General features: G+C 43.1%; 1 protein-coding gene across 4 annotated transcripts; it reads left to right on the top strand.

Annotated features, from left to right (window-relative positions):
* The first annotated feature begins 28,968 nt into the window (after positions 1-28,968).
* Positions 28,969-61,588, top strand: LOC115129739 (zinc finger protein Helios-like). 4 transcript variants are annotated; one of them, XM_029660412.2, is made up of 9 exons: positions 28,969-29,152; positions 30,302-30,360; positions 34,447-34,493; positions 42,442-42,549; positions 46,011-46,199; positions 47,792-47,959; positions 54,075-54,212; positions 54,606-54,737; positions 55,981-61,588. In XM_029660412.2, the coding sequence occupies exons 3-9, from the start codon at positions 34,460-34,462 to the stop codon at positions 56,841-56,843; spliced, it is 1,632 nt and encodes a 543-aa protein (XP_029516272.1). In that variant the 5' UTR covers positions 28,969-29,152; positions 30,302-30,360; positions 34,447-34,459; the 3' UTR covers positions 56,844-61,588. The 4 variants fall into 4 exon arrangements, with proteins under 4 accessions (XP_029516272.1, XP_029516281.1, XP_064874552.1 ...); XM_029660421.2 differs by lacking the exon at positions 30,302-30,360; XM_065018480.1 differs by lacking the exon at positions 28,969-29,152 and having other exon boundaries at positions 29,159-30,360.
* Positions 61,589-72,089: the final 10,501 nt, after the last annotated feature.

The raw sequence follows: 72,089 nt of genomic DNA, 5'->3' as shown, positions 1-72,089 counted from the left end.
ACACTGAGTGAAGGAATTAGAATATTCACATGCACGGCATAATTCTACAATAAGGCTAAATGTTTCCAATGTATTTCTCAGTTAATAACTAATCACTGATGTGATCTAATGTAAGCTTCACTGGGGTCGGAAACAGGATATATAGGCCTGTGTTTAAACCAAACAATAGATACACAAATTCTGTGAAAATAGGGTCTTCAGACAGTAAACGCCCCCATGTGCTAACATTCACTAAATGCTATCTGTGGTTATCACATTGACAAGTGACTGTGGTTGGTGTTGAATTACTATGACGGTTTATCATGCTTTTTACACGATTTTGCATCAGGCAAGTGTGAGAAGTGCATTGATGACTCAAAGCAAGAAGATGATAGGTGTACACTGTACCTGGAAACCTCAAATAATACTTTCCATAAAACATTTTTTTTACAACTGGTTTAAAAAATATTCCATTTAACTCCCTCTCAGACAATCATGACACTTTGAATTGTTATATCTACCACAAATACATTGTGATTCTTAATGAACCCACTCAATCACACATTACTGTCTCTATTTGACAGATTATTGGTTATATACAGTTTCATTTGAATGCAATCCATGTTTCTGTCAGTCCCAGCCATGTGCCGCTGTATGGATTGCAGGGAATGAAATTGAGCCAAACTCACTCAGAGATCATGTAGGAGGCAGATGACTCAATCCCAAACCACCAAGCAGTCTAAACCAAGCCCACAGCAGCCCTGTAGTCTACACGCTACTGCCGGTTTAGACCACTGGAGAGATGTTGTGGCTCACCCTTTAACAACCAAAGGTACCATCATTCTACTGGCTTCTCTGAAAATACTCTCATTCATTGACCTTTGTCTGTCTTGGTTTGAGCGTTTCCAGTAAGTTGGCTACAAACTGTCCCTTCATATCCACCTCAACTTCACCCAGAGCTCAGTAAGGAAATAGTAAGTACAACACATTTTGTCATTGTGTTTATTTATTTATTTTTATTTCACCTTTATTTAACCAGGTAAGCCAGTTGAGAACAACTTCTCATTTACAACTGCGACCTGGCCAAGATAAAGCAAAGCAGTGTGACAGAAACAACAACACAGGGTTACACATGGAATAAACAAACATACAGTCAATAACACAATAGCAAAAAAGTATATATACAGTGTTTGCAAATGGCGTGAGGAGGTAAGGCAATAAATAGGCCATAGTATCGAAGTAATTACAATTTAGCAAATTAACACCGGAGTGATGGATGTGCAGATGATATGCAAGTAGAAATACTGGTGTGCAAAAGAGCAAAAAGTAAATAAGAACAATATTGGGATGAGGTAGGTAGATTGGGTGGGCTATTTACAGATGGGCTGTGTATAGCTGCAGCGATTGGTTAGCTGCTCAGATAGCTGATGTTAAAAGTTGGCGAGGGAGATATACTGTAAGTCTCCAACTTCAGCAATTTTTGCAATTCGTTCCAGTCATTGACAGCAGAGAACTGGAAGGAAAGGCGGCCAAATGAGATGTTGGCTTTGGGGATGACCAGTGAGATATACCTGCTGGAGCATGTGCAATGGGTGGGTGTTGTTATCGTGACCAGTGAGCTGAGATAAGGCCAGAGCTTTACCTAGCAAAGACTTATAGATGACCTGGAGCCAGTGGGTCTGGCGATGAATATGTAGCGAGGGCCAGCCGACGAGAGCATACAGGTAGCAGTGGTGGAATCTACAAAAGTGCAAGTTTCACCATTGCACGTACATCGGCGAAACTTTGGCACATGAGAACTATTAGAATATGGCAAATGTTAGTCAATTATTAGTCAATTATTGCATTCTAACCCTGCTGGCTTTCGTGGGCTACCTGAGACATGAAACAGATCGGTGGGAGGGTATACAGGCTGTCGGCAATTTATTAATGCATTATTTGCCAAAATGGGTAATGGAAACAATTCAACTACTTATTTTTTTAAAGTATAACGTCAAGTCCAACTGTTTTGATCGACACAAGATAGTTCAATGGAAACTCACCCTAGCAGGAAATTGTCACATTTTCTATGCAAACTTTCATATCAAATCAAATTTTATTTGTCACATACACATGGTTAGCAGATGTTAATGCAAGTGTAGCGAAATGCTTGTACTTCTAGTTCCGACAATGCAGTGATAACCAACAAGTAATCTAACTAACAATTCCAAAACTACTGTCTTATACACAGTGTAAGGGGATAAAGAATATGTACATAAGGATATATGAATGAGTGATGGTACAGAGCAGCATACAGTAGATGGTATCGAGTACAGTATATACATATGAGATGAGTATGTAGACAAAGTAAACAAAGTGGCATAGTTAAAGTGGCTAGTGATACATGTATTACATAAGGATGCAGTCGATGATGTAGAGTACAGTATATACGTATGCATATGAGATGAATAATGTAGGGTAAGTAACATTATATAAGGTAGCATTGTTTAAAGTGGCTAGTGATATATTTACATCATTTCCCATCAATTCCCATTATTAAAGTGGCTGGAGTTGGGTCAGTGTCAATGACAATGTGTTGGCAGCAGCCACTCAATGTTAGTGGTGGCTGTTTAACAGTCTGATGGCCTTGAGATAGAAGCTGTTTTTCAGTCTCTCGGTCCCAGCTTTGATGCACCTGTACTGACCTCGCCTTCTGGATGATAGCGGGGTGAACAGGCAGTGGTTCGGGTGGTTGATGTCCTTGATGATCTTTATGGCCTTCCTGTAACATCGGGTGGTGTAGGTGTCCTGGAGGGCAGGTAGTTTGCCCCCGGTGATGCGTTGTGCAGACCTCACTACCCTCTGGAGAGCCTTACGGTTGAGGGTGGAGCAGTTGCCGTACCAGGCGGTGATACAGCCCGCCAGGATGCTCTCGATTGTGCATCTGTAGAAGCTTGTGAGTGCTTTTGGTGACAAGCCGAATTTCTTCAGCCTCCTGAGGTTGAAGAGGCGCTGCTGTGCCTTCTTCACGACGCTGTCAGTGTGAGTGGACCAATTCAGTTTGTCTGTGATGTGTATGCCGAGGAACTTAAAACTTGCTACCCTCTCCACTACTGTTCCATCAATGTGGATAGGGGGGTGTTCCCTCTGCTGTTTCCTGAAGTCCACAATCATCTCCTTAGTTTTGTTGACGTTGAGTGTGAGGTTATTTTCCTGACACCACACTCCGAGGGCCCTCACCTCCTCCCTGTAGGCCGTCTCGTCGTTGTTGGTAATCAAGCCTACCACTGTTGTGTCGTCCATAAACTTGATGATTGAGTTGGAGGCGTGCGTGGCCACGCAGTCGTGGGTGAACAGGGAGTACAGGAGAGGGCTCAGAACGCACCCTTGTGGGGCCCCGTGTTGAGGATCAGCGGGGAGGAGATGTTGTTGCCTACCCTCACCACCTGGGGGCGGCCCGTCAGGAAGTCCAGTACCCAGTTGCACAGGGCGGGGTCGAGACCCAGGGTCTCGAGCTTGATGACGAGCTTGGAGGGTACTATGGTGTTGAATGCCGAGCTGTAGTCGATGAACAGCATTCTCACATAGGTATTCCTCTTGTCCAGGTGGGTTAGGGCAGTGTGCAGTGTGGTTGAGATTGCATCGTCTGTGGACCTATTTGGGCGGTAAGCAAATTGGAGTGGGTCTAGGGTGTCAGGTAGGGTGGAGGTGATATGGTCCTTGACTAGTCTCTCAAAGCACTTCATGATGACGGAAGTGAGTGCTACGGGCGGTAGTCGTTTAGCTCAGTTACCTTAGCTTTCTTGGGAACAGGAACAATGGTGGCCCTCTTGAAGCATGTGGGAACAGCAGACTGGTATAGGGATTGATTGAATATGTCCGTAAACACACCGGCCAGCTGGTCTGCGCATGCTCTGAGGGCGCGGCTGGGGATGCCGTCTGGGCCTGCAGCCTTGCGAGGGTTAACACGTTTAAATGTCTTACTCACCTCGGCTGCAGTGAAGGAGAGACCGCATGTTTTCGTTGCAGGCCGTGTCAGTGGCACTGTATTGTCCTCAAAGCGGGCAAAAAAGTGATTTAGTCTGCCTGGGAGCAAGACATCCTGGTCCGTGACTGGGCTGGGTTTCTTCTTGTAGTCCGTGATTGACTGTAGACCCTGCCACATGCCTCTTGTGTCTGAGCCGTTGAATTGAGATTCTACTTTGTCTCTGTACTGACACTTAGCTTGTTTAATAGCCTTGCGGAGGGAATAGCTGCACTGTTTGTATTCGGTCATGTTGCCAGACACCAGACATATGGACTCTGTATTATGACTTGAAACACTTGAAAGTCGGATCAACATGAAAATCAGAATATGTAACAACTAGAAAGGTTGAGATCATGCAGCAAAATCCAAAAATGTGCCATTCATTGTCATGATAGCATAATACCCCTTTGATAAAAACCTTCCTAGCATGTCCAAGAGAGTGTTGCCAGCTAGTCTCTCTAAGGCCATAGAGGAGAATGGGATTGATTTCATAGTACCAGTAGAATCATGTAGAGAATGTTGAGGTTGCTTGGCAACACACAACCTGTGACCAATTTGGTTTGCCATTTTCTTACCTTTATTTAACTAGGCAAGTCAGTTAAGAACACATTTTTATTTTCAGTGGCAGCCTACTTGTAAAGCACCCCAGGACAAACCCTCCCCTGGACGACACTGGGCCAATTGTGCACCGCCCTATAGGACTCCTGATCACAGCTGGTTGTGATACTACCTGGGATCAAACCCGGGCCTGTAGTGACACCTCAAGCACTGCGATGCAGTGCCTTAGACCGCGATGCAGTGCCTTAGACCGCGATGCAGTGCCTTAAGACCGCGATGCAGTGCCTTAGACCGCTGCGCCACTCGGGAGGCTTGTTGTTATTGTCAGCTTGGTGTGGTGAATGGGATTTAATTCAAAACTCAGGAAGTGCAGTTTAGCTTTGTATTAACCTAAATTTGATAATAGGCCAACATTGTAAAAGCAGAACTAAATCAAGATATGCTATCAGTAGCTATGTTTCCATTAACTTGTACCGTGATTTTTTTTCGACATTTAGCTTGCTTAGAAAATGCGACAATTTCCTGCTAGGGTGTTTCCATTTGACTATCTTGTGTCGATCAAAACAGTTGGACTTAATGACATACTTTTTTTTAAAGTAGTTGAAGTGTTTCCATTACCCATTTTGACAAATAATCCATTAATAAATTGCCGACAGCCTGTATACCCTCCCACCGAGCTGTTTTATGTCTCAGGAAGAATGCAATAATTGACTAACATTTGACTAACATTTGACATATTCTAATAGATCTCATGTGCCAAAGTTTCGCCAATGAACGTAGATCTGAAATAATTGGTTGGTGAAACCAGCCAACCAGAAAAGCAAGGTGGAGCAATTCAGGCATTCTTCAAAGTCAGGAAAATACTTGTCCAGCAAATATATGTTTTGTTCTATGTTTGGAGCAGTAAGCATTTAGAGTTGAAATCCCATGCCACTTCCATTACACATTACACAAAAATGGTATATTTGTGCCTACCATCAGTCAGAATGTTGTACCAGTTTAAGTAGTTTTAGTGTTGAACAATGTTGAAACCATCTTTTGACTCTATCAGTTCTGCAAAGATCTTGTGATACGCAAGAGCTGCACTGTGAAGAGGTCAATGTGCATTCTCCAGTAGCTTAATGATTAATTTTCAATAACTTACTGTCAACTAGCTACTGTACAGAGTGGGTTATTGTAACATTCACAGGACCTTACTGTAGCTAAATATATCACACTGACAGACATGATGATCTGGTAAGGAATTGTTTTTAACAGTGACATATAGGCCAGATATACAGTGTGAGTCAAAAGTTTGGACACACCTACACATTCAAGGGTTTTTCTTTATTTGTACTACTTTTTATGTTGTAAAATAATAGCAAAAACATCAACACTATGAAATAACACATATGGAATCAGGAAGTAACCAAAAAAGTGTTAAACCAATTAAAATATATTTTATATTTGAGATTCTTCAAAGTAGCCACCCTTGATGAGAGCTTTGCAGAGTCCTGTCCTTATCTCAACCAGCTTCACTTGGAATGTTTTTCCAACAGTCTTGAAGGAGTTCCTACATATGTTGAGCACATGCTGCTTTTCCTTAACTCTGTGGTTCAACTCATCCCAAACCATCTCAATTGGGTTGAGGTTGGGTGATTGTGGAGGCCATGTCATCTGATGCAGCACTCCATCCCTCTCAGTCAAATAGCCCTTACACAGGCTGGAGTTGTGTTGGGTCATTGTCCTGTTGAAAAACAAATGATAGTCCCACTAAGTTCAAAACCAGATAGGATGGCATATTGCTGCAGAATGCTGTGTTATCCATGCTGGTTAAGTGTGCCTTGAATTCCAAATAAATCACAGACAGTGTCACCAGCAAAGCACCCCCACACCATCACACCTCCTCCTCCATGCTTCATAGTGGGTACCACACATGCCGATATCATCCGTTTACCTACTCTGCGACTCACAAAGACATGGCGGTTGGAACCAAAAATCTCAAATTTGGAGTCATCAGACCAAAGGACAGATTTCCACTGGTCTAATGTCCATTTCTCGTGTTTCTTGGCCCAAGCAAGTCTCTTCTTCTTATTGGTGTCCTTTAGTAGTGGTTTCTTTGTAGCAATTCGACCATGAAGACCTGAATCATTCAGTCTCCTCTAAACAGTTGATGTTGAGATTTGTCTGTTACTTGAACTCTCTGAGGCCTTTATTTGGGCTGCAATCTGAGGTGCAGTTAATGCTAATGAACTTATCCTCCGCAGCAGAGGTAACTCTGGGTCTTCGTTTTCTGTGGCGGTCCTCATGCCAGTATCTTCATAGAGATTGATGGATTTTGCGACTACACTTGAAGAAACTTTCAAAGTTCTTGACATTTTCTGGATTTACTGACCCTCATGTCTTAAAGTAATGATGTTCGGTCATTTCTCTTTGCTTATTTGAGCTGTTCTTGCCATAATATGGTATTTTACCAAATAGGGCTATCTTCTGTTTTCCCCCCCTACCTTATCACAAAACAACTGATTGGCTAACATGTTATCACATTAACTTCACATTAAACCACGTGATTACATGAGGTTATATAAGATCACGTGACACAAGTTTAATTGTCACATGCGCCGAATACAACAGGGGGGGGGTAGCCAGTCTGCAAGTAGCCATTTGATTAGCTGTTCAGGACTCTTATGGCTTAGGGCAGAAGCAAGACTTGGTGCTCCGGTACCGCTTGCCATGTGGTAGCAGAGAGAACAGTCTATGATTAGGCTGGCTGGAGTCTTTGACAATTTTTAGGGCCTTCCTCTGACACCGCCTGGTATAGAGGTCCTGGTTGGCAGGAAGCTTGGCCCCGGTGATGTACTGGGCCCTACGCACTACCCTCTGTAGTGCCTTGTGGTCGAAGGCCGAGCAGTTGCTATACCAGGCAGTGATGCAACCCGTCTGGATGCTCTCGATGGTGCAGCGGTAGAACCTTTTGAGGATCTGAGGACCCATCCCAAGTCTTTTCAGTCTTCTGAGAGGGAATAGGTTTAGTCATGTACACTTCCAGACTGTCTTGTGCTTGAACCATGTTAGTTTGTTGGTCATGTGGACGCCAAGGAACTTGAAGCTCTCAACCTGCTCTACTACAGCCCCGTCGATGAGAATGGGGGCATGCTCGGTCCTCCTTCTCCTGTAGTCTACAATCATCTCCTTTGTCTTGATCAAATTGAGAGAAAGGTTGTTATCCTTGCACCACACAGTTAGGTCTCTGACCTCCTCCCTACATGCTGTCTCATCGTTGTCGGTGATCAGGCCTACCACTGTTGTGTCATCGGCAAACTTAATGATGGTGTTGGAGTCGTGCCTGGCCGTGCAGTCATTAGTGAACAGGGAATACAGGAGTGGTCTGAGCACACACCCCTGAAGGGTCTGAGCGCGCACCCCTGAGGGGCCCCCATGTTGAGGATCAGCATGTCAGATGTGTTACTATCTACCCTTACCACCTGACTTCCTGATGGCCCGTCAGGAAGTCAAGGATCCAGTTGCAGAGGGAGGTATTTAGTCTCAGGTCCAAAGCTGAGCTTTGGTGTTGAACACTGAGCTGTAGTCAATGAATAGCATTCTCACATAGGTGTTCCTTTTGTCCAGGTGGGAAAGGGCAATGTGCAGTGCAATAGAGATTACATTGTTTGTGGATCTGATGGTGTGGTATGCAAATTGGTATGCGTCTAGGGTTTCTGGGATAATGGTGTTGATGTGAGCCATGACCAGTCTTTCAAAGCATTTCATGGCTACAGACATGAGTGCTACGGGTTAGTCATTTAGGCAGGTTTCTGTAGTGTTCTTGGGCACATGGACTATGTTGGTCTGCTTGAAACATGTTGGTATTACAGACTCAGACAGGGAGTGTTTGAAAATGTCAGTGAAGACACTTGCCAGTTGGTCAGCACATGCTCAGAGTAAACATCCTGGTAATCCATCTGGCCCAGCTTCCTTGTGAATATTGACCTGTTTAAAGGTCTGAGTAACATCTGCTGTGGAGAGTTTGATCACACAGTTGTTCAGAACAGCTGATGCTCTCATGCATGTTTCAGTGTTACTTACCTCGAAGCGAGCATAGATGTAATTCAGCTCATCTGGTAGGCTTGTGTCACTGGGCATTTCTCGGCTGTGCTTCCCGTTGTAGTCTGTAATAGTTTGCCAGCCCTGCTACATCCGACGAGCGTCGGAGCCGGTGTAGAATGATTCGATCTTAGTCCTGTATTGATACTTTGAATGTTTGATTCGTCGGAGGGCATAGCGGGATTTCTTATAAGCTTCCGGGTTAGTGTCCTGCTCCTTGAAAGCGGAAGCTCTACCCTTTAGCTCAGTGCGAATGTTGCCTGTAATCCATGGCTTCTGGTTTTGGTATGTATGTACAGTAACTGTGTGTACGACATCCTTGATGCACTTACTGATAAAGCCAGTGACTGATGTGTTGTACTTCTCAATGCCTTCGGAAGAATCCCAGAGCATATTCCAGTCTGTGCTAGCAAAACAGTCCTGTAGATTAGCATCTGCTTTCATTTCTGATAGAAATTACGCTAAACTGATTTAAGTTTCCCTGCATTAAAGTCCCCGGCCACTAGGAGTGCTGCCTCTGGATGAGCATTTTCCTGTTTGCTTATGGCGGAATACAGCTCATTGAGTGCGGTTTTAGTTCCAGCTTTGGTCTGTGGTGGTATTTAGACGAAAAATACAGATTAAAACGCTCTATGTAGATAGTGTGGTCTACAGCTTATCATGAGCTACTCTACCTCAGGTGAGAGAAAACCCTGAGACTTCCTTAGATATCGTGCACCAGCTATTTTTTACAAATATGCATAGGCCCCCTCCTGTGTTTTACCAGAGGCTATTGTTCTGTCCTGCCAATAACCCACCAGCTGTATGTTTTTAATGTCGTCGTACAGTCACAACTCGGTGAAACATAAGATATTACATTTTTTATGTCCGTTGGTCGGATATATTGTACGTGCTTTCAGATCGTCCCATTTATTTTCCAGCGATTGAATGTTAGCTAGCAGAATGGAAGGTAAGAGCAGATTAGACACTCGTCGCCTGTGCTTGTGAAAGCTATTCAGGGGGCTGAATCTTGAATCAACTTGAGGCTGCAGCTGGGGCAGGCAAGATTAGGAGATCCCAATTCTGCCCACTAAAGAAGGACTGTAAAACAAATACTATGTGCTGCACATGTGAGAAATACATCTGCAAAGTCAATGCACACACACTTGCATACTGTCCTACATGTGCTAATTAGGGTTGATTGATTTATGTTCTTCATGTTTTTGCTTTGTAAATATTATCTTATTCTTATTTATTGTTGTTGTTTATACCCCTTGTGGGTGGGGGAATTGGTTAAGAAAATGGGAGAAGAATAGTATTCTGTAGTTGAATTCGTCATTGTACAGTATATAAGAATATATCACTGTTGCCTAAAAAATAAAAACTGTTATTGTTTCCCTTCAATAAAATGGATTCAAAAAGACTTTCTGCATATTTCTGCTCATTTCTTAGGCTATACAAGTGCTATCTCTTGCTTAAAAAAAATCATGTTTACACCTATGCAGTACCTTTAGCAATACTAATAATTAACCTCTACTTTAGTAAATTTAAAAAATACTCTAAATTGGGAGATGGGAAGCTCCTTTCGATTAATATTATTATATTCCTCTTTAAAAATAAAAAATTATGACATGACAATGAGACGTGACTGTATCTAGCGTGACTGTATCTAGCGTGACTGTATCTAGCGTGACTGTATCTAGCGTGACTGTATCTAGGGGGGTTGTTATTTAGCTGACCCTGCAAGCTAGCTAAATTGAATTTTCTTGCTCGCAATTGCTGTAAAGTCACAGAAATTATTTGAAAAAACAAGGTAGCTTTGTAATCTAACTCAACACTTAACTACTACAAATGAATATAAATTACAATAAATTAATTATTAACTTACTCATTTTTTGCTATCCAATGGCACCACAAGTGGACATGTGATTTCGGAACTCATCACATGTTCTCTTACTGCATTACAGAAACGCTGCTAACCAAACTTAGTGCAGGGCATGCACACTGAATTTACAGGGCAACTACACCCAAAACTGAAAGTTTTGTAGATTTTCCCCAGAACTCAAAAGTCATCCGCTGATGTGGGTTAATTAAGCATTGTTGCGTACATAGAAAATCCAATTTCTTCTATTAAAAAAGTGAGAAAAAATTGTGGGAAAAGCAGAGACGTTTTTGGGAAATCCAAAACCTGGAAAAACAAATACAATTTAGCAGACAATTTTACCCAAAGTACAGTCATGCGTGCATACATTTCTATGTATACTGTAGACGGTCCCACTAATCGAACCCACTACCCTGGTGTTTGCAATGCTCTTCTATGACAAGGTTATAAACGCTTTGTGAAGCCTCAATTGAATATGATTTATAAAGCCTTTATTAAGTGTTGCTTGTGGAACCATTAATAACGCACAGGTTTATGTCATGTTTGACATAGTGGGTTACGTCACATTCGACATTGGTGGTTTTGGCACACAGTTATGCCAAATTTATGAATCCTTTAGTGTCACGCGCACACACACACACACACACACACACACACACACACACACACACACACACACGCGATAGGGAGGTTGTTGTTAGGAAGAGACACAGACGTTTGCTCTGTGTGGGTAGAGAGATGTAAATCTGATTGTTTTTAATGTCTTTATTTTCTCATGTTGTGGTTCCGCAATTTCACGGCCCAGTGTCTTCAAGCATACTGAGAATCAATTTTTAAAATCTATTGGTCTCTCTTTGTCGACATTTATAACTTAGAAAATATCTTGATTTCAATTATAAATCAACCAAATGTTACCAACTTCTTGGTTTCCCCAAATCCCGGTTGGAGGACTTCCGGAATCAGCAGAGAATAAGCAGGATTTCTGGACAACCAGGCAATTTATTGAAAGTTCCTGTAATTTTGCAACCCTTTTGGGGATGAAGCCATGGTGTGTTACTACCCTGTTGGACTTTCAATTGACATCTTGTTTCATCTCGTTTCTCAGAAAACAAATCGATAAGAGACCCAGTCAGGCTTTCAGCGCCATACTGTGATCCTCTGTGGCTCCAAAATGTGTCTTCGAAAGGCCCGAGTAGATCAGCGTTGGTATCAGAGTATCTCTGTGTCTGTGTGTATTGGGATTCAGGAAAATTGGACAACTCAGTCAGCCAAGCCATAAATAGACACTTAAAAGATAGATAAAGCCCACACATGCTCAATGGGGCAGGCCTATTAACGCATGTAACTGAGTTTAGTGGCGGTCAGTGACATTTAAGATGAGGGAGGACATTATTTATTTATTTTTTCATTTCTTACAAGCATTATTTCTATTAGAGCATATTGGATGACTGTCATTCATATTTCATTCACCTCAATGTAACATTGATTGGTGTAGGCTACTACATGATACTCAAATTTTCCTACAACCTAGCCTATGAATTTAAGTTTACAACATAGGTGCACAGGTCGAGAGAACATTTTGAGTAGTCAAGGTGATAGTCAGTAACACTTGCACACTCTTGCCTGCATCTGGCTGATCTAGGGTGTAATCATTAGCCAAAAGTTGCAAGCGATAGTTTCAATTGGACAAATGCAGGTATGTTTATCCCTGTTTCATTCCATTTGATTCCTTTTAAGATTTTTTTTTCAACAGAATGGGCGGAATGAATACACCGCTGATCACACACAAACACAGTTCACTTTCATAGCAGCCACATACAAACAGCATGATAATTTTGCTAGTTGTAAAATTACTTCTCGCATCTACACACTCTCCTCCTCTCACCTTTCCCCTTCGCTTGTGGACTTCAGTGCACAACACACCACTGTCTGTGACCAGGTGAAAGAACCTTCATATCATAACCGCTAACCTCTACACACATGCTACATTGTTTTCCCCATATTAGCTAATGTCATAGATAGTCAACATATCTAATAAAATGAAGAGTTCCAGTATTGGATAGCCATAGCCGCTGAGCTAACATAGCATCCCTCTCTGTTTGAGCGGGGTGTTTGAGTAGGCTAAACTAGCTACAATACCTGCATTCGCTAGCTAAGTGAAAGTGAAAAATAATACAACTAAATATAGCACTCTCTATCTTTCTCTTGCTTCTCTTAAATTTTAAAGAAATTAGCTTGTTCAAAACTGTTAAACTATTGTCTTTCTCTCTCTTTGAGTCTACTCACCATATGAGTAGTTATGCACTGCAGTGCTAGCTAGCTGTAGCTTATGGTTTCAGTACTAAATTAATTATCTGATCCTTTGATTGGGTGGACAAAATGTCAGTTCATGCTGCCAAAGTTCTGATAGGTTGGAGGACGTCCTCTGAAAGTTGTCATAATTACTGTGCAAGTCTATGGAAGGGTGTGAGAACCATGATCATCCTAGATTTGTAATAAAGTCAATGTACCCAGGGAAGGACAGAAATTAGCTATCCTCCGGCTACACGATGGTGACACCCTACAGAGTGCTGTTGAGGCTACAGTACAAAACAGTGTGTTTAAATGAATTATTTGGTGACGTGATTATATTTAGAATAGCTTTATCCAAAAAGGATACCTTTTTCAATGTTTCACTATTTACATTTTTATGAAATTCACTGAGAAGGATGGTCCTCTTCTGAAGAGCCTCCACTGGTGAGTTTGACGTGTCATCATGTCCATCTTATAAATAGCTAAGTGGATCAAGGAAGTGTTTCTGTGACACTTCAGAGATTACATTGTTTGGAATGCTGTAAAGTATAACCATTGTCAAAGCTGGTGCTGGTCACAATCTCTTCCTTTTCCTTTATTAGGCGTACAGTATGTGTGTTTTCCAGAAAGGTTCAGCACTATCTTCTGCCTAGACAGTTGGGTACAAAACTGTTTTGGGGAGTAGTGAAATACATAGTAATTGCTGGTAATTGAGCTAATTTGAAATCTAGGTAGTGTTTGTAGTAGGCTAAATTACATTTTCAGTAGGCTAAATGACATATTCTGTTAACATATGAGCCCAAAATGATCTGTTCTTGAAATTTGTAGTCTATGACATTTCAGATTGACATATGATTTTTTTAACGAAATAGGTTGGATGTAGTGAACTACCTTTTAGTTAAGCTACACTAAATCTACTCCATAGTTTACTTAACTTCTTCCAGTCTGGAGTAATGGGTAGCTTGGTAAACTGTATCATACGTTTATATGGACTGTTGAGAGACTTGTGTTTTGATCTGAGATGTAAGCTGCAGAATATGTGTCAGGACGACTCAAATGATACGAGAGAACAACTACAGTTTTTAAAAAAAATGAATTTGCAGCCAGCTTTCAAAGCATGTCACAATGATGGTTCAGACAACACGGCAAGACACGTTACATTTGACAATCTCATGTTAGGTCTATGGCATGCTGCTGCTCAACCTCGAATGCATTCTGGGTGTGAAATACAATGCAATCCCCTCCGCTGTCTGTGTGAGATATGCAGCCGCAGCGCCAAGACTTAAAACCGGGCCTGCTCCTGTAACTCTGACATCCTCTGTCTCTCTCTCTCTCTCCATGTTTGTGTGTCATCCCCTCTCTGTGTCTCTCTTTCTCCATGTGTGTCTGTATCTCCCTGTCTGTGTGTGTCTCCCTCTCTGTGTGTGTATGTCTCTCGCTCTCTCTCGCGCTCTCTCTCTCTGTGTCACTCTCTGTATGTGTGTGTGTGTTTCTCTCTCTGTGTGTTTGTCTTATGCATGAAGAGACATTCTGTCCAACCTCAGTGGAGATGATGACATTTAGTCATTGGCACCTTTTTTCATAGTGCACTATATAGGGAATATGATACTATTTGGGACAGACACTATATCTACAGATCTGTCAGAAAGTTTGTAATTGTTGGCACTGAGAGAAAATATTAATTTCATTAATGTATGGGTGTTATGGTTATTTTTCATGGCATCATACAATAACTGTTCCTTTTGACATACAAACTGTGATGAACTGTGGTATACAGTAGATCACTGGCAAAAAGGGTTAATAAATATACTTCCTTTCTTCACCTTGGATGTTCCAGACATTTCTTCATGAAATGGTTACAAGATGTGTAATCACCACATTGTGTGCCACTGGATATTGCCAACTAATCCAATGACAATATTGTGTTACATTAATCAACAACATGATCGAACAGATGTGGTCCCCCAGTACACAGTAACTGTTTTAAACAGTGTGTGAAAGCATTGAGGTAAATTGCTAATTGTAACGTCCGGGGTGTAGTGGGTGAGAAGTCAGGAGCAGGAAGCAGAGAGTTCAGGGTAGTGCTAATACCTTTTAATGCACAACAACGGTGAACATACGCCAACCCCACGAAACACGGGGCGCCCACCAAAACAAATGCCCCAAACACGGGGAACTTAAACAATCCCGCACAACCAGCAGGCGGGCCTGTACTATTTTCTATATAGAATATTAGTGAAGATCTCAAAACTATTAAATAACACATATGGAATCAAGTAGTAACCAAAAAAATTATTAAACAAATCAAAATATATTTCAGATTCATCAAAGTAGCCACCCATTTACTTTTTATTAATTTATATTATTTAACTATGCAAGTCAGTTAACTTTGAAATAAATTTGATTTGATTTAACTCGTGGAACTCCCTCTCCCGGATCCGGGAGAACTGTCATCAACTGACAGTAATTAGCATTACATTTAAGTCATTTAGCAGACGCTCTTATCCAGAGCGACTTACAAATTGGTGCGTTCACCTTATGACATCCAGTGGAACAGCCACTCAACAATAGTGCATCTAAATCTTTTAAGGGGGGTGAGAAGGATTACTTTATCCTATCCTAGGTATTCCTTAAAGAGGTGGGGTTTCAGGTGTCTCCGGAAGGTGGTGATTGACTCCGCTGTCCTGGCGTCGTGAGGGAGTTTGTTCCACCATTGGGGGGCCAGAGCAGCGAACAGTTTTGACTGGGCTGAGCGGGAACTGTACTTCCTCAGTGGTAGGGAGGCGAGCAGGCCAGAGGTGGATGAACGCAGTGCCCTTGTTTGGGTGTAGGGCCTGATCAGAGCCTGGAGGTACTGAGGTGCCGTTCCCCTCACAGCTCCGTAGGCAAGCACCATGGTCTTGTAGCGGATGCGAGCTTCAACTGGAATCCAGTGGAGGGAGCGGAGGAGCGGGGTGACGTGAGAGAACTTGGGAAGGTTAAACACCAGACGGGCTGCGGCGTTCTGGATGAGTTGTAGGGGTTTAATGGCACAGGCAGGAGCCCAGCCAACAGCGAGTTGCAGTAATCCAGACGGGAGATGACAAGTGCCTGGATTAGGACCTGCGCCGCTTCCTGTGTGAGGCAGGGTCGTACTCTGCGGATGTTGTAGAGCATGAACCTACAGGAACGGGCCACCGCCTTGATGTTAGTTGAGAACGACAGGGTGTTGTCCAGGATCACGCCAAGGTTCTTAGCGCTCTGGGAGGAGGACACAATGGAGTTGTCAACCGTGATGGCGAGATCATGGAACGGGCAGTCCTTCCCGGGAGGAAGAGCAGCTCCGTCTTGCCGAGGTTCAGCTTGAGGTGGTGATCCGTCATCCACACTGATATGTCTGCCAGACATGCAGAGATGCGATTCGCCACCTGGTCATCAGAAGGGGGAAAGGAGAAGATTAATTGTGTGTCGTCTGCATAGCAATGATAGGAGAGACCATGTGAGGTTATGACAGAGCCAAGTGACTTGGTGTATAGCGAGAATATGAGAGGGCCTAGAACAGAGCCCTGGGGGACGCCAGTGGTGAGAGCGCGTGGTGAGGAGACAGATTCTCGCCACGCCACCTGGTAGGAGCGACCTGTCAGGTAGGACGCAATCCAAGCGTGGGCCGCGCCGGAGATGCCCAACTCGGAGAGGGTGGAGAGGAGGATCTGATGGTTCACAGTATCGAAGGCAGCCGATAGGTCTAGAAGGATGAGAGCAGAGGAGAGAGAGTTAGCTTTAGCAGTGCGGAGCGCCTCCGTGGTACAGAGAAGAGCAGTCTCGGTTGAATGACTAGTCTTGAAACCTGACTGATTTGGATCAAGAAGGTCATTCTGAGAGAGATAGCGGGAGAGCTGGCCAAGGACGGCACGTTCAAGAGTTTTGGAGAGAAAAGAAAGAAGGGATACTGGTCTGTAGTTGTTGACATCGGAGGGATCGAGTGTAGGTTTTTTCAGAAGGGGTGCAACTCTCGCTCTCTTGAAGACGGAAGGGATGTAGCCAGCGGTCAGGGATGAGTTGATGAGCGAGGTGAGGTAAGGGAGAAGGTTTCCGGAAATGGTCTGGAGAAGAGAGGAGGGGATAGGGTCAAGCGGGCAGGTTGTTGGGCGGCCGGCCGTCACAAGACGCGAGATTTCATCTGGAGAGAGAGGGGAGAAAGAGGTCAGAGCACAGGGTAGGGCAGTGTGAGCAGAACCAGTGGTGTCGTTTGACTTAGCAAACGAGGATCGGATGTCGTCGACCTTCTTTTCAAAATGGTTGACGAAGTCATCTGCAGAGAGGGAGGAGGGGGGGGGGAGGAGGATTCAGGAGGGAGGAGAAGGTGGCAAAGAGCTTCCTAGGGTTAGAGGCAGATGCTTGGAATTTAGAGTGGTAGAAAGTGGCTTTAGCAGCAGAGACAGAAGAGGAAAATGTAGAGAGGAGGGAGTGAAAGGATGCCAGGTCCGCAGGGAGGCGAGTTTTCCTCCATTTCCAGTCGGCTGCCTGGAGCCCTGTTCTGTGAGCTCGCAATGAGTCGTCGAGCCACGGAGCGGGAGGGGAGGACCGAGCCGGCCTGGAGGATAGGGGACATAAAGAGTCAAAGGATGCAGAAAGGGAGGAGAGGAGGGTTGAGGAGGCAGAATCAGGAGATAGGTTGGAGAAGGTTTGAGCAGAGGGAAGAGATGATAGGATGGAAGAGGAGAGAGTAGCGGGGGAGAGAGAGCGAAGGTTGGGACGGCGCGATACCATCCGAGTAGGGGCAGTGTGGGAAGTGTTGGATGAGAGCGAGAGGGAAAAGGATACAAGGTAGTGGTCGGAGACTTGGAGGGGAGTTGCAATGAGGTTAGTGGAAGAACAGCATCTAGTAAAGATGAGGTCGAGCGTATTGCCTGCCTTGTGAGTAGGGGGGAGGGTGAGAGGGTGAGGTCAAAAGAGGAGAGGAGTGGAAAGAAGGAGGCAGAGAGGAATGAGTCAAAGGTAGACGTGGGGAGGTTAAAGTCGCCCAGAACTGTGAGAGGTGAGCCGTCCTCAGGAAAGGAGCTTATCAAGGCTTCAAGCTCATTGATGAACTCTCCGAGGGAACCTGGAAGGCGATAAATGATAAGGATGTTAAGCTTGAAAGGGCTGGTAACTGTGACAGCATGGAATTCAAAGGAGGCGATAGACAGATGGGTAAGGGGAGAAAGAGAGACCGACCACTTGGGAGAGATGAGGATCCCGGTGCCACCACCCCGCTGACCAGAAGCTCTCGGGGTGTGCGAGAACACGTGGGCGGACGAAGAGAGAGCAGTAGGAGTAGCAGTGTTATCTGTGGTGATCCATGTTTCCGTCAGTGCCAAGAAGTCGAGGGACTGGAGGGAGGCATAGGCTGAGATGAACTCTGCCTTGTTGGCCGCAGATCGGCAGTTCCAGAGGCTACCGGAGACCTGGAACTCCACGTGGGTCGTGTGCGCTGGGACCACCAGATTAGGGTGGCCGCGGCCACGCGGTGTGGAGCGTTTGTATGGTCTGTGCAGAGAGGAGAGAACAGGGATAGACAGACACATAGTTGACAGGCTACAGAAGAGGCTACGCTAATGCAAAGGAGATTGGAATGACAAGTGGACTACACGTCTCGAATGTTCAGAAAGTTAAGCTTACGTAGCAAGAATCTTATTGACTAAAATGATTAAAATGATACAGTACTGCTGAAGTAGGCTAGCTGGCAGTGGCTGCGTTGTTGACTTTGTAGGCTAGCTGACAGTGGCTGCGTTGTTGACACTACACTAATCAAGTCGTTCCGTTGAGTGTGATAGTTTCTACAGTGCTGCTATTCGGGGGCTAGCTGGCTAGCTAGCAGTGTTGATTACGTTACGTTGCGTTAAAAGAACGACAATAGCTGGCTAGCTAACCTAGAAAATCGCTCTAGGCTACACAATTATCTTTGATACAAAGATTATGTAGCTAGCTATGTAGCTAGCTACGATCAAACAAATCAAACCGTTGTACTGTAATGAAATGAAATGAAAATATGATACTACCTGTGGAGCGAAGCGGAATGCGACCGGGTTGTTGAGTGAGGAAGTTCTATTCGGTGGACGTTGGCTAGCTGTTGGCTAGCTAGCAGTGTCTCCTACGTTAAGGACGACAAATAGCTGGCTAGCTAACCTCGGTAAATTAAGATAATCACTCTAAGACTACACACTCTAAACTACACAATTATCTTGGATACGAAGACAGCAAAGACAACTATGTAGCTAGCTAACACTACACTAATCAAGTCGTTCAGTTGAGTGTAATAGTTTTTACAGTGCTGCTATTCGGTAGACGGTGGACGTTAGCTAGCTGGCTAGCTGCTGGGCAGATAGCAGTGTAGACTACGTTAGGACGACGAAATACGATAATTACGCAATTATCTTTGATACAAAGACGGCTATGTAGCTAGCTAAGAAGAAATTGCTAAGATTAGACAAATCAAACCGTTGTGCTATAGTGAAATGTAATGAAATGTATACTACCTGCGGACCGAAGTGCGAATGCGACCGCTTGCTCCAACCCGGACAAACGCAACGGACAAAATATATTACTAGAAAATATTCATATTCATGAAATCACAAGTGAAATATATTGAAACACAGCTTAGCCTTTTGTTAATCACCCTGTCATCTCAGATTTTGAAATAATTTTTTACAGCCAAAGCAAGACAAGCATTTGTGTAAGTTTATCGATAGCCTAGCATAGCATTATGCCTAAGTAGCATCAGGCAACCTGGTCACGAAAATCAGAAAAGCAATCAAATTAAATTGTTAACCTTTGATGAGATTCGGATGTTTTCACTCACGAGACTCCCAGTTAGATAGCAAATGTTCCTTTTTTCCAAAAATATTATTTTTGTAGCCGAAATAACTCGTTAGTTATTCATGTTTGGCTGAGAATTCAGAAAGAAATTGCGGTCACGACAACGCCGAAAATTATTCCAAATTAGCTCCATAATATCAACAGAAACATGGCAAACGTTGTTTATAATCAGTCCTCAAGGTGATTTTCAAATATCTATTCGATAATATATCAACCGGGACAGCTGTATTTTCAGTAAGACCGGGAGGAAAAATAGCTACCTCTGTCTATTACGCAATAATTACTCTGAGAGCCCTTAGCCGGACACTTACGCAATGTAGTCGTTTACGGTCATTCTTCAACATAAAGGCATGAAACTACGTCAAAATGCTGTAGACACCTTGAGGAATACGTAGAAAAAGGAATCTGGTTGATAGCCCATTCACTGCTCAATAGGGACGCATCGGAACGCAGAGCTTTCAAAACATGAGTCACTTCCTGATTGGATTTTTCTCAGGCTTTCGCCTGCAATATCAGTTCTGTTATACTCACAGACAATATTTTTACAGTTTTGGAAACTTTAGAGTGTTTTCTATCCTAAGCTGTCAATTATATGCATATTCTAGCATCTTGTCCTGAAAAAATAGCCCGTTTACTTTGGGAATGTTATTAATCCAAAAATGAAAATAGTGCCCCCTAGTTTCAAGAGGTTTTAAGAACAAACTATTTTTTACAACTACGGCCTACCAAAGAATAGTGGATTAACTGCCTTGTTCGGTTCAGGGATTTGAACCAGCAACCTTTTGGTTACTGGCCCACCGCTCTAACCACTAGGCTACCAGCCTTGACAGCTTTGAAGACTCTTGGCATTCTCTCAACCAGCTTCATGAGGTAGTCACCTGGAATGATTTTCCAACAGTCTTGAAGGGTGATTGTGGAGGCCAGGTCATCTGATGCAGCACTCCATCACTCTCCTTCTTGGTCACATAGCCCTTATACAGCCTGGAGGTGTGTTTAGGGTCAGTGTCCTTTGAAAAAAAAAATGATAGTCCCACTAAGTGCAAACTAGATGGGTTGGTGTATCGCTGCAGAATAGTGTTCTAGCCATGCTGGTTACGTATGCCTTCCCACACCTCCTCCTCCATGCTTCACCGTGGGAACCACAAATGCGGATATAATACTTTAACCTACTCTCACAAAGACAGGGTGGTTGGAAAGAAAGGACAGATTTCCACCAGTCCATTGCTCGTGTTTCTTGGCCCAAGCAAGTCTCTTCTTTTTTGTGTCTTTTAGTAGTGGTTTCCATGCCGCAGTTCAGCCATGAAGGCCTGATTCACACAGTCACCTCTAACCAGTTGATGTTGACATTACTTGAACTCTTTGAAGCACTTATTTCTGCTGCAATCTGAGGCTGGTAACTCTAATGAACTGTAGCACTTGATGGTTTTTGCAACTGCACTTGAAAAACGTTCAAAGTTCTTGAAATGTTCCGCATTGACTGACCTTCATATCTTGAAGTATTTATGGACTGTCATTTCTCTTTGCTTATTTGAGCTCTTTTACCAAATCTTCTGTATACCACCCTTACCTTGTCACAACGCAACTGATTGGCTCAAACACATTATGAAGTGTCACGTAGAGTAGGCCAGAAGGCTATACTGGAAAACCTGACCTCTATCAAAATAAAAAGATGGCGAAGCCGCAAAAGTTATACTGCGCAAGGGTGTTTATTTACAAAGTGATTCCTGAACAAAAACAACAGTACTGCCATCAAACATATACCTTATGGGCCAGCTAAAAACAATGCTATCCCATCCACAGCTCAATCCAAAATGCCTCTCCATGATCTGAAAGAGAGGCTCCTTTTGTAGGGCTAGCCCCTCCCCTCAGAACAATTAACACTAATTAATTAAGCAATTACCTAGTCAAACCTATATTTTCCATTTAACTAAACATATTAAAGTATATACATTGCAACATGTTTATGAAACAACATCACAACATAATATTTACAAAATTACATCAAAACTGACGGTGTCTTTCAATATGCCCATTTACATGAATGAACCATTCGGGACAGGCACTACAAATTCAGCCCAATTCCCTTAGCTCGGGTCCTTATCCAGCATACCCGGAAGCTACAGAGATAGAGAGAGAGGAACAGAATAAACAAACAACACGCTCATCCACAACATAGATAAGATTAATAAATATTGCTTATATTAAATATGAACACTGACAAGTGTGAAATGTATGTACTAAGACAGAGGAGTTAACTTGTGTGTCGACCCACATTGTTACCTTAGCTGATATGGGAGCAGGGAAGAGTGATGAATGTGTGCGTGCGTTAAAGAACCAAATGCTGCCCGCGGCCAGTGACGGACTTCTAGGTCACAAAGGAAAGAAATTCCACAAATTAACTTTTAATAAGGCACATATATATATACAGTTGAAGTCGGAAGTTTACATGCACTTCGGTTTGAATAGTTAAAACTTGTTTTTCAAACACACATTTCTTGTTAACAAACTGTAGTTTTGGCAAGTTGGTTAGGACATCTACTTTGTGCATGACACAAGTCATTTTCCAACAATTGTTTACAGACAGATTATTTGACTTATCATTCACTGTATCACAATTCCAGTTGGTCAGAAGTTAACATACACTAAATTCACTGTGCATTTAACCAGCTTGAAAAATTCCAGAAAATTTGGTCATGGCTTTAGAAGCTTTTGATAGGATAATTTACATCATTTGAGTCAATTGGAAGTGTACCTCTGGATGTATTTCAAGGTCGACCTTCAAACTCAGTGTCTCTTTGCTTGACATCATGGGAAAATCAAAAGAAATCAGCCAAAAAATTGTAGACCTCCACAAGTCTGGTTCATCCGTGGGAGCAAATTCCAAACGCCTGAAGGTACCACGTTCATCTGTACAAACAATAGTATGCAAGTATGAACACCATGGGACCACGCAGCCGTCATACCCCTCAGGAAGGAGACGCGTTCTGTCTCCTAGAGATTAACATACTTTGGTCTGAAAAGTGCAAATCAATCCCAGAACAACAGCAAAGGACCTTGTGAAGATGCTGGAGGAAACAGGTACAAAAGTATCTATATCCACAGTAAAACGAGTCCTATATCGACATAACCTGAAAGGCCGCTCAGCAAGGAAGAAGCCACTACTCCAAAACCGTCATAAAAGCGCCAGACTACGGTTTGCAACTGCACATGGGGACAAAGATCGTACTTTTGGGGAACTGTGCTCTGGTCTGAACTGTGTGGCCATAATGACCATCGTTATGTTTGGAGGGTGGTAGCATCATTTTGTGGGGGTGCTTTGCTGCAGGAGGGACTGGGGCACTTGACAAAATAGATGGCATCATGAGGCGGGGAAATTATTTACATTTACATTTAAGTCATTTAGCAGACGCTCTTATCCAGAGCGACTTACAAATTGGTGCGTTCACCTTAAGACATCCAGTGGAACAGCCACTTTACAATAGTGCATCTAAATCTTTTAAGGGGGGAGGGGGTGAGAAGGATTACTTTATCCTATCCTAGGTATTCCTGAAAGAGGTGGGGTTTCAGGTGTCTCCGGAAGGTGGTGATTGACTCCGCTGTCCTGGCGTCGTGAGGGAGTTTGTTCCACCATTGGGGGCCAGAGCAGCGAACAGTTTTGACTGGGCTGCGCGGGAACTGTACTTCCTCAGTGGTAGGGAGGCGAGCAGGCCAGAGGTGGATGAACGCAGTGCCCTTGTTTGGGTGTAGGGCCTGATCAGAGCCTGGAGGTACTGAGGTGCCGTTCCCCTCACAGCTCCGTAGGCAAGCACCATGGTCTTGTAGCGGATGCGAGCTTCAACTGGAAGCCAGTGGAGAGAGCGGAGGAGCGGGGTGACGTGAGAGAACTTGGGAAGGTTGAACACCAGACGGGCTGCGGCGTTCTGGATGAGTTGTATTATGTTGTAAATTATGTGGATATATTGAAATCAGTCAGGCAATTTAAGCTTGGTCGCAAATGGGTCTTCCAAATGGACAATGACCCCAAGCATACTTCCAAAGTTGTGGCAAAATGTTTTAAGGACAACAAAGTCAAGGTATTGGAGTGGCCATCACAAAGCCCTGACCTCAAACTTATAGAAAATGTGTGGGCAGAACTGATAAACCGTGTTAGAGCAAGGAGGCCTAAGAACTTGACTCAGTTACACCAGCTCTGTCAGGTGGAACGGGCCAAAATTCACCCAACTTATTGTGGGAAGCTTGTGGAAGGCTACCCGAAACGTTTGACCCAAGTTAAACAATTTAAAGGCAATGCTACCAAATACAAATTGAGTGTATGTAAACTTCTGACCCACTGGGAATGTGATGAAAGATATAAAAGCTGAAAAAAATCCTTCTCTCTACTATTATTCTGACATTTCACATTCTTAAAATAAGTGGTTATGCTAACTGACCCAAGACAATGAATTTTTACTAGTATTAAAAGTCAGGAATTGTGAAAAACTGTGTTTAAATGTATTTGGCTAAGGTGTATTGACGTCAACTGTACAGTGCTTTCAGAAAGTATTCAGACCAATTGAAATGTTCCACATTTTGTTACATTACAGCCTATTCTAAAAATTATTAAATAAAATAAAAATCCTCATCAATCTACATACAATACCCTATACGTTTAGCTAAAAATGTAAATAAAGACTGAAATACCTTATTTACATAAATATTCAGACCCTAGAGCTCAGGTGGATCATATTTCTATTGATCATCCTTGAGGTGTTTCTTCAACTTTATTGGAGTCCACCTGTGGTAAATTCAATTGACTGGACATGATTTGGAAAAGCACACACCTATCTTTATAAGGTTCCACAGTTGACATTGCATGTCAGAGAAAAAAAACAAGCCATGAGGTCGAAGGAATTATTTGTAGAGCTCCAAGACAGAGTTGTGTTGAGGCACAGATCTGGGGAAGAGTACCCAAAACGTTCTGCAGCATTGAAGGTCCCAAAGAACACAGTGGCCTTCATCATTCTTAAATTAAAGAAGTTTGGAACCACCAAGACTCTTCCTAGAGCTGGCCGACCTGCCAAACTGAGCAATCGGGGGAGAAGGGCCTTGGTCAGGGAGGCGACCAAAAACCTGGTGGTCACTCTAACAGAACTCTAGAGTTCCTCTGTGGAGGAAAACCTTCCAGAAGAACAACCATCTCTCCGACACTCCACCAATCACGCCTTTATGGTACAGTGGCCAGACAGAAGCCACTCCTTAGTAAAAGGCACATGACAGCACGCTTGGCGTTTGCCAAAAGGCACCTAAAGACTCTCAGACAATGAGAAACAAGATTCTTTGGTCTGATGAAACCAAGATTGAGCTCTTTGGCCTGAATGCCAAGCGTCACATCTGCAGGAAACCTGGCACCATCCCTACGTTGAAGCATGGTGGTGGCAGCATCATGCTGTGGGGGTGTTTTTCAGTTGCAGGGACTGGAGGCTAGTCTGTCATAACCTCACATGGTCTCTCCTATCATTGCTATGCAGACGACACACAATTAATCTTCTCCTTTCCCCCTTCTGATGACCAGGTGGCGAATCGCATCTCTGCATGTCTGGCAGACATATCAGTGTGGATGACGGATCACCACCTCAAGCTGAACCTCGGCAAGACGGAGCTGCTCTTCCTCCCGGGGAAGGACTGCCCGTTCCATGATCTCGCCATCACGGTTGACAACTCCATTGTGTCCTCCTCCCAGAGCGCTAAGAACCTTGGCGTGATCCTGGACAACACCCTGTCGTTCTCAACTAACATCAAGGCGGTGGCCCGTTCCTGTAGGTTCATGCTCTACAACATCCGCAGAGTACGACCCTGCCTCACACAGGAAGCGGCGCAGGTCCTAATCCAGGCACTTGTCATCTCCCGTCTGGATTACTGCAACTCGCTGTTGGCTGGGCTCCCTGCCTGTGCCATTAAACCCCTACAACTCATCCAGAACGCCGCAGCCCGTCTGGTGTTCAACCTTCCCAAGTTCTCTCACGTCACCCCGCTCCTCCGCTCTCTCCACTGGCTTCCAGTTGAAGCTCGCATCCGCTACAAGACCATGGTGCTTGCCTACGGAGCTGTGAGGGGAACGGCACCTCAGTACCTCCAGGCTCTGATCAGGCCCTACACCCAAACAAGGGCACTGCGTTCATCCACCTCTGGCCTGCTCGCCTCCCTACCACTGAGGAAGTACAGTTCCCGCGCAGCCCAGTCAAAACTGTTCGCTGCTCTGGCCCCCAATGGTGGAACAAACTCCCTCACGACGCCAGGACAGCGGAGTCAATCACCACCTTCCGGAGACACCTGAAACCCCACCTCTTTCAGGAATACCTAGGATAGGATAAAGTAATCCTTCTCACCCCCTTAAAATATTTAGATGCACTATTGTAAAGTGGCTGTTCCACTGGATGTCTTAAGGTGAACGCACCAATTTGTAAGTCGCTCTGGATAAGAGCGTCTGCTAAATGACTTAAATGTAATGTAAATGTAGTCAGGATCGAGGCAAAGATAAATGGAGCAAAGTACAGAGAGATCCTTGATGAAAACCTGCTCCAGGGTACTCAGGACCTCAGACTGGGTCAAAGGTTCACCTTCCAACAGGACAATGACCCTAAGCACACAGCTAAGACAACACAGGAGTGGCTGAGGGAAAAGTCTCTGAATGTCCTTGAGTGGCGTAGCCAGAGCCCGGACTTGAACCCGATCGAACATCTCTGGAGAGACCTGAAAATAATCAAATACAATTTAATTTGATTTGATTTTAAAATAGCTGTGCAGCAATGCTCCTCATCCAACCTGACAGTGCTTGAGAAGATCTGCAGAGAAGAATGGGAGGAACTCCCCAAATACAGGTGTGCCAAGCTTGTAGCGTCATACCCAAGAAGACTCGAGGCTGTTATTGCTCCAGGAAGGTACTGACTAAAAGGTCTGAATACTTATGTAAAATGTATTTATTTATGTTTTATAAATTAGCAAACATTTCTAAAAAACGTTTTGTTCTTTGTCATAATGGGTTATTATGTGTAGATTGATGAGGGGGGAAAAACGATGTAATTAATTTTAGAATAAAGCTGTAACGTAACAAAATGTGGAAAAAAGTAAGGGCTCTGAATACTTTCCGAAGGACCTGTATAACTACAGTAGCTAACTGTACATCTCCAGCAGTTTGATACGTTGTGAGTATACGCCCACTGAAAAAAATCTATTGTGGCTATATTGTGTATACCGGCGTATAGCCCCCACTACACCACTGTGCACAAGTAATTTCACATCTTTGCTTTCCTTCTATCCCCTACAGAATATCAAGCCACAACATCATCAGTGACCTTAACGTAGGTGTGAAGAAGCACTCACTTAAACCTGAGGTCATGCATTCTCTCTTTTCTCTCTTCTGAAAGAGTCCATCTGAGGTTAATGATAACCGTTTGTGTGGCAAAATAATTTAGCTTGATGGTGTGGGAAAAAGTGAAAAAATTAGTTGGAGACTAGATGCTGAATACTAGGAAGAGAGATGGCCTTGTGGTTTGGAGCTGTTTGTCTAATGAGTGGTTTTGTGATACAATTCTCCATGTTTTAATTTTTACATGGTTTTCAGGGACAGTAGTTCCTATATATCAGAGATAATCCTAGTGTCTTTAAACTTTTACTGTGAGTGAAGTTATCTTCTCCCAGACTATTTTGAGCGAGAGAGTGAGAGATTGTGAGAGAGTATGAGAGAGAGAGAGAGAGAGAGAGAGAGAGAGAGATGAGGGTGGTTTGGGGGCTTGTAACGGTTTCCCCTCCACTTCAAACAGCACCATGAACAGCGGAAACTTCCCCTACACTAACATCACTCTCAGGGTGGGTGTCTACTGACTGTCAGACTCCTTCAAATCAAAATCCAGGAACTACTGTGAAAAATAAATGCGGAGGTTAACACTTTCCAGCAGGGCAAATGTTATCTTGCAGCAAAAAAAAGAAAATCAACCAAAAAAAGTGTGAAATCTTCAATTTTGGAATCATAGGCTCCTCTCATCTGAATATTTTTTTGTTCTAATTCTATATATTACATTTTATATATGTTTCTGACAGTTTAATATCCTACGTTCCTACTAAACATTTCTGAAATAATAATCCAAAACATATTTTAATTCATACAAATGTTCAGGACAAAATCAATATATCACACTGCATTACAAATGATATATGCACATACGATTCAATCATGTTAGGTATTATATTAATCCATATAGTTAATAAACATTGAGAAACATGTATAAGTATTTATAATGGCTTAAATATGTATATTTATTAGGGGATTCATTATGCTAATTTCTTCATATCAAAAGTTCTGTTAAATGAAATGTTGAAAATATATTTTACTGGGTTACGTATATATTTGCTGTGACAAAAGTGTGTCGTTATGGCTAAAGGTACTTCACATGACCCTATTTTCATTACCAGTAAGTAAGGTGTCATATCACATCTGGAGTCTTTTTGGTCATCAAATCTAAAGAGTGAAACATCTAACCACTTATTGGAAGTGACTAAGATGACCTAAAGTTTTCATCTGTGACACAAGAACAACACAAAACATGAAAACATATTTTGAATGTCACATCTCTCTCACGCTTCTTTTTTAGTTTCTTTTCATTCTGATTGTACAGCAGCTTTTAGAGCGTTGACAACCGTACCTCTTGAATACTGTGCTGTACTTCAGGAGATCATTTCAGACAAGTCTGGTCTTTGCCACAGGAGGGAGCAGAGGAGGAGAATAATGAATCTACAGTACAATGCAGAGCTTCTTGCTTATACCACTTCTGACAAGAAATTATTAGAATAGATAACCAATAAGATATATAATGCATTTGTGTATGTTTCCATGTTTTTAATGAATTAGAACTCTTAGGCAATGGCCTAAATGCAGGGAAATGTGGCATCAAAAATATGTGCTAACAATTGGACTCCCATAATAATAATTATTAGTAGTATTAATAGTAATAGTAATATGTTTATAATATGTGTTCATGTATGTATCTTTTATATTTTTATTCATAATTAATTGTCCATTGCTTAGTAATACAATCCGTATTTTTATGAGTGCTGTATCAACCGTAGCCTAATTAATAAGCACTATTAGCTTTATTATTACTATGATCCTTTTATCATTTATTTATTATCATCCTAATTAGTCATATTCAATCATTGTTTTCACCATTTACTCAAAATAAAAATGCCTTATGTGTTAAATACAAAAGCAACAGGCTGTGAAGTACTGTAATCGATTGCCGAGCAGCTACAGCACAGACAGCCAGAGAGAGAGAGAGATCCGTTTATCTGTGTTAGACCAGGTTCCCAGAACAGACACTCTGCGGCTCGTCTGCTCTGCTTTCGAAAATGGAGGAAGTATCGGGGGATTAACTGTTGTTGCCTGCGGAACTTCTGTATTACATTACATTGTATTCCAAGCAAGACATTCCAATGGGTGAACATGTGTAGTTCTTACCTCACAGCATAGGTGATGGGATTATTTAATCTCCTGCGATTATAAGGTAACGAAATAAAGAAAATAGATAGCGATGATTATATATTTATTTAGCCTACAAAGATGACAGTTTGTCTGCTATGATGATGATCTAAAATATGTCCGTGGATAAACGCTCAACATCCGACCATTGATCCAGATTCCAGACAATGCAGATCGTGCTGCAATCTACACAGACACGGAATTCAGCGAGACAGGAGCATTTCACTAATAAACACCAGACGGCTCTGGACTGCACAATGATCGGATACCTGTTGATGCAGCAGCGGGGGCTTCTGCAAGGTCTTTCTATGACATGATTCGAAATCCTTTGAACCCAAATTGCAGTGTCAAGGGAGTTAATCTCGTATTTTATTCAATTGGGCTATAGAGACAGAATGGGCACAATAGTTGAGGAGACGTTCTCTCTGTTGAAATATCTTTCTACCTGCACCTGCATGTGAATGACAGGTTACTACGAGACAGCATGGACTATCAGCCTGTCATATCTCTCTTGGACTGCCCACTGACACACTCACTCTTAGACCTCATCCAATACATTTTGAATAACGATGCTTATCCGATTCCTTAGAATCCCTCGGCCAAAAATAGGCTGCTCCCTACTCCTCTTATTTGGCTAATTCCATAGGAACCGGTGGATCCAGTTATATTCTACGCTTTCTTTCTTTCTTTCTATCTTTCTTTCTTTCTTTCTTTCTTTCTTTCTTTCTTTCTTTCTTTCTTTGTTCCTTTGTTTCTTTCATTTAGTCTAAAAGCAAGTTATATCTTCCCCGACCTGCTTTAATAAATACAAAATCCAGTAATACACAGTCTATAACTGTTGAAGTGCCCATATTTTGGCTAATCAAGGTGTACTTCATAGAATATTATAGGATACATACTGTACATAAAGGGAAGGTGCGTGCGGGCTGAGGTGAAAAAGTTGACGGGCTAGTTCAGCACAGAGGAAGTAACTACCAAATCTACTTATTGAGGAGTGTGCTGCCATGTTCCTAAACTTTATTCAGTTTGTATGCAGGACAGGACCGTGGTATATTCAACTGAAGTTTTTATTTTAGGTGTCATACTTTTTAAAAAGAGGAGAGTAGACCCTACATTATTAATTGTCTATCAAATACATATTAGACAACTGTGGGGGTTTTAATTTGTATTTTAGAACGAGGTGCGACTTCCACTGACGAAGATCACTGACTTGCACAGGGGAGACACTGAAAGGTAATATTCAGTTGAACATTTTGTCAATTTATCAAGTCTGGTTATCAGAACCATACAAATTATTATGCATTTAAAATGATTAGGCTACCATTCCTACACGAATACTTTGCGTACTAACTTTGTAACACATTTATAATAACTTAACAGCATTGTTTTTACTTAGTCGCAACAGATGAACTTTTAACTTCAAAGGTCCTCATTCTGCTTACTCTTTCTGAGCGATTGATCGATAAATTGACAGGGCTACCCATTCGATTGCTCAAATCATACCATAACATGTGGCGGCTGATTCTGTCAACATATGGCTTGATTTCGATCGTGTAATTAAAATAATCAACCCATATGTTGTTTTAAAATAAATGGAGATCTTGGGCTGTCAGATTAGCCAACACACGTGCCATGACTGAGCGTCTAGGGACAGGTGTCCACAGCGGAGCCGCGGATTGTTGGTGCAAATTCTTAAGGGCTTTCCGTTTATTGCTGACGGAAGCACTTATAATCTCAATTGTCAAAAGTATAAAATAAAATATATTGACTGAATGCAATAACTTGTATACTTAGGCTGCTAAGCGCTCTAATGTTTAGAGTATTAACAACTATTTAGTATTTATTTATTTGAATAGCCTAGTCAACCACATATGACTTTTAATTCAGCATATAGTTTTTACAATTTTTCCATAGAACATACTCTTAAAAAACAGACATATTATCTCTCCTTGTCTTAGGTAAAACAAATATTTGCATTGTAATTGGTTTCCCAATTATTGAAGTGTTAATTATGAAGGAACATGTAGCCAAAGTGCATGCCATTTTTTATTGACTTGTTGTAAATATGTCTTGTGTGATTATTATTGTATGTAGAGAAAAGTGGCCATCATACACAAGACATTTGCCAAAATGTTGACATCTGTATGCTCGTTCACAGTAGAACATGTTTTGCTTGGTCTGTCCTCAAGATTGGGCCTTAATGCGGTTTTATTTTTACACCTGAAATATGACTTTATTGTCCTCTTGTGAGTCATATAGTGCCCTACAAAGTATTCATACCCCTTGACTTATTCAGCATTTTGTTGTGTTACAGCCATAATTCAAAATGGATTATCTAGACTCTTTTGTTTTCACCCATCTACAAACAATACACAATAACAATCTGAAAACATGTTTTTAGACATTTTTGCACATTTATTGAAAATTAAATACAAAAATATTTAATTTAAATAACTATTCACATCCCTCAGTCAATACATGTTAGAATCACCTTTGGAAGCGATTACAGCTGTGAGTATTTCAGGGTAAGTCTCTAAGAGCTTTGCATACCTGGATTGTACAGTATTTGCTCATTCCTAGAAATCCATTTTCATGTATTGCCATACATTTTCAATCAGATTTAACTCAAAACTAGCTAGGCCACTCAGAAACATTCAACATTTTCTTGGTAAGCAACGCCAGTGTATATTTGGCCTTGTGTCTTAGGTTATTGTCCTGCTGAAAGGTGAATTTGTCTTCCAGTGTCTATTGGAAAGCCGACAGAAACAGGTTTTCCTCTAGGATTGGCTGTGCTTAGCTCTATTCCGGTTATTTTTTAACCACCCCAAAACAACTCCCTATAACATGATATAGCCACCACCATGCTTGAAAATATGAAGAGTGGTAATCAGTGATGTGTTGAGTTGGATTTGACCCAAACATAAGACTTTGTATTCAGGACATGAAGTTAATCTTTTTGCAACATTTTTTTTATCCAGTTTAACTTTCGTGCCTTATTGAAAATATGTTTTGGAATATTTTTCATCCTGTACAGGCTTCCTTCTTTTCACTCTGTCATTTAGGTTAGTATTATGGAGTAACTACAATGTTGTTGATCCATCCTCAGTTTTCTTCTATCACAGCCATTAAACTTTGTAACCGTTTTAAAGTCACCATTGGCCTCATTGTGAAATCCCTGAGCAGTTTCCATCCTCTCTGGCAACTGAGTTCGGAAAGACGCCAGTATCTTTGTAGTGACTGGGTCTATTGATACACCATCCAAAGTGGAATTAATAACTTCACCATGCTCAAAGGGATATTCAATGTCTGCTTTTTATGTCCTTCTTCGCAAGGCATTGAAAACCTCCTGGTTTTTGTGGTTGAATCTGTGTTTGAAATTCACTGCTCGACTGAGGGACCTTACAGATAATTGTATGTGTTAGATGATGTAGTCATTAAAAAAGTATGTTAAGCACTATTATTGCTCACAGAGTGAGTCCATGCAACTTATTATGTGACTTGTTAAGCACAGTTTTACTCCTGAACTTATTTAAGATTGCCATCACAGTTGGATTGAATACATATTGACTCAAGACATTTCAGCTTTTAATTTTTCATACATTTGTAAAAATGTCGAAGAACATTATTTTACTTTCAAATATGGGGTATTGTATGTAGGCCACTGACAAAAATTTTGAATTAAATACATTTTAACTTCAGGCTGTAACACAACAAAATGTCGGAAAAGTCAAGGGGTGTGAATACTTTCTTAAGGTACAACTCTTATTTAATCTCAGGTGACCTGACCATACATAACAAAAACATCTAGGAAAGCAGAGAGAGTAAACCTGGAACTGATAGGTTTATTACCCTGACTGTCCAATTTAGCAGTGACATTTGACTGCAGAAAAGGACATATTCAGTATTTCAGAAGTTCAGGATAATTACAAACACACACACACACACACACACACACACATACACACACACGCGCGCGCGCACACACACAATGAACATACACTTACACTTACAAAACATTAGGAATACCTTCCTAATAATGAATTGCACCCTATTTTGCCCTTAGAACAGTCTCAATTCATCGGGTCTACAAGGTGACGAAAGCGTTCCACAGGGATGCTGGCCCATGTTGACTCCAATGCTTCCCACAGTTGTGTCAAGTTGGCTGGACATCCTTTCGGTGGTGGACCATTCTTGATACACACGGAAACTGTTGAGTGTGAAAAAACCAGCAGCGTTGCAGTTCTTGACACACTCAAACTGGTGCAACTGGCACCTACAACCATACCCCGTTCAAAGGCACTTACATATTTTGTCTTTCACCCCCTGAATGGCAAACATACACAATCCAAGTCTCAATTGTATCAAGGCTTAAAAATCCCTCCCTTTCATCTACACTGATTGCAATGGATTTAACAAGTGACATCAATAAAGGATCATAGCTTTCACCTGGATTCACCTGGTCAGTCTATGTCATGGAAACAGCAGGTGTTCCTAATGTTTTGTACACTGAGTGTACTTATCTTGTGTATTAAACATCAATAGTATACAATCTCACCTGAACCTCCGACAGATAATACATGTATACAAGATGTCACCCTGATCGCAGACATGAAATTGGCCAGTGGTGGTATGCACCGTATTACTATTCTCCCAGACATATTTCATTTGAGTTTAAGGCCTTTTGTTCAGAGGGTCTGAAACTTCTAGAACTGGGAACATTTGTCTTCTGACTTTATGTACATTTTATAACCCATAATATAGTTTTAGCTTGATATATTTGTTACTTCTCTAATCGCGCAACTTTCTATGAACCACTGTATTCTATTCAGAGGCTAAAACTTTACAATCCACCAGCACTTCAGCAGCATTTTGGGAAGTTGAACCATAGAGTTTTATGTTGCAGGGATGCTAGATTAAAGTATTTCGGAACCTCAAAAGCCAAAACTAAAACATGTGCATCTTTGTCTTCATATCGAACTCTGTATCATGTTTGTACATTCTCAAATGTTATCAGTAATACATTTGATTGATTTATTTTCACTCAACTTTCATTGTAATATATTTGTTAAATATTAATCATGCCTGTCAAAATCAATGTATCCTCGAATTCGGCATTTCTAAATATTTATAATCATTCATAATGGCTCATTCATTAAATCTATTACAAACTGTTACCTAAAGTAATGTACAAATAAATGACTCCAACCAAACAGTATCCACTGTTTTATTCCATGAGGATTTAGAAGAGGTTAGAAGGAGAGTAAGCACTGTGGTACAGCTGGAGTGCTCTAACTTACTGTTTCTTTTTCATACCTACAGCTCTCCCCCAGCTATGGAAACAGAGGCAACTGATGTATACTCTGCAAGTAGGTCAACTCTTCAATCACACTCTAACCAAAATAATATTGATATATAACTCTTAAAAGTTTTTAAAAGGTTTGTGACATCGTGTTTTAAGTTGTGGATGCTGGATTTGTCTCTTATTCACCATTTTATGTATTTTTTTTTGTGTGTTGTTTTATCAAATCAAATCAAATTAAATCACATGTATTTATATAGCCCTTCGTACATCAGCTGATATCTCAAAGTGCTGTACAGAAACCCAGCCTAAAACCCCAAACAGCAAGCAATGCAGGTGTAAAAGCACGGTGGCTAGGAAAAACTCCCTAGAAAGGCCAAAACCTAGGAAGAAACAAAGAGAGGAACCAGGCTATGTGGGGTGGCCAGTCCTCTTCTGGCTGTGCCGGGGAGAGATTATAACAGAACATGGCCAAGATGTTCAAATGTTCATAAATGACCAGCATGGTCGAATAATAATAAGGCAAAACAGTTGAAACTGGAGCAGCAGCACAGTCAGGTGGAAGTTGAAACTGGAGCAGCAGCACAGTCAGGTGGACTGGGGACAGCAAGGAGTCATCATGTCAGGTAGTCCTGGGGCACGGTCCTAGGGCTCAGGTCCTCCGAGAGAGAGAAAGAAAGAGAGAATTAGAGAGAGCATATGTGGGGTGGCCAGTCCTCTTCTGGCTGTGCCGGGTGGAGATTATAACAGAACGTGGCCAAGATGTTCAAATGTTCATAAATGACCAGCATGGCCGAATAATAGTAAGGCAGAACAGTTGAAACTGGAGCAGCAGCATGGCCAGGTGGACTGGGGACAGCAAGGAGTCATCATGTCAGGTAGTCCTGGGACATGGTCCTTGGGCCCAGGCCAGTTGAAACTGGAGCAGCAGCATGGCCAGGTGGACTGGGGACAGCAAGGAGTCATCATGTCAGGTAGTCCTGGGGCATGGTCCTAGGGCTCAGGTCCTCCGAGAGAGAGAAGGAGAGAATTAGAGAACGCACACTTAGATTCACACAGGACACCGAATAGGACAGGAGAAGTACTCCAGATATAACAAACTGACCCTAGCCCCCCGACACATAAACTACTGCAGCATAAATACTGGAGGCTGATCAATGGTCTTTCTAATCAATTTTCCACACTTTTGAGGCCGTTTTTTCATCATTTTGGTTATAATCCAACTGGAACTAGTATTTAGTCCAGTCTCCTCTTTCATTTCTGGTTGTTTCTGAGAGTTATTGATTCCTAAAGTGGTTTTATGCTAAAGCAATCAGACATTTGAGAATGTCATGATGTTGTGATGTTTTGCACAGCTGAGTTATGGTCAAAGGTATGGGGCAAGGCCGAGGCCACACTATTTAACAAATACAGTTGACTCTCATACAGATATGGAAGTGTACGCAAGGATAGGTGAACGTGTTCCACACAGTTGAGATGAGGAAGTCATTCTGAGTTACTAATCCGATAAGAGGAGAGAGACACGAGCTGCATGTGTTCTGATCCTGTAAAAGGGCCAACTACTTCTTGGCTCCCCTAGAGATGTCTTATCAGTAGGGTGGTGCTGTACCAGGCACAGTGATACTTCCCTCTATTTCTCCCCTCCACAGATTCCCTCTGATTGAACACACTGATCATCTGGAGTTTGACAACTCCTTGTTGCAGGTGTTGAAAATAGTTTTGGGATGACTGGAGCAAAATCTGGTATAGTGAGGTTATAGTGTGAAGGAAAAAGTAGGATGTAGTAGGATATAGCCATTATAGTGCCATCTGTTCCAATCCATGTTTGAAGCATACTGCCATATCTCCTCTAAGTTGTTAAAGGCAAGCTGATGAATGAGATCTCTGTCTCTTACAGTGTGGAGGAATGGTCTGGAGGTTGATGGTTTGACTGGAAAAACCAGATCCTTGCTCCTGCCTGTGCTGCCTGTGTGGAAATAGGGAAATAGTCCTGCACAGTTCCAAACCTCTTGTTCAAAGTTCATGTCATTCCAGTATCTGTGGCTTATTGAAGTGCTCCCCACTTGTAAAGTACGGTATATATTTAACCAGCCAACCAGATGTTGATGATCATTTGGTGAGACACGTTCTCAACTCACTTCATAAAACGGCCTACAGAAGCCAACATGTTTATCAGGTCTTGTTCTCTCTTTGCCATTTTCATAAATTGTATTTTCCTTTTGGCTACGCCGCCTACACATGGAACCATCTATATCTGATGCGTTACACACATTATCTTTCTCTGGTTACCTTCCCTGTCTATACAAGTCATCTGGGTCTTGGCTCTGATGCACAGAAATGTCGTGGCGGTTCATACAGTATTGAGTCAACTAATGTATGGTGCCAGTCAAAGCTCTGATTTTGACAGAGCAAACTGTGTGTGTGTGTGTGTGTTTTGTATGTGTTGTCTGCCCCAGTTACTCCTCAATCTGGCCCACGGGTTCACTTTGGGAGCAACGAGCTGCAATTTTAAGGATTGCATGAGGAATAGCAGATGATAAACACGTTTGAGCTAAATGCCATTAAGATTTTCAATAATAATTACAAGGACATGAAACATAGGACCATCAACATTCCGATGCTACTAGTACATATCATCTTTGAGCCACTGTACTGTGCCTTTACCTAACCTGATCGACCACACAGAGTCGTCAAGGCATCAACACTTTGCACAGTAATGGGAAAGCCTGTCGTATCCAGTCATAGAGCGACTCCTGTCTCTACGACAGACAGCACTGCCAAGGGATAGCCGCCCGTCGGTCACCTGAGATTTCCTTCAACTTCAGCGTGGCTTGCAACCTGAGACCAGACCCAGGGATTGTGTCATCATGGTCATGGACTGCGACTCCCAGAGTGCCTCACTCAGCAGCAGCCAATCACAACAATAGAACACTAGTCTACCACATATAATACTAGCATTTTGTTTTAGTCTTCATGGGGGAAGCATGAAGATTGAAGATTAACTGTTGGACTGAAGTGGCCATTGTCTCTATGACATCTCCGGTACTTTCCTGTATAATGTGCTAGCTGGTAAAGTGTTGTCTTTGCTCTGGTGTGGCTCATGTGGGATTTGACACCTGGGTCAGTGGAGGTGCTGTGGTGTTGCTTCTGTTTTGGCTGAGAGGCTCCCCTGGGGTCAGGCTGTAGAAGGGATTGGACAGCTCTACCTTTGAGTGGACAGGACAGCTATCTTATAGCCTTGCCTGTGTGTCAGGGTGGGTGCTAAGAGGATGCAATCTGATCTGATCTGTATGGATAGGACATGAGGCTGACAGATGCAGTAGCCACTAGCAATACATGTTCCATCCTGCACTCCTGTGGGGGCCTGGTTAGCTCCTAAGCCTAAGTGATGGGCCTGGTTGGGACTTGGATGGTGGACCACCCAGAGAAAATATCTTTGCTACTGGAAGTGTTGTTGGGGAACTAGCAACGGATTGCAAAGATCGGTGTGGCACTGTGTTAGATTAGGGACTTACACAGCAAATGGGCCAGTGTATTTATACTGTTTATACTGTTTATTCAGGTGTTACATTAACTATGTTGGTGTTAAATTATTACTTAGTGGTCTAAAATAATCCCAGTGTTAATAACCAGAGTTGAGTGTGAGAGTGTGATTGTGTCAGTATTACTCTGTGGAAAGTACAACATTCTCATCAAAATCCTGCAGAGGTGGCACCACAGGTCCCAGAGCGGTATGGCAAAAAATAATCTGTTGTAAAAAGGTTTATTATGGGCTACAATGGGACCAGGGTTTTTCTAAGCAGATCACATGGTTTAAAAAACTACTGGAAAAGCTCATGCCCTTGGGGAGAATGAAAAGCCAGTCAAACTGCAGCAATCTTGTACTTGTTCATATTAACTATATTTTAAAGAATGTGAGAATATAAACCAAATTTGATCGCGTTAACATAATCTCACAAACAAAAGGTCTATAAATTCACAATGTTACCGGTTCGTTTAACCTGGCAAGTAGCACAGGGCACATAGTAGGCTAGACTATGCAGATTGAAACGGATTCGTCTTCCTCTGATGAGGAGTAAGAGAGGTCGGACCAATTTGCAGCGTGGTATGTGTCCATTTGAATAATACAAACTGAACACTATACAAATACAAAATAACAAAGTGAAAGACAGAAACACACAGACACAGAAAACACTCACCCACGAAACACTGGTGGGAAAATGCTACCTAAGTATGATTCTCAATCAGAGACTAACGACACCTGCCTCAATCAGAGACTAACGAAACCATACCAGGCCAAACGCAAAATACAACATAGAAAAACAAACAGACTGCCCACCCCAACTCACGCCCTGACGATACTAAAAACAAAGACAAAACAAAGGAACTAAGGTCAGAACGTGACAGTACCCCCCCAAAGGTGCGGACTCCGGCCGCAAAACCTGAACCTATAGGGGAGGGTCTGGGTGGGCGTTTGTCCGCGGTGGCGGATCTGGCGCGGGACGTGGACCCCACTTCACCATAGTTTTTCTCTGCCTCTTTATCCGCCTCCGTGGCCTCTTAAAAACGGCGACCCTCGCCGCCGCCCTCGGACTGGGGACCCTAGCCCCGAGTCCCGAATGGACGGGAGATTCCGGCAGCACTGAACGGACGGGAGACTCCGGCAGCTCCGGAGTGAAGGGCGATTCTGGCAGCGCCTGGCTGACTGACGGCTCTGGCAGCTCCTGGCTAACTGACGGCTCTGGCAGCTCCTGGCTGGTGGGAGACTCTGGCAGCTCCTGGCTGGTGGGAGACTCTGGCAGCTCCTGGCTGGCGGGAGACTCTGGCAGCTCCTGGCTGGCGGGAGACTCTGGCAGCTCAGGACAGACGGGAGACTCTGGCAGCTCAGGACAGACGGGAGACTCTGGCAGCTCAGGACAGACGGGAGACTCTGGCAGCTCAGGACAGACGGGAGACTCTGGCAGCTCAGGACAGACGGGAGACTCTGGCAGCTCAGGACAGACGGGAGACTTTGGCAGCTCAGGACAGACGGGAGACTCTGGCAGCTCAGGACAGACGGGAGACTCTGGCAGCTCAGGACAGACGGGAGACTCTGGCAGCTCAGGACAGACGGGAGACTCTGGCAACTCAGGACAGACGGGAGACCCTGGCAGCTCAGGACAGACGGGAGACCCTGGCAGCGCTGGGCAGGAGGAAAACTTGCAGCACTGTGGCTTCTTCCTAGCTGAGCGGGCTTTCAGGTTATGACAAAATATGTCTCGTTTTACTCTGGACATATAGACACTTTTGTCCCCTTTTCTTCCAGCAGCTTCATAAGGTCCTTTGCTGTTGTTCTGGGATTGATCTGCACTTTTCACACTAAAGTACGTTCATCTCTAGAAACGCGTCTCCTTCCTGAGCGGTATGACGGCTGCGTGGTCCCATGGTGTTTATACTTGCGTACTATTGTTTGTACAGATGAACGTGGTACCTTCAGACATTTGGAAATTGCTCCCAAGGATGAACCAGACTTTTGGAGGTCTACAAGGTCTTAGCTGATTTCTTATGATTTTCCCATGCTGTCAAGCAAAGAGGCACTGAGTTTGAAAGTCGGCCTTGATATACATCCACAGGGACACCTCCAATTGACTCAAATGACTCAAATGAAGCATCAAATGATGCTTCTAAAGCCATTACATCATTTTCTGGAATTTTCCAAGCTGTTTAAAGGCACAGTCAACTTAGTTTATGTAAACTTCTGACCCACTGGAATTGTGATACAGTGAATTATAAGTGAAGTAATGACTTGTGTCATGCACAAAGTAGATGTCCTAACCGACTTGCCAAAACTATAGTTTGTTAACAAGAAGTTAGTGGAGTGGTTGAAAAACGAGTTTCAATGACTCCAACCTAAGTGTGTGTAAACCTCCGACTTCAACTGTATGTAATGTATTGTTGCAAGAAGTTTAATAATTACGTTTGAGCAGGAACCCACTGGCAAATTATGTTGGAGTGGGGTCATGGAGTACCGTTACTTCATTTTGGCCACCTGTGAGATGAAGTGTTGTATCAGTTTAGGTGGGCTATGGTTACATTAATTAAAGTAAGAGAATGTCTGCTGGCAATTCTGAAGTTTTTATAAATGCTTACATTAGAGCATGTAACATTAAGGAGTTGTAAAAAATACTGTAATGTCCTTAACCCAACACTGAGTGACCTTATCAAGGGCTATGGACCTCTTGGTGTAATGTTTAAAAATACTATGAGGTGTTGTTGCATAAAACCGTTGGTGCAAACTACCAAAATATAAAAATATAAATGCAATATGCACCGATTTCAACGATTTTACTGAGTTAAAGTTTATATAAGGAAATCAGTCAATTCAAATAAATGCGTTAGGCCCTAATTTATAGATTTCACATGACTGGGCAGGGGCACACTGGGAGGGAATATTCCCACTCACTGGGGAGCCAGGCCCAGCCAATGAGAATTCAATTTTTATATTTTTTCTATACAATGACGTTAGAGGTGGCTTATGGTAGAACAATGTACATTCAATTCTCTGGCAGCAGCTCTGGTGGACGTTCATGCAGTCAGCATGCTAATTGCACGCTTCTTCAAAATTTGAGACTTCTGTGGCATTACGTTTTGCGACTAAACTGCACATTTTAGAGTAGGCCTTTTATTGTCCCCAGCACAAGGTGTACCTGTGTAATGATCATGCTGTTTAATCAGCTTCTTGATATGCATACCTTTCAGGTGAATTGGCAAATGAGAAATGCTAACTAACAGGGGTGTAAACCAATTTGTGCACAAATATAAGCTTTTAGTGCAAATGGAACATTTCTGGGATCTTTTATTTCAGCTCATGAAACATGGTACTAACACTTTACATGTTGTATTTGTATTTTTGTTTATTATATATACACTTCCTAGTGTTCAAAATTATATATGAGGTGTTATTGCATAGCACTGAATGTGATAATTCCCTAAAACTGACAAAGTGTAACAGCATCAGCACTAAGTACAGTGTTATTTTTTTATTATTTATAATTTTACCCCATTTTCATGATATCCAATTGGTAGTTACGACCTTGTTTCATCGCTGCAACTCCCAACGGGCTCAGAAGAGGCGAATGTCGAGACATGCATCCTCCGAAACATGACGATAATCCTGAATGGAACATTAAAAATGATGAGTGAAAAGGTTTATGATCAAACTTTATCAGTGTCGAAGCAAAAGTAATTGTTTATACTTTGGTCATCATACTTTGATCTGGTTTCATCCAAATATCATCACATTTTAGTAAAAACATGATTATGGCTATTCATGACCTTTAACACAATGCTCACTTAACCCAGAAGTCAACCTTGCCAATATGTCGGAAGAAACATTGTTCAATTGACGAGCACTATCAGCTTGCAGGTACCTGGCCTGCCACAAGGAGTCGCTAGATGAGCCAAGGAAAACCGACTGACCAAACCCGGATAGTGCATGGCCAGTTGTGTGCTGCTTTCTGGTGCTCCTGGTCATAGATCGAACCCCAGGCTGTAGTGGCTCCTCGGCACATTGATGCAGTGCCTTAGACCGCTGCGCCACCTGGGAGGCCCAACACAGTGTTAACAATGAAAGTGGACCCATATACACACTGGCCCAGTCTTAAGTTTAAAATTGTCAGAGTTGATTCAACATTGGAACATTTGCTGTTTAGGATCCGGGAACAGGGTATCATACAAATAGCCATATTGACACTGGCCTCCTGGCCTAGTTTGCTAAATGATTTCCTCTTAACATAAGTGAAACAAAGCTTAAGATTATCCCCAGGTAATCAGGTGTTTTGTCACTATTTTGGCAAGGTGGGATTGCTTCAACTGACACCTATCAAAAGCAATGTGTGTGTGTGAGTGACAGTGTGTGTGTGTGTGTGTGTGTTATGCTGTTTGTACAGATGGAGTTGTATGCTTATGTGTGCTATGCAGTGCAATGCAATGCAGAGCGATGTTCCCAGCTCTCTTGTTGTCTGTCTGTCTCCCAGGTAACGGAGACTGCCCTCCCAGGAAGACAGAGAACTCTAGAATGTTGGTGGACCTGTCGGCAAACACACCCAATGGACAGCAGCTCCAGCATCCTAATTCACCCACTGGTGAGTGGTTGCTGAACATATACGTGCACACAAACACATACACGTATGTATGGATGCAGAGAGGAACATACACACGCGCACACACCCACACTCAAGAGGATTTTGTGTGTTAAGAGAAACAGTTTATCTTATCAACGCATGTCTTATCTGAAGGGTCTTGCATAGTTCCCTTCCCCTAAATGAACAGAAACAGGAAGAGCTGAGGGTGCTATTCACCATGTGGTAGCTGAAGCAGAAAAGGGAAGCTGTTTCCCACAGCATCCCCCACTATTAGTACCCTGGTCCCAGAACTGTTTATGCTAGCTTGCCAACTCCTATGGTCATTAATAGTTAATAGGAGTCTGCAAGACCCCACAAACAGATTTGGGGTTCAGGCTAAAGTGTTAAAGAGGGAGAGAGTCTCAGAGGGAGATAGCTCTCACAGACTACAGTGTTAAAGAGGGGGATCGTTCTCACTGACACAGCCTGTGTCATCCTGACCCGGAAGTTGCCTAACACCACTCAGCTTCGACACCGTTGTTGTAACATAACACTGACTGACGCTGAATTTCTCTTGAAATTGACCAGTTGTGTCACTGTACAAAACTACAGAACATGTTTGCTATATGTTTACAATCAAACTATTAGTTAGTTAAAGCATTTTAAATGCTTTTCTCTTTGGAATTCAGCTAAATGCCTCGACAGCGCCACTAGCAAAACTATGAGGGTAATGTCAATTACAGTATGAGGGGAATGTAAACTATGTGGGTGATGTAAACTATGAGGTGATCAAGACACAGACAGCTATGGGTTGGACAGGCACTCAAGCTCAGATTTGCTTATGATGGCACTTTTCTATTAGCTTGGATACCTAGTTTCTCCTCTTTGGTAACATGACCCATGCTTTGGGAGTTTCTTTCTTTATATTTTATTCATCTGAGTTCTATGATACACTGTTGTCACAGCAACCATCTCAAGTACAGCCAGCTGCGACAGCAAAGTGCAGGGCTCGTCATTTTATATATCCCATCTCCCATACCCCTCGTCTGGGAGGAAAATATGAAAACCAATAGAGCTCGTCTCGATCTGCTGGTTCCATGTTGCCAGGATACAGTTCTGGATGATAACCTCAATGTCATGCTGTTAGTAAAACAGGGGCTCCTTCAGGTCAGACAGGGATATAGATAGACTGCCATGTTGTTTCAGAGATTGTCATGTCATTGCTGACAATAGCAGGAGTCCTGAATTTTATGTGTCCTATGTTGTGAGAAAGATGGATGACATCAACCCTATAACAATCACCACAGTGGACATTGTTGTCATCCCTAAAGCAATCACCACAGTGGACATTGATGTCATCCCTATAACAATCACCACAGTGGACATTGTTGTCATCCCTAAAGCAAACACCACAGTGGACATTGTTGTCATCCCTATAACAATCACCACAGTGGACATTGTTGTCATCCCTATAACAATCACCACAGTGGACATTGTTGTCATCCCTATAACAATCACCACAGTGGACATTGTTGTCATCCCTAAAGCAAACACCACAGTGGACATTGTTGTCATCCCTATAACAATCACCACAGTGGACATTGTTGTCATCCCTAAAGCAATCACCACAGTGGACATTGTTGTCATCCCTAAAGCAATCACCACAGTGGACATTGTTGTCATCCCTAAAGCAATCACCACAGTGGACATTGTTGTCATCCCTATAACAATCACCACAGTGGACATTGTTGTCATCCCTAAAGCAATCACCACAGTGGACATTGTTGTCATCCCTATAGCAATCACCACAGTGGACATTGTTGTCATCCCTATAGCAATCACCACAGTGGACATTGTTGTCATCCCTATAACAATCACCACAGTGGACATTGTTGTCATCCCTATAGCAATCACCACAGTGGACATTGTTGTCATCCCTAAAGCAAACACCACAGTGGACATTGTTGTCATCCCTAAAGCAATCACCCCACACACTCCCCTTGTGTTTATGGAGTCTATGACCCTAAGTGGACATGGGTATGAGATGGATATAGGTGTGAGAGGTTTGGGGCTATTGCTTTTTCTCCTTGCGTACACACCCTGTGATCATGGTCAGTCACAAATCACAAACAGCCGTGTCTAAAGGATTGCAAGGAGTCACCTTCTGCTCATGTTCAATCTTAAAGGTCCCTGTAGCCTATGTTCAATCTTAAAGGTCCCTGTAGCCTATGTTCAATCATAAAGGTCCCTGTTGCCTATGTTCAATCATAAAGGTCCCTGTTGCCTATGTTCAATCATAAAGGTCCCTGTTGCCTATGTTCAATCATAAAAGTCCCTGTAGCCTATGTTCAATCTTAAAGGTCCCTGTTGCCTATGTTCAATCATAAAGGTCCCTGTAGCCTATGTTCAATCATAAAGGTCCCTGTTGCCTATGTTCAATCATAAAGGTCCCTGTAGCCTATGTTCAATCATAAAGGTCCCTGTAGCCTATGTTCAATCTTAAAAGTCCCTGTAGCCTATGTTCAATCTTAAAGGTCCCTGTAGCCTATGTTCAATCATAAAGGTCCCTGTAGCCTATGTTCAATGATAAAGGTCCCTGTAGCTTATGTTCAATCTTAAAGATCCCTGTTGCCTATGTTCAATCTTAAAGGTCCCTATATTCAAACAAATGCATTGTATGGGAGTATACAATCTCTGGATCTCTGAATATTATTCTGTGGCTACGTTTGTGTGTGTGTGTGTTGTCAGTCACAGATACTAGGAGTCTTGTGGCAGTAGAAAACCAGCAGAGGCCTTCCTGCCTTTAGTCAGTCAGTCAGTCAGTCAGTCAGTCAGCACCCCCCTCCCCCACATCCCATCCAGCCAGTCTCTAACCCAGCATCAGTCAAGTGGAAAACCTCAGGGGCTCAGCAGCAGCACCTGTTTAGGCTAGGACATTCCCCTCCCCCTCGTCCTTCCTCTTTCATCTTCTTCCTCCCTCCCTCTTCTCCCCAGGGACTGACTGGAACTAGACAAGCCTGTTTCTCATCTCTCCCCCAATAATGTTCAGAGCATGTCACATCACTACACACAGTCTATTTCTGGGAGTAACCAAGTGTATCTTTACATAACATGTTAACTACTGTATGTGCATTCCAGGAATTTCAGGTTTAAAAATAGCACTTATAGTTGCTTACAATTAAAATAGTGTAATTGTTAGTCAGATGTGGAGAGTCTCTGTCTCAGGGGGTTTAGCATAAACTTTCCTAATACTGTGAGTATCATTCTATCACTTGCTTCGCCAGGGGAAATGATATGCAGATTGTATGAAATTATTCCTATCAATGGAGTTAGTCAAAGAGAAAGAGATTTACAAGATGTAAAATCCCAACCTTCAGTTCCCACACCTATTGAGAAACAAGGATCACCCACAAAAATAATCTAATGTAATTAGCCAAAAAACGTCAAACAATAACTTGATTGGTCATACTGGTCTCTTGTAGAAAACCCAATCAAACAGGAAGATGAGACAGAAGATGAAGGGGACAGGAGGACCACAGCAGAGGACATGGGCCAAAGCGGGGAAGAGGGATCGGGTCTGGAGGAGCCCATGATTGACAGCCCAAACAACCTACAGGATGGGGTCCCCGGGTCAGAAGGGTCATGTGACCCAGGAACTCGGCTGCCCAATGGTAAATGTTTCTCTAAAGTTGTTTCCCCTTATGTCCCTTCTATAGTATATAGCCCAAACCGTATGTACGCTATGTTGAACACCAATGACCCAATACTCTCTGATGTATCTGAGGATTGTCAATGTTTTACCATTAACATCTAGCACATTGCAAAAACCTGTTAGTTATATATAATACAAAATGGCAGATAATGGATACTTCACGTTGTAGCTCAGTATGAGATATGTATTTTACAGATTAAAGACACGTCACTTATCCTATGTTTGAAGAAAATTATAACGCTTGAGTCAGAAATGGCTTATTTTTGTGTCGTTGGGTGTGGAGGTGAAAAGCTTTGCTGTGTTCTAGAAGACAATAGTTGAGCCTTAGAATCATTCTCAGGGAAAACATCCCAGGAATCTTCCTCAACCTGTCCCCTAGCCCTTAACTGACACTATTACTGTGCCTCAGTCGTCATAGATTTAGGATCAGATTTTCAATTGTTGGGCTGCAGATCAAGAGCGGATCATCATTATGATAATGATGATGATGATGATGATGATGAGAGTGCTGTAGTCTAGTTGTGAACCAGGAAAACTATGTACATAGAGACATACAAACACACACTCACCGATGGTAAAACTGGGCACTAAACGTATACAGCACGTTTAGCAATGCAAGACTATAAGACACAATGTAAGACTCTCTAAACCGTCTTCCAACGCTTAACATAATACTTTTAACTTATACATATGGTGTGTGTGTGTGCATGTGTGTATGTTTGTCCCTCCTATAACCATACATTGGGTCTGGTTAGGGACGGAAACATTGTAATTATGTACCTACTGTACTGTGTGGTGATAGAAAGAGAGAAAGCAGTAGTAGAGACCCAGAGCGAATAGGAACAGAGCTAACACCTCATCTCACCACACTCTATTTCTGGAGATATAAATATCTCTGTCGTTACTACAGTAAGATCTAGTTCAAATGTATCAATAGTACACAGTGCACAACAGAAACCACACAGCAGTTTGTTTTTCTCTGCACTGAAAATCCTCCTTGAAGTAATATTGGCAACGTTTGTTAGTCTCAGCTAGGGTTTGTTTAATTGAGGCTGAGGACGAGGTTAGCAATTGAGGAGTTTAGGGTTTGTTCACCTCCACAGTCCAGCCATGTATAGAGCATGGCACTTGCAACGCCAGGGTTGTGGGTTTGATTCTCGTGGGGGACTGGTACGGAAAAAAAGACAATTATGAAAATATATTTATTCTACTATAACTTTCTCTGGATAAGAGTGTCTGCTAAATGACGTACATGTTTTACCATTGAAATGTGTTGATTGTTGTTGGGTCGCTGTGAACATCAATTTCTGTACTTAAGTTCATTCGGTCCAAAATCCCAGTGAAAAGTGTGGCAACTCAAGACTAGGTTGCTGAGTTTCTGTGGTTATTGTGTGTTGCTGATCTGGCACTATGTTAAAGTGGGACTGTGAGTGAAGCGAGCTTGCACTTCCTGTGCCCATTTCAGCTGATAGGCCATTCCAGTGTAACACTTCCTGTGGCCCTCTCAGGTGATAGGCCGTTCCAGTGTAACACTTCCTGTGGCCCTCTCAGGTGATAGGCCGTTCCAGTGTAACCAGTGTGGTGTGTCGTTCACTCAGAAGGGCAACCTGTTGAGACACATTAAGCTGCACACGGGGGAGAAGCCCTTCAAATGCCCCTTCTGCAGCTACGCCTGCCGCCGTCGTGACGCACTCACAGGCCACCTACGCACACACTCAGGTCAGCCTCTCTGCCACCTCTGTTCTTCCTTCTTCTTCCTCCTCATCCTCCTCTTCCTCCTCATCTCCGTGACTCCTTTATTCACCTATTCCCTCTATATTGAGTCATGCTTTCTTTAACTTTTTTGTATTCCTGTGGTTACTACTGAGTATCATATCCTGGTTTCAATAAATTCTCAACTTGTCAAATAGTTGATGCTATAGAACAGGCTATAGAACAGGTCTGTCTCGAAGTAACTAAAAGCATGATCTCGTCTGACTTGTGTCTAAGTTTGTGTGAGACAGATTAGCAACAGTCCCCACAAATATCATTGTTTCTCATTGTTGGATGGATGCATCTCTCTGAAGCTTTGTTTGCAGACAGACAAGGGCTGTGGTTAGGCACCCAGGACATGATGTTCCTTTCATTCCTATAGCCTGCACACGTCTAGTCTCCTCAGAAAGGAACTCTCGGTTCTCTGTAGATATATGGGGAGACTAAAGAAACGCTGTGCTGTGTTGCTCTAACTGTAACTCACTGTCCTAGCTCTGCATCAAAGACCCCTCTCTCTCTGTGGTCTCCAGACCCAGGACAGTACGCCACCATCTCTAGTGTTGTCCTCCTAGAAGTACTCATATGCAGCTACCCAGAACCAGAGGGTATTTCTCTCTGTATCTTGTCTGTCTTTGTCTCTGTCTCTTTCATTCTCTTTTGACCTTTTTCAAATTTTCACATCCTGTTTTTTAAGCTAAATTCATTCTTCACTCTCCTCCAGTCATTGTAGGCAGCAAATGAAGGTGTAGTAAGTAGTAGTGCTGTATGAATCCCCTTTCACCCCTCAGCCTACCTACTATGTGAATCCCCTTTCACCCTCAGCCTACCTACTATATGAATCCTCTTTCACCCCTCAGCCTACCTACTATATGAATCCCCTTTCACCCCTCAGCCTACCTACTATATGAATCCCTTCTGCCCCTCAGCCTACCTACTATATGAATCCCCCCCTCCCCTCAGCCTACCTACTATATGAATCCCCCTCGCCCCTCAGCCTACCTACTATATGAATCCCTTCTGCCCCTCAGCCTACCTACTATATGAATCCCCTCTGCCCCTCAGCCTACCTACTATATGAATCACCTCTGCCCCTCAGCCTACCTACTATATGAATCCCCTCTGCCCCTCAGCCTACCTACTATTTGAATCCCCTCTGCCCCTCAGCCTACCTACTATATGAATCCCCTCTGCCCCTCAGCCTACCTACTATATGAATCCCCCTCGCCCCTCAGCCTACCTACTATATGAATCCCCCTCGCCCCTCAACCTATCTACTATATGAATCCCCCGGGCCTTCATCCAACCTACTATATGAATCCCCTCTGCCCCTCAGCCTACCTACTATATGAATCCCCTCTGCCCCTCAGCCTACCTACTATATGAATCCCCCTCGCCCCTCAGCCTACCTACTATATGAATCCCTTCTGCCCCTCAGCCTACCTACTATATGAATCCCCCTCCTACCTACTATATGCCCATCAGCCTACCTACTATATGAATCCCCTCGCCCATCAGCCTACCTGCTATATGAATCCCCATCGCCCCTCGCCCCTCAGCCTACCTACTATATGAATCCCTCTCGCCCATCAGCCTACCTACTATATGAATCCCCCCGGCCTTCATCCAACCTACTGTTTGAATCCCCTCTGCCCCTCAACCTACCTACTATATGAATCCCTTCTGCCCCTCAGCCTACCTACTATATGAATCCCCTCGCCCCTCAACCTACCTACTATATGAATCCCCCCGGCCTTCATCCAACCTACTATATGAATCCCCTCTGCCCCTCAGCCTACCTACTATATGAATCCCCCTCGCCCATCAGCCTACCTACTATATGAATCCCCTTTCTCCCCTCAGCCTACCTACTATATGAATCCCCTCTGCCCCTCAGCCTACCTACTATATGAATCCCCTTTCGCCCTTCAGCCTACCTCCTATATGAATCCCCTTTCACCCCTCAGCCTACCTACTATATGAATCCCCTTTCACCCCTCAGCCTACCTACTATATGAATCCCCCCCTCCCCTCAGCCTACCTACTATATGAATCCCCTCGCACCTCAGCCTACCTACTATATGAATCCCCTCTGCCCCTCAGCCTACCTACTATATGAAACCCCCTCGCCCCTCAGCCTACCTACTATATGAATCCCTTCTGCCCCTCAGCCTACCTACTATATGAATCCCCTCTGCCCCTCAGCCTACCTACTATATGAATCACCTCTGCCCCTCAGTCTACCTACTATATGAATCCCCTCTGCCCCTCAGCCTACCTACTATTTGAATCCCCTCTGCCCCTCAGCCTACCTACTATATGAATCCCCTCTGCCCCTCAGCCTACCTACTATATGAATCCCCTCGCCCTCAGCCTACCTACTATATGAATCCCCTCGCCCCTCAACCTACCTACTATATGAATCCCCCCGGCCTTCATCCAACCTACTATATGAATCCCCTCTGCCCCTCAGCCTACCTACTATATGAATCCCCTCTGCCCCTCAGCCTACCTACTATATGAATCCCCTCTGCCCCTCAGCCTACCTACTATATGAATCCCCCTCGCCCCTCAGCCTACCTACTATATGAATCCCTTCTGCCCCTCAGCCTACCTACTATATGAATCCCCTCGCCCATCAGCCTACCTACTATATGAATCCCCTCGCCCATCAGCCTACCTACTATATGAATCCCCTCGCCCATCAGCCTACCTGCTATATGAATCCCCCTGCTCGCCCTAAGCGCCCTCGCCCCTCAGCCTACCTACTATATGAATCCCTCTCGCCCATCAGCCTACCTACTATATGAATCCCCCCGGCCTTCATCCAACCTACTGTTTGAATCCCCTCTGCCCCTCAACCTACCTACTATATGAATCCCTTCTGCCCCTCAGCCTACCTACTATATGAATCCCTCGCCCATCAGCCTACCTACTATATGAATCCCCCTCGCCCCTCAGCCTACCTACTATATGAATCCCTTCTGCCCCTCAGCCTACCTACTATATGAATCCCCCTCGCCCATCAGCCTAACTACTATATGAATCCCCCTCGCCCATCAGCCTACCTACTATATGAATCCCCCTCGCCCATCAGCCTACCTGCTATATGAATCCCCCTCGCCCCTCAGCCTACCTACTATATGAATCCCCCTCGCCCATCAGCCTACCTACTATATGAATCCCCTCGCCCCTCAGCCTACCTTCTATATGAATCCCCCTCGCCCCTCAGCCTACCTACTATATGAATCCCCCTCGCCCCTCAGCCTACATACTATATGAATCCCCCTCGCCCATCAGCCTACCTACTATATGAATCCCCCTCGCCCCTCAGCCTACCTACTATATGAATCCCCCCGGCCTTCATCCAACTTACTGTTTGAATCCCCTCCGCCCCTCAACCTACCTACTACACAACCTGAGCGTTGAATGGAATTGTAGGCACTCTTCTGTGGCATACAGAGTAGGTTCGCATGCCGTTCTCTTACCTACAAGGCTGTAGTTGAAAGGGCTCTTCTCCCTTCTCCTCTCTCTTTCTCTGTCCCTCCCGGCCCCCTGGGAGACCCATGACACAGTGCCAGGAAACAGAGAAACAGAGAGAGACAGTGACAATGTATTGTACAATCAAAATCAAATCAAATTAAATTGTATTAGTCACATACACATGGTTAGCAGATGTTAATGTGAGTGTAGGGAAATGCTTATGCTTTTAGTACAGACAATGCAGTAATATCTTACAAATAATGTAACAAATTCACAACAACTACCTTATACACACAAATGTAAAGGGATGAATGAGAATATGTACAAATAAATAAATGGATGAGCGATGGCCGTGCGGCGCAGGCAAGATGCAGTAGATGGTATAGAGTACAGTATATACATATGAGATAAGTAATGTAGGGTATGTAGACATTATTAAAGTGTCGTTTTTTAACGTGACTAGTGATACATTTATTAAGTCCATTTATTAAAGTGGCCAGAGATTTAAGTCTGTATGTTGGCAGCAGCCTCTCTATGTTAGTCTCTTCGTCCCAGCTTAGATGCACCTGTACTGATCTCGCCTTCTGGATGATAGCAGGGTGAACAGGCTGTGGCTCGGGTGGTTGTTGTCCTTGATGATCTTTTTGGCCTTCCTGTGACATTGGGTGCTGTAGGTGTCACAGATTGGCACTGCATGGATTGTGTTGTACAGTATCTGAACCCATCACAAACACATTGTTGAATGGCAATATGAAATCATTCCTAGAATTGCTGTGCAAATGTGTAGTGTGCATGTGATTGGTTGTTCTTGGAGGTGTTTTAGATGCTACATGGAGAGCTATGGGGTCACTCATTTTTGACATTACATGAGACAATAAAAGGTTTCTGAGACAAGAAACAATAGGTTCCTGTTTGTCACCCAAATAGATGCAGCCGACTGAGTCTAAAGGCTGAGAGCGTTGAGGCTATTTGCATGTTCAAGAATAGTTGCTGAAAGCGGGATTTTGGTGATACATCCAACATCTGCAAAAGGCCACGTGGGGGAGGTTGTGTAAATGAGGTGTGTGTGTGTTGCCTATTCCAACGTGAAAGTGTAACTGCCCATTGCGGCTGGCAGCTGGCGACAGTTCGCAGGTGCTTTGGCCTCGATCATTGGAGCAGACAGACAGTTCAGGGTGTTTTTCCATTACCGTGACATTATATTACTTAAGTTGGTAGAACATTGGATTCTTATAATGCCAGGGTAGTGGGTTTGATTCCCAAGACCGCCCATACGTTAAATGTATGCGCGCGTGACTGTAAGTCGCTTTAGATAAAAGTATCTTTGTTATCAGACTGAAACATTTTATTCCCACAGTAAAAGGTCAGGTAGTTTCTAGTGACGTAGTCACCTCTGCTATACATTTCATCAAGTGAACTGCTCCTATTTTGGGCCAGAGTCTGGGTCACTGGTGGGTGTTGTCTGGAACGCCAACTCATTGTGAATTTATTCATTCATTCATTCATTAATGAGTAATTCATTCATGAGTGAATGAATGAAGTAGAAGGAAGCAAGGAAGGAAGGAAGGAAGGAAGGAAGGAAGGAAGGAAGGAAGGAAGGAAGGAAGGAAGGAAGGAAGGAAGGAAGGAAGGAAGGAAGGAAGGAAGGAAGGATGAACGGATGGATCTTCTCTGTGGGAAAGCTAGGTGAGGTTTTGGCCTATCTCACCAGCAGAAACCCCATCTGAATGGAACTGGCAGCATGAATCACTTCCCACCTCCAGCTGCTGAGGAGAAATACATGCGTTGTTTAGGTCTAACGTTGGCGTTATTTTCCTCCCACTAAGGGATGCAGAACGTATTGACTGTCTCTGTACTGGGCCTACAGGCCCTTTGAATTATGCAACATAGTAGTAAACTAGTATTTGGCGCCTGGAAGAGTTGTAACAGTTGTTCCCTGGTGTATGAAAGGGACAAGTCTGTATTCGAGAGTCTGGTTTGTGTGAGGGATCCTACTAGCTGTGGAGCATAATTACTCCATAGCGCATCATAGCCCTCCTCTATTTTCTGTCTTCTCCATGGGTTCTGTTTGTTTACTACAACCTCCTACAGCAGTGTTTCTCAACTCCAGACCTCCAGTACCCCCAACAGCACACATTTTTGTTTTAGCCCCGGACCAACTCACCTGATTGAACTCATTGAGGGCTTGATGATTAGTTGACAAGTTGAATCAGGTGTGCTTGTCTCGGGCTACAACCAAAAGGTGTACTATGGGCGTACTCGAGGACTGGAGTTGGGAACACTGTCCTAGAAAGTTCACATAGACTCTGTTCTCCACAGGTTCTATGCATTTACTATAACCTCCTAGAGAGTTCACATAGACTCTGTTCTCCACAGGTTCTATGCGTTTACTATAACCTCCTAGAGAGTTCACATAGACTCTGTTCTCCACAGGTTCTATGTGTTTACTATAACCTCCTAGAGAGTTCACATACTGTAGATTTGCGTCGCCACAAAAATGCTTTGGACCATGCCCACTCTCTGTCTCTGTCCATCCATCTGTCTATTAAAATAATATTTGTTATTTGTTATTTGTTATTTTGATATAATTTCTCTCGTTTAGTGGGCAAACCACACAAGTGCAACTACTGTGGGCGGAGCTACAAACAGAGGATTTCATTGGAGGAGCATAAAGAGCGTTGCCATAACTACCTTCAGAGTGTTGCCATGGATCCCACCTCCATCACCGGACCTTATCCAGGTGAGTGTCAATGTCCTGCTCTGGTACAGAGACCTGCTATATGGTACAGCACTGTTGATGGTATAGATGTGGAAACGTCTGCTAGTTTTGTCACTTTTCTGCACCTTGCACTTCCTCTTTTTATAATTGATCATTCAAGCATGAAGTTTAATTGAAGACCAATTGTATTTCCCTGCCTCCTTATTGTAGAGTAAGTGTGAGTACCCTGTAAACTCTACTTAGTTACTTGACATTCATACACCAGCCACCTACTACCTACAAGCCTTGGTGCAGACTTTCATTCTGCTTTTCCACACACACACACACACACACACACACACACACACACACACACACACACACACACACACACACACACACACACACACACACACACACTCCTCTGACCCCTAGGTGAGGTCCCTAAAGAGCAGAGGCCCCTGGCCGAGGCTGTTGCCAGGGCAACCTTCGACCGCCCACCAGTCATCGAGAGACTGCAGAGTAACATGGGGAAGAGGAAGAGCACCACCCCACAAAAGTTTGTGGGTAAGAATCATCACATCACTTCCTGTGATGGGGAGCACAATGATGTGTTGACCCCAAGGATCACTAACTCACAATTACTCATATAAGCTTATATAACTATTGTATTTAAAATACAATACATAATTTCATTTTTCTTTACAATAACTATTTGAAATATTTCAGTGTTTGATAATTATTCATTTGTTATTAAAGGTAGACTCAGCAAAATTACGTTACCACGAGCAGCACCAGAGATATTGAGATGAGTGAGATGCAACACTTCGCTCTCACACAGTCACACACAGTGTCTGTGCATGCAGGGCACCAAAACAGTTGAGAAGTTCAGCCTCTCACGTCAACACTCTTAGTTGTTACAGAAATTGACCCACCATATTGTTTACGTTTTGCATCTACCTCATATCACTAAGTCATTTGTGGGGTATTTTGTTAATTCCATTTTTTGATTGAATTTTACCTGTTAGGTTAAATTCAGTTTACAGTTTAGATTTTTTATGTTCAGTTTGACCGAACTGTTACAGGATGAGTTTATGCATGCAAAAAAGGGAATTGCGTGCCTGGGCAGAGGTTTAGCAACAAAAATATGACCTTGATTTAACGGTAGAAATGAACACACTAATCACAGATTTCAGCCTTTTGTTCGATTGTTTTAGATTTCAGATCCATTGGTCTTATTCACTGTATTTCTACATTCAATTACAATAAATACTTATCATCAAAAACCTTAATTTTCTTTGTATTACGAAACAGTTGTAAACATTTAGTGGACATATTAGCGTTGAACACAATTATTTTGTTTGTGAGGTATAATTCACTGCACTATTAGATAGAGCGAGACACAGAGAGCGGATGAGAGAGACGAGGGCATGTTTTTCACTCTGTGGTTTGTTACACCTGTATCTCTGCCATAGCTCTTATCGAGAGAGGGGCAAAACAGCTCACCGCATCCCTGTTCTGGAAGGGTTAAACAGTGCATTCAGATAGATGGGGATTTCCACTATTAAACACAAAACCTCTGAGATAATGCAATACGAAAAACAAGAACATAATGCTTAGCTTCTCAAAAGGGAAAAGGTTCAACTTTGACAGGCACTCATATTCATATACTACAGTATATATTTACACTTGTATGTATAGTATACTAGTTGTCGCTAAACATGGTTTCAAGAGGTGTCATTCAACCAGACACTTTCTCCATACATATGTGAGTTTCATTGTGGTAATATGTATTCTGTGCTCTGTGCAGGTGAGAAGATGATTCGTTACAGTTACCCAGAGCTGAGCTATGAGATGGGTCTGAAGTATGAGAAGGAGGCAGAGCTGATGCAGGCTCACATGATGGACCAGGCTATCAACAACGCCATCTCTTACCTGGGCTCTGACTCCCTGAGACCCCTGGTCCACCACCCCCATCCGCACGGTCCACACGGTCCACACCCATCCCTCTCAATGGCTGAGGTGGTAAACATGGGCAACCCCCTCTTCCACCACGTCTACCCCCTGGAACCAGGGCCAGGGCACCGTATGGACCGACCAAGCAGCCGGGACGCCCCACCTCATCCTTCACCTCTGCACCCTCCTCTTCCTGACTTTACTCCCTCCTCCAACGGGCCCATCGCCCTCACCAGACCTAAGCAGCACCAGCTCCAGGGTACCAGAGAGGAGAGAGAGTGTCCTAGCAATAGTGGGCTGGACTCGGCCGAATCTGCACGGAGCAGCCCACAGGAGAGGCTGGGTTACCACAGGAACCACCGAAACAACCCCCACCCCCGACCCAGGTCCAGACCCAGCCCAGCCAATGGCGGGAGAGAGGAGGGACAAGGTGGGGCTGAGGTGGGTGGGGTGGGGTTGACAGCGGAGGTGGCCCGGGGAGAGGCGGCAGAGACGAGTCGGGACGGGGTGCGTGTGTTTGGGCGAGAAGGCCGGGAGGTGAGGGTGTTCCAGTGTGAGCACTGCTGTGTTCTCTTCCTGGACCACGTTATGTACACCATCCACATGGGCTGTCATGGTTACAGGGACCCGCTGGAGTGCAACATCTGTGGCCACCACAGTAAGGACCGCTACGAGTTCTCATCTCACATCGTCCGCGGGGAACACACCTTCCAGTAGAGGGCTGGACAAGACAGGAGCCGTCCCTCCCCATCCCCACCCCAGGACTGTGATGTTGAACTAACTGTGTGTGATCAATGCAGCGAACCAAGGCAGAGAAAACTAACTAACATTTGCTGCAGCATAATGATACTGACTATATAATTCCAAACAAATATATGAAGGTCTGGGCCAAATACACATTTTCATTTTTTAAGGTGTTTTGAAGATTTTAAAGTTGAGATATGCATCTGAAGTGAGGGATTTCTTCGCGTGGAAAAAAGAGGACAAAGAACAAGTACACCTATTCAGTTTTGTTGTGGTCTGTCTCTGAGATTGTCAAAGAGCAACTAATACTGTGAGTAGTTATATTATAGTTTTATAAGTCGTTTCACTGTCCTTGTCTTGCATACTGTATTGTTGCACTTGTTTGCTGCAACACAGACTGCCATGGAAGAGCTCAACTTGTCAAGGGGGCTTTCCCTGACTCCACCAACCAAACCATTTCATGCAATACACATCTCTCTGTCTTGTGTCAAAAGCCTTGCTAACTGCAAACTGCTCAGACGTGTTGTCACACCAGCCACATTAGAGAGGGAGAGAGAAGAGAGAGTGAGAGAGAGAGAGAACAAGAAAGAGAGAAAGAAAGAAAATAAAAGAGAAAGAGAGAGACTTACTCAGACATTGATTTACTTTTCCAGACATTGTATACAAATTTGTCATTAAAGTGTTGTTCATTACACTAGCTAACTATCTGCTTTCATTAGAACAGTTCCTTTAACCTTATCAGTTCCACAACACTTCACAGAGGAAAGGAAAAGCACTGCACTGCAACCTGCCTCCCTAAACCTGTTCTTGCACTAGCAGCCTGATGCCTTGAGGGATGTGGAGGAATGGATTAGGCACTCCCTGGTTGAATAGCAACTTCACATATCTTTCTCGCAGCTTGCCTTTACTCCACTCATGTGTCTTTAGTGAACAGGCTGCTTTCTGCAGATTACATGTCAGTGCATGTACTCCACTGTACTCCAGGGTTGGGATCAATACCATTTCAATTCAGTCAATGAAAAAAAGCAATAAGGAAAATTGGCATTGGAATTTGGAATTGCAATTTACTTTTTTTGTTGATAGAATTAAAATAGAATTGATCCGAACTTTGCTGTACAGTGGATATGAATCATGTGGAAAGCATTTAGCCCAGTACAAATGGCAATGCACTTTAAACCGATACACTGCTACTGTCAAGTAGACAGAAAGCAGTGTGGTTTAGAGTTTACTGAGAGCCTTTTTAGAAGGATAATGCCAATGAAGAAAGATGGCACTGATTTGGATCAAATATGATAATCTAGGTGCACTTGGACAAATGCATAAGACAATGTACATACTGCTCTTTAGATAACTCATATTTTGCTGGCAAAATATGTAATATCGCTGTTGTTCTGTTTATTTTGCAGCGTATACCATATTTTGAATTGACACTGTCTTTTGTCTTGATAGTCTTTGGCCATTGGAATGGCCCTATGTATATGGCCAGGAACAGTTCACTGTTCAATTCAAACTTCTCCTCTCCTGCCTGGTCTATGTAACCTTCCTGGTCAAAGTAGCAGCTTATTTCTGTTTAGATGACAGCGACTTGGACAAATGACATATCTACTCATAGTGCAACAGACTTACGGTACTTCTATTGCAACAGCTTATTGTTACTGTAAAGTATTGGCAATAGTATCTGTTTACACTTTTTAGTTGTTGTAGTATCTCATATACTATTGTACATTGTACATTCCCACACTGCATAATTCTTATTAAATAAGCGCCCCTATTTTTGTATTTAATCACACCTTTATCTTTGATAAGATGTATTTCTATAGGTGTTCTAATGCAACGGTATAGGCCTATTCTATGTTATAGTTGTCTTAAATCTATTGTATGTCTGCCTATTTTCTTTGTCTAAACAAATCCACAAACATAACAGCTCGCTATGAAGCAAGTATGATGCAAAGAAATCATTTTTCGAGATGTTTTTTAGAATATACAGCACCAGCCAAAGGTTTTGACACACCTACTCAATTAAGGGTTTTTCTTTATTTGTACTATTTTCTACATTGTAGAATAATAGTGAAGACATCAAAACTATGAAATAACACATGGAATCATTTAGTTAAAAAAAAAAGTGTTAAACAAATCAAAATATATTTTATATTTGTGATTCTTCAAAGTAGCCACCCTTTGCCTTGATGACAGCTTTGCACACTCTTGACATTCTCTCAACCAACTTCAACTGGAATGCTTTTCAAACAGTCTTGAAGGAGTTCCGACATATGCTGAGCACTTGGCTACTTTTCCTTCACTGCGGTCCAACTCATCCCAAACCATCTCAATTGGGTTGAGGTCGGGTGATTGTGGAGGCCGGGTCATCTGATGCAGCACTCCATCACTCTCCTTCTTGGTCAAATAGCCCTTAAACAGCGTGGAGGTGTGTTGGGTCAAAAACAAATGATAGTCCCACTAAGCACAAACCAGATGGGATGGCATATCGCTGCAGAATGCAGAGTGTGCCTTGAATTCTAAATAAATCACCAAAATTGTCACCAGCAAAGCACCCACACACCATCACACCTCTTCTTCCATGCTTCACGGTGGGAACCACACATGTGGAGATCATCTGTTCAGATACTCTGAGTCGGTTGGAACCAAAAATCTCAAATTAGGACTCATCAGACCAAAGGACAGATTTCCACCGGTCTAATGTTCATTGCTCATGTTTCTTGGCCCAAGCAAGTATCTTCTTATTATTGGTGTCCTTTAGTAGTGGTTTCTTTGGAGCAATTTGACCATGAAGGCCTGATTCACACGGTCTCCTCTGAACAGTTGATGTTGAGATGTGTCTGTTACTTGAACTCTGTGAAGTATTTATTTGGGCTGCAATTTCTGAGGCTGGTAACTCTAATGAATGTATCCTCTGCAACAGAGGTTACTCTGGGTCTTCTTTTCCTGTGGTGGTCCTCATGAGAGCCTGTTTCATCATAGCGCTTGATGGTTTTTAAGACTGCACTTTAAGAAACTTTCAAAGTTCTTGACATTTTCTGGATTGACTGACCTACATGTCCTAAAGTAATGATGTTTTTCTTTGCTCATTTGAGCTGTTTTTGCCATAATATGGACTTGGTCTTTTACCAAATAGGGCAATCTTCTGTATACCACCCTTACCGTGTCACAACACACCTGATTGGCTCAAACACATTAAGAAGGAAATACTTTAAAAAAAAATGTATGTTTAAGAAGGCACACCTCTTATCCTCATGAAGCTGGCTGAGATAATGCCAAGAGTGTGCAAAGCTGTCATCTATGCAAAAGATGGCTACTTTGAAGAATCTCAAATATCAAATATATGTAGATTTGTTTAACACTTTCTTGGTTACTACATGATTCCATACGTGTTATTTCATAGTTTTGATGTCTTCACTACTATTCTACAATGTAGAAAATAGTTTTAAAAAATCAAGAAAATCCTTCAATGAGTAGGAGTGTCCAAATGTCTGACTGGTACTGTATGAAAAACATTTGTCATACCACCTGTAGTAAACAGCACACAATTGCTTTACTATCTCTTACAAAAACATTTATGCAGAGTATAAATATAACATACATTATATGTTATATTTGTCCCTGTAGATAATCTGTTTGTATTCTGTTTTATTCTCTCCTTCCAAAAGCATCGACGTGTGCAGAAATTGCTTTGGCAACTCCCCCATTGAGAAAGACAGTGTCAGCACCAAGATTAGACTTTTGAAGAATGATCTATTTAACAAAAAGTCACTGGGAAGAAAACAATACAGATGATTGTTTTTGAATGTGAACTCGATAGCGTAGAGTTAAATGTGTTTTTTTTTTTTTTCACCTGCAGCTTTTACTGTGTGTATATGTAGAGGCCTTAGCTCAAAGTGCTTGTTTCTGGACCTACCGCTGTTGTACGAGCCGTCTTACCTCTGTTTGTACAACCTTGTTAAAGAGTGATGAATATAAAGTTGAAGCATCATGTGTAAATATATCTGTAGGCTATAGCATATATATGAACTTATATGAGCCTATATGAACACAAAGAAGAAGTGATATTATTGACAGACTCCACACTCCTAGATGAAGAGCATACTTGAAGTGGAATTAGTGACGCTCCTGATTGTGCTACATTTTTATACTTACTGAAAACGGAGCTAGATTTATATTTTTCTTGGTAAATGTAAAATATGAATAGTTTTGTGAAAATGACATGCTTTTTTATTATTCTTAAGCGCAAACCAACAAAACTGGTAAAAGAGGGTTACTGTGTATTGTTGTAAACATATTATATATGGTGTTTATTTTGGCACTATGAAAATGGGTTAGGAATGTGCACTTATATATTTGTTGTAATGATTATCATGTGGGGTACTCAGGTATTTGTCTTCTATGTACTTCTACTTTTGTATTTCTTAAAATACATATTGAAATAGATATTTTTTTTTATAAACTAAATTTAAAAAATAATCATTTGGGATATTGCTTTTATTGATAGGTTCATCTCTGAAATTGGTGAATTATGTGATGTTACAAATGCTACAAATTAAAATACCTGAAGAGAATATTGAGGTATTACCAAAACCAATGTTGCTACTGAAGTTTGCTTCCAATATAATTGAAATGAAATGAAGATACTGTGCTGTAAATAGCAAAATATTTGTTTATGACATGAGCTTTCCACTATTAAATTATAGATTGTTTTGTATGGATGTCAAGTGTGATGAAACAAGTTATTACCAGTTTGTATGGTGAAAGATAACCGCACACAATCTATGTATCCTAACACCTTAACCCATAAGAGCCTAAGACCCATGAAGCATAAAAAAAATACAAAAACAAATTATTTGATGAAAAAAGTGTTTTGGCCTTACTGCTATTAGCCCTTACAAATGCACTGATTAACAGATTTACAACATGAACATATATCTTAGAGGTATAAGAAAGATCAGGAAACATTTATATATATTATTATATATAATATGTTACATGTATTTAACCCCTTATTTTTGGCACTAAACAGTCTCCTTATATACTTACATCCATTTTTACATAAAAATTTTCTCAACTGGTACCATGGTACATTCAGATGAGTCTTGTGAGGCCTGTGAGGCGTCTTGTGAGGCGTCCTAGAGCAAAGCAACCAAGGTGTACGTGTCAGTGAGAGTCTCACCTTTGCAGATAGGAGTCGGATTAGTGTATAGCCCAAACTTTTAGGAAAGGGAAAGACAGAAGTTGGCAGATAAGCTGTACTGACTTCAGACGAGTCCCAAGACGCTGGGGGTCGCAGAGAAAACGGAGAACACCAGTGTGTTAATGAGAGTAGCTTCTGTGATCAAGGTCATCAGACTGTTAAATAGCCATCACTAGCCAGCTACCACCCAGTTACTCAACCCTACACCCTAGAGGCTGCTGCCTTATGAACATAGACTTGTACTCACTGGTCCCTTTAATAATGGAACACGAATCACTTTAATAATGTTTACATGAGACTGATTTTTAGTCTCTCGGACCCAGCTTTGATGTACCTGTACTGACCTCGCCTTCTGGATGATAATGGGGTGAACAGGCCCTGGCTCAGGTGGTTGATGTCCTTGATGATCTGTTTGACCTTCCTGTGACATTGGGGGCTGTAGTTGTCCTGGAGGGCAGGCAGTGTGTCCCCAGTGATGCTCTGGGCTGACCACATCACCCTCTGGAGAGCCCTGCGGTTGCGGACGGTGCAGTTGCCTTACCAGGAGGTGATACAGCCCGACAGGATTCTCTCAATTGCGCATCTGTAAAGGTTTGTGAGGGTTTGTGAGGGCCAAGACAAATTTCTTCAGCCTCCTGATGTTGAAGAGCCACTGTTGTGCCTTCTTTACCACACTGTCTGTGTGGGTGCACCATTTCATATTGTCAGTGAGGTGTACGCCGCAGAAATATAACCTTTTCACCTACCTACTTTTTTTGTTATTTTTTACTATTTTCTCCATTGGAGGATAATAGTGAAGACATCAGAACTATGAAATAACACATATGGAATCATGTAGTAACCCCAAAAAGTGTTCAACAAATCAAAATATATGTTAGATTTTAGATTCTTCAAAGTAGCCACCCTTTGCCTCGATTACAGCTTTGCACACTCTTGACATTCTCTCAACCAACTTCACCTGGAATGCTTTCCCAATGGTCTTGAAGGAGTTTCCACATATGCTATGCACTTGTTGGCTGATTTTCCTTCACACTGCGGTCCAACTCATCCCAAACCATCTCAATTGGGTTGAGGTTGGGTAATTGTGGAGGCCAGGTCATCTGATGCAACACTCCATGACTCTCCTTCTTGGTCAAATAGCCCTTACACAGGCTGGAGGTGTGCTGGGTGATTGTCCTGTTAAAATAAAAAGGATAGACCCACTGAACGCAAACCAGATGGGGTGGCATATTGCTGAAGAATGTTGTGGTAGCCATGCTGGTTAAGTGTGCCTTGAATTCTAAATAAATCACAGACAGTGTCACCAGCAAAGCACAACCACACCATCACACCTCGTCCTCCATGCTTCACGTGGGAAATACACATGCAAAGATCACCCGACCACCTACTCTGCGCTTCACAAAGACACAGTGGTTGGAACCAAAAATCTCACATTTGGATTCATCAGACCAAAGGACAGATTTCCACCTGTCTAATGTACAATGCACTTTTTCTTGGCCCAAGCAGAGACTTCTTATTATTTGTGTCCGTTAGTAGTGTTTTCTTTGCAACAATTCAACTATGAAGGCCTGATTCACGCGGTCTCCTCTGAACAGTTGATGTTGAGATGTGTCTGTTACTTGGACCCTGTGAAGCATTTATTTGGGCTGCAATTCCTGAGTTAACTTTGGGTCTTCCTTACCTGTGGCAGTCCTTATGAGTGCCAGTTTCATCATGGTGCTTGATGGTTTTCTGGATTGACTGACCTTAAAGTGATTATGGACTGTCGTTACTCTTTGCTTATTTGAGCTGTTCTTGCCATAATATAGACTTGGTCTTTTACCAAATAGGGCTATCTTCTGTATACCACCCCTACCTTGTCACAATACAACTGATTGGTTCAAACACATTAAGAAGGAAAGAAATTCCACACGTTTACTTTTAACAAGGCACACCTGTTAATTGAAAAGTATTCCAGGTGACTACCTCATGAAGCTGGATGAGAGAATGCCAGGAGTGTCATCTAGGCAAAAGGTGGCTACTTTGAAGAATCTAAAATCTAAAATATATCACTGTTTTGATTACTACATGATTCCATATGTGCTATTTCATAGTTTTGATGTCTTCACTATTATTCTACAATTGTGAAAATAGTAAAACATTAAGAACAACCCTTGAATGAGTAGGTGTGTCCATACTTTTGACTGGTACTGTACATTACTATTACAGAATTTCCACATTGGTGAGGATATTGGAAATGTAATCTAATTCAATTTAATCGAACGGTGATAACTTTTTTTAAACTAGGACAGAATAATTTATTTCTGACTTTATCCGACATAATATGGGTACAGCAGATGCCCTTATTGTATAGGACACTTTTAAATGTGCCACTAGAGGCCAAGCAATTCAATATTCATCTTAAAACAAAAGCAATTTAGGTCAAAAGAGTTCATATTAACAAATGAAATAGAAGGACTAACAGTACAGATAAATAGCAACAAAAAACTGTACAATAGAGATACAGAATAAGTTAGAGAAAAACAAAAATAATTGGAGAAACTTATTCAAGAAAGATCAACTGTAATATATAATGAAAAATAAAGCGATCTGGATGGAATATGGGGAAAGATGAACCAAATGTTTGTTTTATTTTCAACATAAAAATGCTACCAAAAATAATTGACTTGTTACAAATGACAAATGCAAATGTTATCACCCATCTAGACACAATACCCCATAATGACACATTGTAAATTGTACATTTCTGCAAATGTATTGAAAATGAAATCAAGACATTTCTAATATACATAATTATTCACACCCCTGAGTCAAGACTTTGTAGAAGCGTCTTTGGCATTGATTGCAGCTGTGAGTCTTTCTGGGTAGATCTCTAAGAGCATTGCCAACCTGTATTGTACAATATCTGCACATTAGTCTTTTTTTAATTCTTCAAGTTCTGTCAAGTTGGTTGTTGACCATTTCTAGGCAGCCATTTTCAAGTCTTGCATAGATTTTTAAGCCAATTTAATTCAAAATTGTAACTAGGCCTGTCAGGGACATTCAGTATTGTTTTGGTGAGCAACTCCAGGCTAAATTTGGCCTTGTGTTTTAGGTTATTGTCCTCCTGAAAGGTGAATTGGTCTCCCAGTGTGTGTTGGAGAGCAGACTGAACCAAGTTTTCCTCTAGGATTTTGCCTTTGCTTAGCTGTATTCCATGTATTTTTATCCTCCAAAAATCCCTAGTCCTTTTCAATGACATGCATTCCAATAACGTTATGTAGCCACCACCTTGCTTGAAAATATGAAGGGTGGTACTCAGTGATGTGTTGTGTTGGATTTGCCCCAAACATAACGCTTTCTATATAGGACTTTAACTTAAGTTAATTTCTTTGCCAATTTTTTGGCCAGTTATACTTGAGTGCCTTATTGAAAACATGCTGTTTTATGCTGTACAATATTCCTTCTTTTCACTCTGTTATTTAGGTTAGTATTGTGGAGTAACTACAAAGATGTTGATCTCAGTTTTCTCCTACCACAGCCATTAAACTCTGTAACAGTTTTAAAGTCACAATTGGCCTCATTGTGAAATCTCTGAGCAGTTGCCTTCCTGTCCGGCAACTGAGTTAATTAAGAAGTTAAATTGCTGTTTGAAATTCACTGCTCGACTGAGTGACTTTACAGATTATTGTATGCTTGGGGTACATAGATTAGGTCGTCATTCGAAAATCATGTTAAACACGATTATTGCACACAGCGTGAATCCGTACAATTTAGTTTTACTCTTGAACTTATTTAGGCTTGCCATAACAAAGGGGTTGAATACTTATTGACTCAAGACGTTTGAGCTTTTCATTTTGAATATGTTTTCAAAAATGTCAAAAACGTAATTCCGGAGAAGAGAAGAGATATTCGGAGTGAACTTCTAGTCCGACTCAGGAGGCGTGCACACCATCCACCGCTTCCGAGTATTTTACTTGCTAATGTTCAGTTTTTTTTCTTCAGGAGAAAAGACTAAGTGGCCCCTGGCCTCCCTGCGCTAAGCTGAGCTATCGTTGTGAGAGACTTCAAATCAAAATCAAATCAAATTTATTTATATAGCCCTTCGTACATCAGCTGAGATCTCAAAGTGCTGTACAGAAACCCAGCCTAAAACCCCAAACAGCAAGCAATGCAGGTGTAGAAGCACGGTGGCTAGGAAAAACTCCCTAGAAAGGCCAAAACCTAGGAAGAAACCTAGAGAGGAACCAGGCTATGTGGGGTGGCCAGTCCTCTTCTGGCTGTGCCGGGTGGAGATTCTAACAGAACATGGCCAAGATGTTAAAATGTTCATAAATGACCAGCATGGTCGAATAATAATAAGGCAGAACAGTTGAAACTGGAGCAGCAGCACAGCCAGGTGGACTGGGGACAGCAAGGAGTCATCATGTCAGGTAGTCCTGGGGCATGGTCCTAGGGCTCAGGTCCTCTGAGAGAGAGAAATAAAGAGAGGAGAGAATTAGAGAACGCACACTTAGATTCACACAGGACACCGAATAGGACAGGAGAAGTACTCCAGATATAACAAACTGACCCTAGCCCCCCGACACATAAACTACTGCAGCATAAATACTGGAGGCTGAGACAGGAGGGGTCAGGAGACACTGTGGCCCCATCCGAGGACACCCCCGGACAGGGCCAAACAGGAAGGATATAACCCCACCCACTTTGCCAAAGCACAGCCCCCACACCACTTCCTCTTTGAAGTTTCTCTGGCATCCTGTAAAAATAAACTGATCAGGCCTGTTCTAAGATGAGACCCAGTTGTAAAAGAGTACCTGACTACCTGATAAAAAAAGGTTTATTAATATCACCTCAGCAAGGATTACTGTAGTCTGTATATGATTCAATTCCATTTTTCCGTTTCTGGCAGTTTGTCTGGTTTCACGGAATTATGTCTCTCTCCGGATATACTGTCCCCGTCCATACAGTCAGTTGATTTGATTTGGTTTGATTTGATTCATTTTAGAGATGTTCAGGACCAGTTTATTACTGGCCACCCATTCCAAAACAGACTGCAACTCTTTGTGGGTTTCAGTGAATTCATTAGCTGTGGTTGCTGATGTGTATATGGTTGAATCATCAGCAGACATGGACACACAAGCATTGTTTAAAGCCAGTGGCAAGTCATTGGTAAAAATAGAAAAGAGTAGTGGGGCTTGAGAGCTACCCTGTGGAACTCCACACTTTACATATTTGACATTAAAGAAGCTTCCATTAAAGAAAACCCTCTGAGTTGTATTAGATATACTCTCCTGCAACCCGCATCCCCCAATGTGGTACGGGTCTGCTTTTTCTATACTTTAGAATCTGAACCCTCATCAGAAGCTAGCCGCTAACTAGCTACTAGCTAGCCACTGCTAGCGGTCTTCAACGCTAACTAGGACACCAGCGCGACATCTACCCAAAGCATATCAGACTGCTTTTTCTCTACCACATCTCCGGATTCCTACCGCAAGCTCTGAACCTTTATACCGGATCATCGTAAATAGCTAGCTGCAATCCGAGTGGCTACTCCTGGCTAACGTCTCTGTCCCAGAGCAAGCACCAGTTAGCCTGGAGCTAGCCTCGAGCTAAGCCCATCTCCCGACTTGCTGAAGAGGTCCAAAAATACCTAATTTGCCAATTGGCCTGGACCCTCTACTGACCCTCTACTGCCGACACGGAGCCCCGCCGATCCATCACGACTGGTCCGCCGACATAATCGTCCGAGGGGGTTTCAACAGGCTTTTCCGCTGCGACATCGCCAAAGATCCATCGGCTGGCCAAGGCCCGCGAGCTTTCTGAATCGCTGTATCTCCAGCTCACCGCATGAAGAGGAATAAACAGACTCACCCCATCGCGACGTCCCCCAAAGGTTAACTCTCTAGCCCTCGCTATCTCCCTGCTTGCTAATTCGGCCTGCTAACGGCTAGCTTGTCAAGCTCCGGTCCGCTAACTGCTACCTTGTCTAGCTCGGGCCTACGAACTGTTAGCTTGTTAGCACAGGCCTGCTAACCGTCTGAACCACCGCGTCCCAATCACTCTCTGACCCCATTTACTTTCTATCTCTTTTTGATTTTTAATTTGTTTATACCTTCCGGAAACCTGCCTCACCCAATGTGATACGGAATCGCTGTTACTTTTACTCTTATTTTTATTTTTATGACACACTCAAGAACCTCCAGACGCTAACCAGCTAACTAGCTACAAGCTAGTTAGTCATTGTTAGTTTAAAAAAAAAACCTGGATAACACTCGCCAGCCCAGCCCCCTGCCCATCCACCGCTGCCCCTGGACACTGATCTCTTGGCTACATAGCTGACGACGCTGGACTGTCCATTAATCACGGTACTCCTTTCTGCTTGTTTGTCTTACCTGTCGGCCCCGTTGCCTAGTCAACGCCATTTTACCTGCTGTTTGTTGTGCTAGCGGATTAGCCTCGCCTACTGTTTTTAGCTAGCTTTCCAAATTCAACACCTGTGATTACTGTATGCCTCGCTGTATGTCTCTCTCAGATGTCAATATGCCTTGTATACTGTTGTTCAGGTTAGTTATAATTGTTTTAGTTCACAATGGAGCCCCTAGACCCACTCTGCATACCCCTGTTACCTCCTTTGTCCCACCTCCCACACATGCAGTGACCTCACCCATTACAACCAGCATGTCCAGAGATACAACCTGTCTCATCATCACCCAGTGCCTGGGCTTACCTCCGCTGTACCCGCACCCCACCATACCCCTGTCTGCGCATTATGCCCTGAATATATTCTACCATGCCCAGAAACCTGCTCCTCTTATCCTCTGCCCCCAACGCTCTAGGCGACCAGTTTTGATAGCCTTTAGCCGCACCCTCATACTACTCCTTCTCTGTTCCGCGGGTGATGTGGAGGTAAACCCAGGCCCTGCATGTCCCCAGGTACCCTCATTTGTTGACTTCTGTGATCGAAAAAGCCTTGGTTTTATGCATGTCAACATCAGAAGCCTCCTCCCTAAGTTTGTTTTGCTCACTGCTTTAGCACACTCTGCTAACCCTGATGTCCTTGCCGTGTCTGAATCATGGCTCAGGAAGGCCACCAAAAATTCAGAGATTTCCATACCCAATTATAACATCTTCCGTCAAGATAGAACTACCAAAGGGGGCGGAGTTGCAGTCTACTGCAGAGATAGCCTGCAAAGTAATGTCATACTTTCCAGGTCCATACCCAAACAGTTCGAACTACTAATTTTGAAAATTACCCTCTCCAGAAATAAGTCTCTCACTGTTGCCGCCTGCTACCGACCACCCTCAGCTCCCAGCTGTGCCCTGGACACCATTTGTGAATTGATCGCCCCCCATCTAGCTTCAGAGTTTGTTCTGTTAGGTGACCTAAACTGGGATATGCTTAACACCCCGGCAGTCCTACAATGTAAGCTAGATGCCCTCAATCTCACTCAAATCATCAAGGAACCCACCAGGTACAACCCTAACTCTGTAAACAAGGGCACCCTCATAGACGTCATCCTGACCAACTGGCCCTCCAAATACACCTCCGCTGTCTTCAACCAGGATCTCAGCGATCACTGCCTCATTGCCTGTATCCGCCACGGAGCCGCAGTCAAACGACCACCCCTCATCACTGTCAAACGCTCCCTAAAACACTTCTGTGAGCAGGCCTTTCTAATCGACCTGGCCCGGGTATCCTGGAAGGACATTGACCTCATCCCGTCAGTTGAGGATGCCTGGTCATTCTTTAAAAGTAACTTCCTCACCATTTTAGATAAGCATGCTCCGTTCAAAAATGCAGAACCAAGAACAGATACAGCCCTTGGTTCACTCCAGACCTGACTGCCCTCGACCAGCACAAAAACATCCTGTGGCGGACTGCAATAGCATCGAATAGCCCCGTGATATGCAACTGTTCAGGGAAGTCAGGAACCAATACACGCAGTCAGTCAGGAAAGCTAAGGCCAGCTTCTTCAGGCAGAAGTTTGCATCCTGTAGCTCCAACTCCAAAAAGTTCTGGGACACTGTGAAGTCCATGGAGAACAAGAGCACCTCCTCCCAGCTGCCCACTGCACTGAGGCTAGGTAACACGGTCTCCACCGATAAATCCACGATTATCGAAAGCTTCAATAAGCACTTCTCAACGGCTGGTCATGCCTTCCGCCTGGCTACTCCAACCTCGGCCAACAGCTCCGCCCCCCGCAGCTCCTCGCCCAAGCCTCTCCAGGTTCTCCTTTACCCAAATCCAGATAGCAGACGTTCTGAAAGAGCTGCAAAACCTAGACCCGTACAAATCAGCTGGGCTTGACAATCTGGACCCTCTATTTCTGAAACTATCTGCCGCCATTGTCGCAACCCCTATTACCAGCCTGTTCAACCTCTCTTTCATATCGTCTGAGATCCCCAAGGATTGGAAAGCTGCCGCAGTCATCCCCCTCTTCAAAGGCGGAGACACCCTGGACCCAAACTGCTATAGACCTATACCCATCCTGCCCTGCCTATCTAAGGTCTTCGAAAGCCAAGTCAACAAACAGGTCACTGACCATCTCGAATCCCACCGTACCTTCTCCGCTGTGCAATCTGGTTTCCGAGCCGGTCACGGGTGCACCTCAGCCACGCTCAAGGTACTAAACGATATCATAACCGCCATCGATAAAAGACAGTACTGTGCAGCCGTCTTCATCGACCTCGCCAAGGCTTTCGACTCTGTCAATCACCATATTCTTATCGGCAGACTCAATAGCCTCGGTTTCTCGGATGACTGCCTTGCCTGGTTCACCAATTACTTTGCAGACACAGTTCATTCTCGGGCCGACTCTTTTCTCTGTATATATCAATGATGTTGCTCTTGCTGCGGGCGATTCCCTGATCCACCTCTACGCAGACGACACCATTCTATATACTTTCGGCCCGTCATTGGACACTGTGCTATCTAACCTCCAAACGAGCTTCAATGCCATACAGCACTCCTTCCGTGGCCTCCAACTGCTCTTAAACGCGAGTAAAACCAAATGCATGCTTTTCAACAGATCGCTGCCTGCACCCGCATGCCCGACTAGCATCACCACCCTGGATGGTTCCGACCTTGAATATGTGGACATCTATAAGTACCTAGGTGTCTGGCTAGACTGCAAACTCTCCTTCCAGACTCACATCAAACATCTCCAATCGAAAATCAAATCAAGAGTCGACTTTCTATTCCGCAACAAAGCCTCCTTCACTCACGCCGCCAAGCTTACCCTAGTAAAACTGACTATCCTACCGATCCTCGATTTCGGCGATGTCATCTACAAAATGGCTTCCAACACTCTACTCAGCAAACTGGATGCAGTCTATCATAGTGCCATCCGTTTTGTCACCAAAGCACCTTATACCACCCACCACTGCGACTTGTATGCTCTAGTCGGCTGGCCCTCGCTACATATTCGTCGCCAGACCCACTGGCTCCAGGTCATCTACAAGTCCATGCTAGGTAAAGCTCCGCCTTATCTCAGTTCACTGGTCACGATGGCAACACCCATCCGTAGCACACGCTCCAGCAGGTGTATCTCACTGATCATCCCTAAAGCCAACACCTCATTTGGCCGCCTTTCGTTCCAGTACTCTGCTGCCTGTGACTGGAACGAACTGCAAAAATCTCTGAAGTTGGAGACTTTTATCTCCATCACCAACTTCAAACATCAGCTATCCGAGCAGCTAACCGATCGCTGCAGCTGTACATAGTCTATTGGTAAATAGCCCAGCCATTTTCACCTACCTCATTCCCATACTGTTTTTATACTGTTTTTATTTTATTTATTTATTTACTTTTCTGCTCTTTTGCACACCAATATCTCTACCTGTACATGACCATCTGATCATTTATCACCCCAGTGATAATCTGCAAAATTGTATTATTCGCCTACCTCCTCATGCCTTTTGCACACATTGTATATAGACTGCCCATTTTTTTTTTTTCTACTGTGTTATTGACTTGTTAATTGTTTACTCCATGTGTAACTCTGTGTTGTCTGTTCACACTGCTATGCTTTATCTTG

This window comes from Oncorhynchus nerka, linkage group LG1 (assembly GCF_034236695.1).
Source record: "Oncorhynchus nerka isolate Pitt River linkage group LG1, Oner_Uvic_2.0, whole genome shotgun sequence".
NCBI classification, from domain to species: domain Eukaryota; kingdom Metazoa; phylum Chordata; class Actinopteri; order Salmoniformes; family Salmonidae; genus Oncorhynchus; species Oncorhynchus nerka.
Note: the sequence above shows the minus strand (reverse complement) of the source record. Positions and strands in the feature narration are given on the sequence as shown.

Coding starts and splice junctions, on each gene's coding strand:
- LOC115129739 (XM_029660421.2), top strand. CDS start 34,460: ATGGAAACAGAGGCAACTGATGTATACTCTGCAA. Junction 46,200..47,791: donor AGGAACTCGGCTGCCCAATG/GTAAATGTTTCT, acceptor TGGCCCTCTCAG/GTGATAGGCCGTTCCAGTGT. Junction 54,213..54,605: donor CATCACCGGACCTTATCCAG/GTGAGTGTCAAT, acceptor TCTGACCCCTAG/GTGAGGTCCCTAAAGAGCAG.